Below are 72,089 nucleotides of genomic sequence, written 5' to 3'. Positions count from 1 at the left end.
GGCTGCTTATTCATATGAAGTATTATAAGAGTAGGATTCTTGGTGTTTTTCACTCATTTGGATTGTATTACTTTGCAATGACAAGGGACTACATAACAATATGCGATTAAAATAAAGGACCCGAAGCCTACTCATCGTCATGAATAGGCAACATGTCTCTGGTATTGTTTAGCACGCATTGTACACGTTACTTGCCGTGCCTTGGAAAGCATAATGTATTTCGAGGCAGAAACGCTTTATCAATCTGGAACTCGTAATGAAAAAAAAAATACTATTTAAGAAGGTTTCAGTGTTCACGCGGCGATTTCAAATTTATAGTTACCTAATGCACCTTCTTGACAATAATAAAAGTTGTTATTGGTAAAAAATAATCGATAAAATATATGAATCAACAGTTGAGTACGGGTTAGCAGCGTAATACCGCATTTATTCACGGCTTATTCATTCTGTTGTATCAGCTAGTCTGTTCGCTCTGAGAAAGGGGATGAGGATAAGAACTTTATTGGTTCACGTGCGTACATGAAAATTGCGTAAAGTGTGGAATTGCACGTACTGTCAAATTATTTGTGCTTATGCAGGCGATTCCTTTGCCATAGGCCATAGATAGCATTGTGCTGCACGCCCTGTGTTCATCACTTTCACAAGAATATAACTAAAATGATCCCACCGAGCTGACCTGTAGAGACATCGTCATTTGATTCGAAAACACCCTTATTGTTGTCTTCTCCTCATACACGAACACCCTGGGTTAACACGACATCATACGATGGGTTAATGCATTCGTACGTTAGAGCATCGTCGCCTTCTGTCTTCACCTACTCCCTCTTCTAATCAGAAACACTGCTGACACAACACAGTGTATTAGAGCGGGGTGGCCTATTACGAATAGATGAAAGGAAAACTTACTTAGTACTTAGGCAGTAAGCTTTAATGTAACGTTTCTTCTTCTTAGCGCAGTTACATATTCAGATGTACAACACACTTCTAACATTAACACCATGTGTTAATGCGCTCACAGATTAAGCCAACGATGCCTTATCCCTTCACTATTCCCTATTCGAATACGAAACACTGCTGACACAGCGTAGTGTATTAGAGCATGTTGGTCCATTACGAAAAGATGGAACGAGAGCTAAGTCCTCAGGCAGTAAGCTTGAAAGTAACGTTTCTTGTTCCTAGCGCAGTTGCAATTTCAGATGTGCAACTCAAAAACTAACTTTTATCTTTGCAGATCCATCGCCGGCCACTGCGCATGCCGTCTTGCCCGATCTAGTGGCATCGTGTCGCGGTGCTGCGAATCTCACTTCCACCAATGATTCAACCAGATCCACACCCGTCGTGAGCCCCGAAGACCTCAAGCTCATTGGACGAAGGCTCCGGTACATCTCGGACAGCTTCGACTGGCGATCGGTGCGTGTCTTCAACCTTAGATCTTCGTTATCATTTAATTCATCTTTAAGTCGTGCTTATGGTTTGGTATTTTTGTCTTTTATTAATTACACCTGTCAATTGCTCATTCTGCATCTGGAGCGTTCGTTATTATAAACTTCTGTGTTATAGCACAACCGAAGCATGGTTTTTACAGAGCTCATTGACTGCCAGACCTACAGTCGACAAAAGATAAAGGCCATGTTACTTAATTATAAGTGCTATTCTTCAATACGTTTTCTTAAATAAACCATCTCTATTCTTCAATGCCCGACTGCCGTGAAACGGGTCACATTGTGTTAACCTTTCCATTTTTTGTACTGCCAGTAGAGTCAAATGCCTTCTGTTCTTTTGTGAATTCATTTTTTTTACATTCTGCACAAAACTTAACGTGCCGCAGAAATCCGGAAATACACTTAGTGAAAGCGGAGGAATAGTGATATGCTTATGGTAAATGTTACACGGTCATTTAGCTTCAGCGTAAAATGAATTTTCCATTAGATGTCAATGAGGACTTGTTCATTTCATTTCAGAGCGTGACCAGGAGAGGTGAACAGGCAGTCCTTAACGACTGGTTCACGGATTTCCTAACGGCTTGCGTCTCCTCCGTAATGGAATGGTGGAAGACAGCCACGTGAAACTGCATCACGATTCTTCAGGAACTCTGGTGCATGGAACTTTGGAAGGCTACTTGCCCGTGGACATTGTGCGAATGCAACTGTGTGAAGTCTCAGTGCTCTCAAGACATCACTCAGTGCCCGGGCCTCCAGTGGTCATGACGACAGTATCTCATCATTTCTGCGAACTTCAGCACACAGCTGCAAGAAACTGTCAAACGTGTCTGCACGTAGCGGACGTGGATAAACGCTGCCAGAATATAAGAACATGTAAACAATATTTTTGTACATATTTCATAGACAATTTCCTGTAAATTCTGAGAAGCTCGCGGTTTTGCAATAAAATGATATCATGTGAAATGATGATTTATTGCTACGTTTACCTCTGTCAAAACACAAACATTAAAGCATATGCACTGTTTTGAGTGTCGTTTATTTTTGAAGGGTTGATGTCCTAAGGGGTTTTGACTAAAGCAACAGATACTAAAGAACAGATAAAGCAACAGATACTCGCACTAGACCGTCTGTGATGGTCTAGTGCGGGGCTTCGGTTTATTTTTACCACACATGTGGTATTATTTCACTTGCCAAAGCATCAATAATCACTGATCTACTACATAGATTTGCATCAAACTTAACGTGCCATTATATTATTAATAATATTATTATCTGTTTCGAAAACATATACACACTTGACAGGAAATGGAAAGCCAGGAGCAGGCTGCCAACTGCCACCGGAAGGGGCACGACGCCTGCCTATAAACTAAAAGTTTTTGAAGCACTTCAATGGCGAAAACTTTATTTGCTGCTGTGAGAATGCGCAATAACCGAATGCGTGATAACAGTCGCTCCTTTATCTACTCCTATAGTAAAGCGTACGCATGAAACGAGTGATCATACGCAAGTGGCATACGCAAAGGATACGCTCTCAATTGGTAGCCATTGTAAATGAGAAACTCTGCTTTAAGACGATAGACTAGACGAACGCATATGGGCGCGCCCGCAAGCGCACAGGTGCCGAGCGCATCCGCATATACATGCGTCACCAACCCCAGGTGGTCAAAATTTATTCAGAATCCTCCACTGCGGCGTGCCACATAATCATATCGTGGTATTGGCATGTAAACTCCGGGGTTTAATTTATTTAACTTTCTGCCTCAATTTTCATATTTTGCCGCATTTAAAATAGGCAGTGTGATATCACCATCAGGAAATTTGTTGCCTTGTTTAGAATGACACAGGTAGCACCGATTTTCCTCTCCGGCAGTGACGCTTGACACAAATGTGGCAACAGTTCTGCCCCTTTCGAAAGGTTCATTAACAATTGTTCTTCTGGTTCCTTTCTGTTCGTCTATCAGTGCGAGAGGGACAAATCTTGCATTACTTTTCATTTGCCTAAATTGGTGTCTAATATGTGATGACACCCATCTGCGTTCAGTTTCATATCTTCTGATGTCATACGCATGGTAACGCGGTATGTTTCATGCAGTAACTGCGTCCGCATTTGCAAAGGTAAGCGACATTGACAGGCCGCCGAGTGTGCTATCATCTTGCGGTGAATCTCTGCCTATCTCCCCTCTCCCCTAAGCCTTTGGTGAAATTCAAAAGCAAAGCTTCTCTATAATGCATAGTAACCATATACCTGATGAATCATGTTCCATGTCTCATTAGATGCTTTCCGTAACACAAAACAGCACCAAACGTTAACTAACTGCTCGGAAATTGTGTACATAACGACACTCCCGAGACTAACAATGAAGTGCGCTCAAAAGTGGAACGGTAGGTTGCACTGAATTGAAGTTTTGAAGATTCAAGTGAAGCCAGAGGCTAAAGGCATGCAGTCCCTGACGGAGGTCCACGCGCGTGCCTAGAGCTGCGGCAGCCCAACTCATACAAAGAGTTAACATTTGTTTACACATCAAATACGAGTACATAAACATTCTATAGGTACAAAACAAGTCATCAACTAGAACACCAGAAGTGCATGCAATATAAACCCAGTACGCAGAATAAAAATGATTAACACAAAGGTGACATTGTTACAAGCGATAAATAATGAACCTATAAACAAACTCAGAACAAAACAATCATCTGGTTTAGCGAGATTATGTAAATTGGCATGACGTAAAAGAAATAATTATGGTCGATGTCAGCCTAATTTAAGCATTTTAACAAATTATTTTTATGTGCATACTCATTTATTTCTCTTCTAAACACACAAGGGTTGTAAGCGAAATCAACTTTCCTTGAAATTTATTTACCATTCCAATACATTGACATCATGCAACTCAACACAGCTCAACCGCTAAATTAGTTTACATGGAAACCCTGCCTAGGTTGCGTCTTTGTCAATTCTGAGCAAATAGGAACCGACTGGATAACATTTCATTATTCAGTTTCAATACCTATAGAAATGGAAATAGAGAAAAATTCATAGAAGCTTTCTGAAAAAGGATTTAAAGGGGCCCTGAACTGAGGCCACCCCTTGGCCTTGGTGAAATAACAGTCCGCGCGTAGCATACACTGCTGTGTACATCTCAGTCAAGTTTTGCTGTCGTACGCGATGCGTCGAGCTCGCAAGCGGAGCGCGAAGTCACCTTTCTCTCAAACGCTCTCGTTTCAACTCGTTTCAACAGAAGCCATGATCTTCATTCTTTTCTGTCTGCATTATTTCGTAATAAAGCCCATTCCTATACACGGCTGCTACACTGGTCGCTGCGGTCGGCTACACCGCGGCCGCCGCGGGGTGTCGCCACCAGTCCACTGACTAAGCGCACTGCGGCTCGGTGAGGACAACCGAACGTTTGGCTTGCGTTTAGCGCGTCGTAGGCATCAAAATCGTAAGTCGTGGCGTCCACGTTAACAACCAAAATGAAATTTGAACTGTGCCCCACGGTGATATTTCGAAGACAGAGCGTTATGGCCACGCCCCACCTCGCCGTAGTCTTCGCAGTGCAAGGCATTGAAGAAGGAACAGGAGCTAGGCGGAGGCCGCGTTTGATTGCCAATAACTCCGCTTCTGCTCAACGCATTGAAGTACTTTTTGCGGCAATGTATTTCTGAAACAGCCTATTTTCACTTCAAGTGTGGTCCTCCACTTCGATAAAAGTTGATCAGGGCTCTTGTAGTAAACAATGTACCGCCGCCTCTTCGCTGCGTCGTGTATTCACTAATACTAAAAGAACACGAAATGCGTTCATTGTTCAAAGACAACAAAAGAGTATCTGAATTGGCAGTGCCAAGCTTCTCGTACGATCATTTTCACCATGCGCTTTGTCTTTTGTTTCCTCTTGCTTGTACGGTGTAGTTGCGCCATGTCTTTCATCCCATGTCGTCCATGTCTTTCATCCAACATCGCATGTATACCAGAGTTTCGGAGTGGAGTCCTGCACAATCACAATCATTCACAATCAATTCCGGAGAGTGGGGATCCCAATCATTCACAATCACAAACATTCACAATCACTTCCGGAGAGTGGGGATCCAAGTAATTCCGCTCCTTTAACTGCTTGGAATGGTCAGAGATGCACCATTCCCCCACCCGGTGTGGCTGAGCTTGTCCGTTCCATTCCTCCAATTCCAGTAAAGGAAATGCGTTCTCTAAAATGTTTGTTTCAAGTACTTAACAACGTAAGAAATAATGTCACACGCTATTCTTCGCACAGGAACAAACGGACGCTTTGTGACCTCTTATCTCTTCAGGGCATCTTTTTTGTAATCTCTAGAATTGGTAATTATTGGAGTAAAGTATAAAACAATCTTGCATCGTGTCAACGCAGTTATTGAGAAAAAAAATTACGGCAGGACTGATTTCATGATGACTCTCGATGGTAATGCGAGTAAGCATTCGAGCAATGTAGTGACAGATCGCATTCCTGAAGTCACGTTTGTTCAACACGTGTAGTGGTAATTCTGAGTCTTCCTTTGCTTCGGCTACGATGACTGTATCATGAAACCTGCACGACGAAGACGGTGTCACAAAATGTCGGATGACGAAGCTGGTGTGACGACTATGTCACGACCACGGCGACATGACGACAGCGGTCTAACTACGGATGCATGATAGCGACAGTCTCGCGATGACAACGTGAGAAGGATGGCATAATCAGGTTTGAATGATGATAGTACGATTACAATAAAATGAAGAATAAAGATTGCCGTCGACAGATTGATGAAGGCCGTATGGCGAAGACGACGTGACAACAATGGGATGACATTATTGAACTGACGACAATGACAAAAAAGGCTTGACGGGGTCTGTACCCGATAATTGCACTTTGACAGGGGCAATAACAACATGACGACCAGAAGCACATACCTAGTGACCCAAGCAATCAGACAACTTGGGCCACTGGGTCAGCATAAGAGGATAGATACGTGGGTAGATAGATATGGTCAAAACTGCTGAAGATGGGCAAAGAATATTATTTCTATGAAAAGCAGGCAAACAAAGTAAAGATGCTGGTATTCAAGAAGAATGGTGCTGTCCACAGGAAATGAGTTCAGAGCCGAAGGAAACGCTGAAGTTCCCTGGCACATTAACGGGCACAATTTATAGCACACTTCTCTGACCGCCTGCGATCGCGTGTTCTGAATACTGCACAGTTTGCAAAGAATACGGTGCGCTTTCCACAATACCGTGGAATCGCGCAGTGTGCAATCATTGCAACGTGTCCTTTTTTGGCTTGCATCCTTTTGTTCTAGGTCAAGCATGCTCTTGGTGAATCGAACAATTCCTGGCAACTTATCTCCTTGAGCAGTTCCCTAAAAATAACGAATTAACTAACGTAACACCTTAACAAAAGGTTAAGGTGCTAACTTTAATAAAAGTTGTCTTTAAATGAATTTCAACATTAAAACGAAGTCTGCGGATCATGAGGAGTTATAATGTGCAAAATACCATGTTGTTTATAACTACCAGGGCAGAGGTATTCACCTATAGGTACATACTAAAAAAGGGCCATATTGAGTAAAAATTGAGAAATGTAATAAATTGCCCAAGTCTCATTCTCAAATTTACTGCTTTTGTAATCTCGCTTAAAATCAACATTTAAAGCTCCGCTACTGTGCCCGCCTCTCATTCCAACTCCAATGCGGAATCTGAGGCTCCCATTCCATTTCCATTCCATTTCCATTGCTTCTCCAGACTAGTGCCATCATTCCATTCCCATTTCATTCTGGTGTTTCAAAATATGGAATGATTGCAGAATCATTCCAACTCCGGAGTTGCCACTTCGCAAGTCTGGTGCATGCACTTGATACAAATCAGCCACACAGATATCAAGATATCAATAAGATCAATAATATATAAATAAGATATCAAGGCTTCCTGCCCTTTTCCAGTGAATAGCTCATAAATTCCTTTGGCATTCAAGCAAATCTGTATTTGAGTTGCATTTACGACAAGGTGCAATATTACTAATATTTTGAGGACCGCGGCTGACCTGTACAATGTCACAGAAGGATTTTAAACACGGCATGAAATTGGGGGCAGGGGAGGGGGGGGGGTTGCGCGTGGGAATCAGCCTCTTCGAATCGAAGAAACACCAAACTTGATTCAGCAAACAACAAAGGCGAGTACATTTACTAAATTCGCTCACTTTACAAGGTCTCACCTTGCTATGAGAAGAATGATCGTGAAAACACTATATTTCTTTCATCTAGCGGCATGAAAAGTTCTTGTTTATAGACTGGGAAAAAAGACAAGCAACTTTCGATGCAATAAATGTATCTAGAATATAATTTTGCGGCGCAATGATGTCCTAGGCATTCAGAAGGCACACATTTCTTCAACCGCTCCTAATGCGCAAACGTAAAGCCGAGCCTTGAGTGGAAAAATAAAGCAACAATAAGGAGAGGTAAATATTGGGTACAAGGTACCGTGCCATCATTGTCTGATCATTTATTTTCACGAGGCACAAAATATTTATATCCTGAAGAAATCCTGTAGATCCTACAGTCACACGTTTCGTTACCGGCTCGCATTCGGATGCTCATAAGTAACGCTGGCTTTTCTATGCAAGACTCCAGCAGCGAGGAGGAGATGTAGGCATTAGGCACAGGGCCCCGTGTAATCGCTATCTGATAATTTTCTCTAAGAGGCATAAATAATTTGTAACTTATCATGTAACCACCAATCAGAAATGCGCCTATTAATGGGGTCCTCTTACTGGCGAGAGTATGGGTAGACTGCATGCTTGTCCGGGTTTGCAAGCGGAGCGCTCCTGCATCGTACTGTGAGGTGGCCTTCACGACAATTCCATGACTATAGCTACAATTCATTGTCGCATGGTAACAGATACCCCAAAACGCTGCTTGAATTAATACACTACACGGATCTTATAGCATACATATATAACACACCAAACATACCAAAGAGTTGCCTTAGGGCAAGTCTTCGTCGCAATAACAAAAAAAGTATAGAGCAGGCATTGGTATCTGACTGCCCAATGTGGGGGTCAGATAAACCGTGGGGTTGCCAGGAATCACATGGCGGAAACATATAAAGGACGCCGATAATTGGAAGCAAGCGGGGACAAACGGGTGCACGCCACTTGGCGTCTGGTTAGGAGATGAAGAGCATTGCAGCGTTATAACCCTTTTGTGTCCCACCCCCTGCTGTGGTCACTCGTCCAAGAGATCATTGATGAGCACCCTGGTAGTACTCGTATTGCTTACGGTCATCCCACCGCCGAGTGCATTTATTCGTTGTTGCCTTCTTGTTGTTTTTCCAACGCAGTGTTTCTCTATCGTTACCTTTAATGTGTTTTTCTTCTTTCTTTTCCCTTTTCGGCTGCCCCCTGAGATGTGTCTGCTGATGAGATCTGAAGTAATGCTCATGGCATGGTTATAAAGATCAAAGGCACGCGTTGTTCTTAGTAGAGTTTTTTCTTCTTTTCGTAGTATTTTTCTCTCGTCTATCGTACCCCTTTCCCTCTCCCCTGTACGGGGTAGCCTAACGGAGATATTCTCTGGCTAACCTCCCTGTCTTTGCTTTTCTCTCTCTCTCTAAAGTAGATGGCACCATTTAAAAGCAAACCTTTCTGAGAAGGACCACGGAAAGAAAGTGAGAAAGTGCTTTCCACTCAATGAAAACACAATTTTCACTGCAGCTTAGAATACCTACACATCTTTACTTTGTGAGTACTAATGCTGGTCGGATTTTTGACAACTGAGGCAGTAGTGGACACATTCTCTTGAATCGAATATCTGTAGTATTATCGTTATGAAAGATACAGACTTCCCATCAAGCAACCTGTTTGCTACTTATCTTCATATTACAAGTTCACTACCGCTATATTGCTTGTGTATACTATATTAACATATCTGCATAACTTATGTATCCACCCCTTATCTAATGCCCCTTTTATTAGGGGTCTTCAACGTAATTAAATGCAATGAAGTGAAAAGTTCGAATTGGCTCAAATCCCAAGGTTCCTTCCCTCCTCCCCGGTAACTAGTAATAGTAAAAAAAAAAGCATTCTACACTTTAGTGACACCTTCTATCAAACCACAATCAAAATAAGCAAGGTGTTCGGAAGGCTTGCACCGCTGCACTGCGAAAGAGAAAAACCAGCAGCACACCAGCTCGAGGCGCGAACAGAACACGCACCCTGCGAAACAGATGTTCAGGTTCCGGTCAAAACTTTACAGCAAGCGGCCACGCCGTATACGATTTAGGCGTTCCTCATTGTTTACGACTGCAGCGCGTGTGCGTTACGGTGACGGCTAATTGGAAAAAACAGCCGGAAACCTGCTGCTAGCTTTTTTCGTCTTCGCTGCGAGCACCGGACAATATGTCGACGACCCATCCGCGTCATCGCAGAGCGCATTGGGACCAGGCGTTACGCATGGTGGATCGGTACGGCTCTCGTCGCATTCGAAACGGGATCAGAGAGAAAGTGGGTGTCGAGTGGGCAGGCTTGAAACAACGCGAGGGGGCGGGCGAAGCGCCATCTGGTGAGCGCTGCTGGCTCTTCCGCATCGCGTTCATTAGAGCGTGAGCGCGAATTTGCCAGATAGCGCGCAAGCAGGCGCCGCGGATCGAAGGATTGAAAGACGAAGAAGGGGGGGGGGGGGGGGGGCGTAGGCGACGTTTTCGAGGCACAAACGTAGCCGAACCGCGCGGCTGGCCCCGCTGTTTTTATGACCACTGAAAGCGGGGTAACACTCGGCGGCACCGTTAAGGATGGGGCCGGTGCGCCGAAGCAACCCTTCCGTTCCTCCCCGCCAACGTCGAGGTTGAAACTGGCCGCATATTTCACGCTTCCTCTCCCAGCTCCCGCTCACCAATGTACCCCCCCCCCCCCCTCCCCCTCCACCTCAATCAGCTGTGCACTCTTGCGAGCAGAGGTGCATGCTGTTTGCGAGAAAAACTTAGCTAGCTAAGATGGTAATACCGTAAGAACGTTCATTTAATACAAGCCCTGACCTAAATAACAAAGAAAAAACATCTAGGGACAATGAAATCAAATCTCTTTAAAATAGGATCACGAGACTTTATATTTCGTGAAGTCAAGCAAACTAAAACAGCTCAAGACACCGAAAATTACTAGCTAAACATAAATGAAAAGAAAATTTGGAATTGTAAACTTTAGGACAAAGTTCTTTTATGATTATTTTGTTACAATTACCTCGAATGGCTGGAACCACCTGTCTACAACCATCGCCCAGCTGACCGATTGCATTTAAATTGCATTTAAAGCTGCAGTTGGGTGTTATTTATAACCATAGCAGCTGCTATATGTTGTTCTTGTCTTGCTGTGTTTATTGTTCATATATTGTTCACTTTGTATAATGGTTCCCCACTTCCTTCTGTAACGCCTACGGGCCTTGAAGATATTGAAATAAATAAATAAATAAATAAATAAATAAATAAATAAATAAATAAATAAATAAATAAATAAATAAATAAATAAATAAATAAATAAATAAATAGACTAAAAATCGATATACACGTGACGCCTTACGATTTATACATTCGAGTATGTTCCCGGAAACCTCATCTGGTAGAGCGGTTACTTTTGTGAAACTTGGATGTTAGCAAAGCTTTCGGCGCGTTAATCCTTCCGCTACTTCAGTGGCACGAAGACTTTTCCACTCGTCATTTCCAGTCATCACGAAACATTTTTGCTTGGAGTGAACGAACTTGAAGGGTGTTCAGCAGTGTGGGGTGCACCTTTTGATCGTTTACATTCCGTGATCAATTACTTTGCGCCTTCTTAACAGTTTAGTGGGGCCCCCGGGAATCAGAAGAAGTGACGGTTTAACAAAATTTTAGGTATAGCGTGCTCTTCTCAGAAGTTATGTACGGAAAATTGGAGGTGCCGGGCAGGAGCTTCTACGCTGCGAAGGAATTTCTGCCACAATAATGAAAATGGACATACCCCTACAAGCACATGATTTGAAACTTGGATAAAAAGAAGGGACACGCAACTCTGAACCTTCCTAACAATGCAACCGAATTAACTCTATCAAGACTTCAGTTAGTCAACAACTTGTGGCTTGCTGTCACGTCTTTCTCGCTCTACTATTACACCTCGTCAATTTTGGACGGCTTCACCTTGACGCCGCTTCATGGCATCCAGCGCATGGACATAATTGATCCGCTTGGAATTGCGCAGACCAGCATTGCGATCAAGCTAGAAAGCTGTTGACAGGAATATCTGATTTGCGGAGGCTGTAAGGGCAGCTTTGTATGACAGACGTGGAACTACACAACAAAATCTTCAACGCGAAGTTACTGGGCACTTGTCACACATGTGAGTCTCAGATTCCTACAAATATGGCGTTCCCCCTCATATTGCTAACGACACCTTGCACCATAAGATTACATTGAAACGCGAACAGGAGCAAACGCCTGTTAAGTTTATTTACATGGAAGTGCAACGTTTAATCGCTTTGTAACTGGTTTCCAACCGTGAAGTAGACCGAAGTGTTCGCTTTGCAGTCTGAATTAGGCTACTGTTGCTAATTCAGGAGAACCTAGGAACGGCACAATGAATTGGAGTAGTTTTGGAATTGTTGGCGTTTCAATTTATGCTCCTAGTACATTTCTGGCTGTGCTGCAAAGACTGTGCGGCTTGCGAACTTTGTTTCGATCGTGTTCGAAAGATCTGTGAATCATGCCACCAAAAACATGTTTGTCACGTGAACTTGCGAAACTCATTTGGTACTTCTAATTACGAGTTACAACGCACCTTGAAATAATTAAGAGGACGTTCCGCATCCACGAGTTCCAATTTCTCGACTCTGCGCCAGCGTTATTCCGCATCAGCAGCGTTCTGCGACTGAACGCAAGGCGTTGTGCTGTGAAGTATTGCTCCCCCAACAAACATTGCCTCGTCATGCGTCACGCGGATGAGGATGCTACAACGCTCAATCACAGGTCGGTCCCTGACTCATATTCCACTGATAAAAAACCTGAGAGTGTCGCGTCCTAATTAGCGTCGCTGTTATTTATGGCCAAGCTATCCCGCATCTTGTTTTCCAAACCTAGGGTTCCCCGGTCGCATCATGCATCTCGTGCCCAGCGTACCGTGAGACGCGTCCGTATCGAATAACTCAGCGTCCTTGCCCCTTCGACTGTGTCCTGCTTTGGATGCCAGAGAGCAACGTAATTAGTCTTTGATGCAGCGGTAGGTACTCCCTCGGTGGTAAGGTAACCAGCCCTGCGAGCTCCTGCATTGGGATAGAACCCTGGCTTCTCATCTTGTTTGATTTCATGAAAGCGCCTTCAAGCTTAACTACTGAATATTTCTCTCCGGAACTTCGTGCAATTGCATAATATGGGGCATACTGCTGTTGATGCCGTTGTGGTGCTATATAGTTAAGTTGCTAATAGTGTAGTTCTTGTAGGTGTTCTTGGTGGTTTTGGCGTTCCTGTTGTAGCTCGTGGTTTTAATGGTCACGTTGTTATTGTGTAATTAGTTGTTGGTGATAGTGACGGTACGAACAGTGATGCTGATAATCTTAACGTGTTTTTGGCACGTAATGCCCAGAATATAATTTTTTAATAGTGATGGTGGCAACGCGGTAAATGTTTTCGTTGTTAGTAGTGGTGTCTCTACTACCAATAAAGATGCCTCTAGCCCGCTCTAATCTGCTGGAGTTAATCACACCAGGACGCAGCTACCGCAGAAGCGACTTAGCCGTGCTACCACTGGCTTCTGAAACAACCGCTATACCCAAATCGAGGGAAACTGAGACATAATTATTTTCATTTATTCCAGCAGATTATACAAAAAAAAAGCCAGCAATGTTCCACTATACAACGTTTCATACATATTAGCGAGGCTACGCAAGATGCAGAGCGTTAACACAATGCCCGATTTCGCATACCATAAAATAGCATGTTACATGTTAAAAAAAAGGCGGAAGCTTGCACTAAGTCGCGCAAGCTCAAGACACGGTGACGCTGGCCGAAATGCTGACGCCGCGTTCCACCACGTTGCAATGCCGACAACGTGTTCCAGCAGACCCGCTCCATGAATGCCTCTCTCTCTCTGTCTCTCGCTCTCATTTTCTTTATCTCTCTCCCGAGCATAGCGCGCAAAACCTCTTCTTCACCTCGCAGAGCATTGACTTGAGCGCGTGCGAACGCGCCAGCTGTGGACGAAGAGGACGACGAACGAACGCAATCATATAAGCTTCGCGTCAATGCATGTTCTGCAAGCGTGGCTGTATAGCGTAGTGGTTGCGACGCCCCCTTTAAATAAAGTTGTTCTCTTTCTCTCTCTCTGTCGCCTTGGGACCGTGGATACGCAGGTTCGAATCCCGCCTCAGCAAGAAGGTTTATTTTCTTTCATTTCTTCATTGCTGATGATGATAGTTTCTTGATACCAACCACAAATTACGGCGGGCTTAAACAGCTTCGTTGTTAAAAAAGCATATAGATATGCCTGGCGTAGTTTAATCCAAAATTGTCTCATGAATTAGGGTCGAAAAGTATGACCTAATAATGCGTTAATTAATACGTAGATCTAACTCAACTTGCCACTTAATGAGTGTAGTGACAAGTTTTTGATACCGGAGGCTACGGTGCACTACTTTCGTTCGCGACTAAAACATGGCACAACGTATACTGAAAACGTCTTGTTGCACAAATTACACGTGATGTAACGTAACCTTGCGTCCATAAATTCCGATTGTGAAGCACTTATTCAATTGAACTGACGTAGCTGCTGGCTAGAAAGCGTCGCCACATCAATAACTGCGCTTCGAAACGCGAAGAGTTTGACTTCCTATGAGTGCACATTATGCACAGCTTCAGCAGCGAGGCCTGCTAAGTATGACACGGAGTATATTTTTGTTGTACTGTGTACGTGTTAACGTAACAAAATTTTGTTAATGTTAGCCAATTCTCCGCTAAATAAATTAATTTGACAAATTCATGAAGTGTTCGTTTTCTTAGGTGGCGCGGTTAAACATCGAAGGTTGTTCCCAAAGAAGTGAGTTATAACTGAATCAAGCTTGTACAATTTCGTATTTGTATCCAACGCAGTAGTTTCTTCCTTGTTTATTTCTCATTTTATTTGCATTGAAGGACGTGACAGGAGCCTCAGTTTAGTGGCTCAAAGCAAGCCCGGGATGCTGGAAGAAGTGAGGAACGGAGTACAGCTATTCCTGGAAATTTCTCGAGCGCGCTCATTCGAACTGCTTCTCAACGTTAAAAGAAAAAAAATGCACTTATTTCTTACTACTTCTTTTCACAGCCACTCGCATATGACCAAATAAAGCTCCTCGGGCCTATCCACGCTTTCCGACAGGATACGGTAAACCCTCGACGAAGGAACTGGTGATTTATCTACGAGGATTTCTCTCCCTGCACTCCGCGCTAATGCCAGCAACAGGGAAAGTGTTGCCTCAGCAATCGTGTGTATAAAAGGGAACGACGCAATTGCATTTGTTATTGGCGGAGTGTCACTGCCATGCTATATTTCCCCACCACATTACGCCACTTTCCTCGTGGTAAATCCCCGCGTCATCTCCACCCCAAAGGGGTTCTAATGACATCATTTATGCCTAAAAGCTTACCTCTATCTCCGTGAATACCTCTTTCCGATAGACACTTTTTATTTTGATGTTGCCTAGTGGAGCCCCGTTTTACAAAGAGCGAGCCCGGGAAAATACAGTTGTTGATGTGTCGAGCTATTTACAAAAGCTCCTGAGCAGGTCCTGCAATTCAGCCGAAAACCTCTGCAGTACGAAACAATAAGTGAAGGGTTTCGGAGTGTTGCGCAAATGGGCTATTTATTCCTCCGTGTTGCTGCTTTTACCTCAGGATGTTACGCTCGTTTTATCAGTGCTTAGGCTTGTGTTATCTGTCATTCCTGTTCTGTCAGCAAAACTTGTTACGTGAAGTGCTCACGGGCATTTCCTTAAGCGGGAAGACTGCTGAGTGAGCTGAGAAAAGTAATTTCATAAGTGACTCTAGCCTTGTAAAGATGAATTGCTAGTCACCTCAGAAAGGAGTCCTTCGGTGGGCTTTTCTGAGCCCCTGTAACGCATAATTTCTGTTGGTGAAATTACGCGCTGGAGTAGCTCGGGTAAAAATAGAGTCCGAGGCTGCTGCAAGAGAAATACAAACGCGGCTGCAAATTTCCATTGCTTGTGGACTGTAGAATGCAATAGTGGAAACAGAAACATTTTGTTAGGCAATAAGAAACCATAGTATATCGAGAAGGTACGTGATGTTATATTTTTAAGCTCTGTGCGATTCCAAAAGTCAGCATACAACAAAGTTTTGTGCTGAAAGCTACGACAGTGTGCAACAAATACGTGTTAAACGGTTACGTTACGCAGTATACTCTGAGGTGGACATTGAGCTCGGTTGCTCCAGTGCTCTAGCTCACGCCGAGGATGAAAAAAGCGCATGCAAAACTTAGATGTAAATGTAATGCACTGCAATCCCTAATCTCCGTACATAACCGAACATCCTGTAATGTTGCTTTCGACACTGCGGCGATATCATAAATTGTAGCTGTGAAATGAATTTGCCACGCACGTATGCATGTTCATGTATACATGCGTGGCATAAACATGCATAAAAGTGTGCCAACGAAAGTCGGAGATGTTCGAAGCTGCTTAAATTAAACGTATCCGTGCAGACATTAACATCCCGTCATTTTGCGTCTTGACATCGCATTCCATGAGTTCCTCGGAGAAACCCCATCACTGCTAGGTTCCGAGCTTCTCCGCACCCGGTAATGCAATCAATCACTTCGGTGCATGCCAGAAGCAGAGCTCTTTCGGCACGCATTGTTCAGCAGGGAAAAATATTAATTACCCTGCTCCCTGCCGAGACCTCCGCCATTTTCTTCTGGGCTTTGCGCAGGTTTGGAAGGGAGATCTGTCGGTGCTTTGTCACTCAGTCTGGTCCAGTTAACGTTGATGCCCGAAAATTGTGAGGCAAATCATTAGTGTCACGAGACGAAAGAAGGAAGGCAGCACGAGTATGAATGACACGCGTGCGTTTGTATAAACTTGCTTGCTTGCTTGCTTCCGATACCACGGCGCATACCCCCCACGGGGGATTGGCCAAGAAGCCGGCCAATCCCCCGTGGTGGGTATGCGCCATGGTATAGGAAGCAAGCAAGCAAGTTTGTGTAAACACCCCTGTTCAAACTGGCGACCTTTGGATGATCACAGCGTCGAGTATTCCGGACGTTCGCCCTTTCTTCAGTGGGCAGTGTTTCTTCTAGGGAAAAACTGCTTACTGTGGTAACAATTCGAATATCTCGGAGTGCGGCCGAACAGCATTGAACACACAGAAATGTGCTGCAGGTGTTTTTGCAGGACAACGCGGAGCCGTTAGCTCGACCTCAAAAACGTTCTCTACTCAACAGCATTCGTCTCAGTAAAATATTTCCCCAAAAAGTGAGGTCATGGATTTTACGAAATATGTGCTTTATGATTACAAATTCAATTTGATGCTATTGCAATAAAAATAATCGTCAGCTAAATTAATTTCAGTTACGCGAAAATACAGAGCATGGTCGCATTCTACAAGTGATTCTTCCAGCAAATGCTTAGAAAAGTTAATGTAATACACACTGTTCGACACATACATAATGCGGTATGCGCACGATGAAGCGCGACATGCACACTTCGCCCGCGCGACGAATTCGCACCCTTCTGTGATTTAGCAATCAACAGTATTTTTAAATGCGAAGCATTTCTTGGTGAACATCTGCTACTTTGACAGTATCTATCTATCTATCTATCTATCTATCTATCTATCTATCTATCTATCTATCTATCTATCTATCTATCTATCTATCTATCTATCTATCTATCTATCTATCTATCTATCTATCTATCTATCTATCTATCTATCTATCTATCTATCTATCTATCTATCTATCTATCTATCTATCTATCTATCTATCTATCTATCTAGCCGCCTACGACTTTGTGCTCTCATGGTCGTTTCGTTAACTTGGTATGTACCAAAATTGGCATACTATGACAAGAGTATATGACGAACATAAATGATATGTCATGACATGCGTGTCATGTAGGTCATGACAATGACCCAACGAACAAGATTAACACTCATAAATCACTGGAATGGGCTCGTACGTCGGTGCTAAGTGAAGGAAACACTAAAGGATGGTGGTAGAAGTCATAGACATGAGCATGACTCCGAAAAAACGTCAATGACCCAACAAAAAAAGGTTAACACTCAAAAGCCACTGAAATGGGTTCTGACGGAGGTACTAAGTGAAGGAAACACTAAAGGTTGATGGTAGAAGTCATAGTCATGACCATGACTGAGCGAAAATGACAATGACTCAGCGAAAAAAAATTGACACTAAAAAACACTGAAACGGGTTGGGACATGGGTATTAAGTGAAGGAAATACTAAAGGATGGTGTTAGAAGTCATAGTCATGAACATGACTAAGGCTTTCGCCTTAAGGTATCTTAGGCGTAGCTAAAGGGACTCCTGAGGCCTCATGACATGAATGTGATAGCATGCGTGTCATGTAGATCATGAAAGAGCCGCCTACGTCTTGGTGACCTCATGGTCGTTTCGTTAACTTGGTAGGCTCCCCGCACACTGCTTCGCATAACATCGATTCCCACAGGGCGTGGGATCTGTCCGCTTTTTGTTTTTTATAATAAGCTATGTCGATAATTTCATTATTGCCAGGTTCGCAGTGCGGTATAGATATTTCGCATTGTCTGATTGCCCATATAAACGATATAGCTCCTAGTTGGGGAAGGCGTTGAATATATTTAATACCCCTTGGTTCATGCGCGTACTCCACCACTGAAACTTATGCAGAGAACTCGTTAAGAGGATCTCTATTGCATTTTTCTTCTTTTGCTCGACAAGAACGCTGTAACTTACGCCGGAGGCTGCCGTAGAAGGTTGACATTTATATGCACACAGGAGAGGGGGGGGGGGGGGGGGGTGCACAGACGCTCTCACCTTTTACTGCCGAAAAGGTTTAATGACCCTAGCCTCGGACCAGTGTTTGATGCGGTGCTGCTATGCAGTCTGGATCCTTGTGAATGGCCAGATAGAAATAGCACCTCGCTAGGAAAGTGAACGACGCTTTCAAAACCTTGAGTTCAAGCTATGTAGACAGCTGTCTTGATTTCTTTTTCATGTATGGAGGGTTCCGCGACAGATTTTATGGTCCCCAAGCTCGTTTTGAAGATTTTAATTTACTTTGCTCATTTCAGTCACCTCCTCCGGCCTAAATTCTCGAGATATCTTTTTGTTTAATGTTCAGAACAGCCATCTCATATTTTTTACTTTAAATCACTGTCGCGGACGCTGTAAATGTTTATTGCCGCTTGCAAATGGCCACAATTTTTGTTTTTGTACTTTAATTGCCAAGGCTTCTAGGGAAGGAGTCGAGTCTCAGAATGCAGGAGCTAGGGATGATTTTAGTGCCTAAAGGAGTCAGCTTTTTATATTACAGATAGCCTCGTATGCGAATGTTTATAGCGTCGCTGTAACATGCCCTGTCTGCCATCACTGTGCCTAAATTGCAAACAGCGTTATTGAAAAAAAAAACATTTCTTCGGGTCTCGTTGTTCGAACACTGCTCCGAGGATTATAGCCCGGAAGGGTTCCTTTACTGCACCACTAAAGTGTTGTGAAGTGGCTTCCCGACCATGCATTGTGTATCGAATCAGGCAGAGCTATCACGTGCATACCACCAGGCGCTCTGGCAACGCAGAACAGTGCGCCAACTTCAGGAAAGAAGGCTTACATACGCGATGGTTCTCCGTGTTTCCTTACTGCTCGCTCTACAGAGATGTGTTGTAACAGCTACTTCCGGAATAACACAAGCGAAAATAGAATGGAAGTATTAGCGGGTACAAGTCCCCTGCAAGTAGGTTATTGAAATCAGGAACTGCCTTTTGGAGGATAAGTTATCAGCCTATATCAGCAGACAAATTACCTGCTATGGTACAAAGACATGTCACTTAACAGTACTACAGACCTGTGTGCACAAGGCGGGGATTTAGCAGAGTACAGCACGCAAAACAAGAGCATAAGAAAAGGTTCCGCTTTCACTGTTCTCTTATATCATGCCCTCGTTTTCAGCTTTGTGTACGGTAAAAGTTTTAGCCGAGTTATGCCTGTATAAAGGGTGCTTGGCTTCTCTCATGGCTAGCGTCTTCACCCTTAAGGGGTAAGATCAAATTCTTAAATGAGGCAAATGGAGCGTTCTTTTGCAACGACATTATACACAACTTTATTGCGACAAGTAAACATGATGACAACTGCGACAGAATACGCGTAAAATACTTTAATTAATGGTAGGTAAAGCGGTAGTTACTTTAACTACCGCTGCCAAACTGTGGCATCAGATTTTTGGGGGGAGCACCAGGCGGTCAGAATTGAAACGTAGTTATCATCTACGCCTTCTCTTAGCAGAGGTGTAGCTTGAGCCCACTGTCATCAATAATAAAAATTCCATTGCCATATGAGTGGCGTCGTAGCCGTGGTAGAACGTTGCAGCCGTAAGGGTGAGGCATTTTTACAGTGACGAATGTGCTGCTACATTGCCGTGCTCATTGGCATTTCTCCGCTCGTTCTAGCATGGAACATTCTCTTTTCCATGCTGCTAAGACCAATGCCTATCTTTACTTTTCAGTAAGGCTGCCGAGAAGGTTAGGTTAATATACAAAAAAAAGTTAGACATTCTGCTGAACGTCAGCTCAGAAACACAGGCATCGAAATTTTCCACATATTTGGCTCAGATTTTCTGCGATCGACATCCTCTAGGGGAAACTAAACAGGAACATTTGTACGTCGAATAAAATATAGAAAGCATCTCGAGCTTTGCTATACGGGATATAAACCACGTATTGAAAATCCAGACAGCAAGCACATAAACCAAAAACGCTTTGTCGAAGGCAGGAAAAGAGCGACAGAAGACGGTCGCCGTCAAACAGTGGAAAGACGAGAGAGACGATAATGTTGTAATTGAGTACATACGAGATGTCTCCAAGCTCGAAATAATTTCGACTAAAGTGGAAGCTTGGCCGAGTTTGGTACGACATACTTGGCAATTATAAAACACCTCGAAACGACGGAAGAGCAGACAAAATAAGACACAGTGCTTGGCACACGTTGCTAATCATACCTATGCTATGATAGCCTAAAGAGTAGGTTACAAACTCTCCCCGTGTCTCTTTCGTCGGCACGCTGATTTGCTTGAGAATTTCAGCAACGGGCAACTTTCAGCCCTTCGTGGTTCTCAGGTTTCGAAGGGCAAATACGCCCGCCCTCCAGTACTTTTCATCAAAATATGAACAATCAAGAATGCATGCCTTACTGCACTGCTAATCTGCGATTCCCCGCTCACTAGAAAAATTGTCTGTCGCGAAGCGCTTTGATGAAAGCGTCATTCCTTGAAATGAAAGAGCACTCGGGAAACGGGAGAAATTACCGAGTGAAACTTTGTTCGAATCCACCGCGCTGGGGGAAACACCCTCTCGATCCTCTCTTCTTGCTTTTCTGTTCATCGTCTTTATTGGCCGCGTCAATTTCAGAATGCGGTGATTTCACTGATTTGCGGAAAGGAACTTTCTGTCGGAAAACTCGTTTCCACGGTGCTTTCTGCTTGTCAGGCACACTGGCGCGAGCTACTCGTGCGCGAAATGACTTTGTTCGTGACGGGAAGCCTTTCTGTCTCCCGACCCTTTGATCATTTGGCGGCATGTTATCAAAGAGAAGTAATTCGAGGAGTGCTTAAGCTTTATTGCCACCGAGTCTCGAATACACCTCCTGGAACTTCAACATCGGCTCAATATTTTGCTAGGGATCTTAGTCTGCCCGAACGAAAAAAAAAAAAAAAAAACACTGAATCGTATCAGCGCTCTTCTGAATGGTTTTTAACTTTGACGTACCTCAGAAAATCTGACACCACCTTGAGGTGCGGTAGCCACAGCGATTGCAGGAACGGAGTAAGTCACCGTGTTGTGACGTAATGACGCATGCACCTATTGGTTTCACACACGAACCTTTTTTAGTGAAACATGTAATGTGGCAAATTATTTAGAGCACTATGACATGTGACAAACTATAATGCTTTGACAAAAAAAACTAAATTATGGGGTTTTACGTGCCAAAACCACGATCTGATTATGAGGCACGCCGTAGTGGGGGACTCCGGAAATTTGGACCACCTGGGGTTCTTTAACGTGCACCTAAATCTAAGCACACGGGCGTTTTCGCATTTCGCCCCCATCGAAATGCGGCCGCCGTGGCCGGGATTCGATCCCGCGACCTCGTGCTCAGCAGCCCAACACCATAGCCACTGAGCAACCACGGCGGGTAATGCTTTGACAAGGACAAGTCCTCTAGTCAAAACTATGATTCCCTAGGCATACCTCGCTCAACCACTATGCTTCACTTGGCGCATCCATATTCCTTCAAATTTTTGTCTCGTTAGGACATGACACACGTCAGTATATGTTTTTGTAACGTTCAGAGGGCTTGAAGTTTCATTTACCTAAAAAAAATAGAGACCAGGAGATTATCTCTTACCAGCACCCCTTTAACAATTCCACACGTTTAATTCCCTCGAGTTGGTGCGAGGGACTGAGAGACGCAGCCCTCCCTCGGTGTTCATCAAAGCGGGCACATCACACTCGTAAACACGTCCGATAGAGGCAAAACCCCTCCCGATTTCTGACTCAGAGCCACGCGCCGACATCCACAGAAAGAAGCTGCACTCCTTCGAGCGAATCATCCGCGTTTCCCACGCAACCCATAGCCGCCGGCTGCAGTCACGCGTGAGTGAGCTGGCCCCGCGATGACGCCTCTCCTCCGCAGCTCTGAGTCTCCCAGCACAGACCAGTCAATCACGACACGGCAGGCCGTTGAGTTCTTCAACGGCTGATTGGTTTTAGTGGCTCCGGACAATCGGATCAACGAGTATCAGGAATGTCGTGTGCTCCCCTAGTGTCTTCTTTCCCAATATTGCACACTTTCTGTGTTGGTGTTGCCGTTGTTGTTCACAGGCAGCATAATGATAATGATGCGTTTCCCATCAGTACACAAGGCACAGTGCACAAAGTACACATAGAAATACCTTCCCGACATACACACGCACATGCGCGCGAGCTCTAGAACTAGAAGTATCTTAACTATGACATATTCTTAGCAGATTAATCATCTCTGTTTTCAGATGCTGTATTTATCAGTAATCAGTATCCCATAGTGCTGTTAGCCCTGTAAATACAGCGTCAGTGCCTAAAAATAAACGTAAATATTTTACTCTGCACTTTTTAGTGGAGTTATGAGTTTGACCGGACCCTGTTGTTAATGCATAATTGGCATAAAACGTCAACTAGTTAGCAGTTCCATACAACTTATGGAATAAAATGAAAGTATCTGTAGATTGCCGATTCAGCATTGAATAAGTCTAAATATGAGGAATAGATTTTTAGGCAATTTTGGGTCTGAAGTGCCTCCCGCTGATTGTCATTAAATATATGTCAAACGCACACGGAGCTGATATGGCAGCAAGTTAAAAAAAATACGCTGGGTCCTTTTTTATGCCTCTGCACAATGAAATATAAAAGCTAAAGCTTTCGTAGGGTTTCAGGTTTCTTGGGTTCATGAAATTGATTTTTTAACGAATACGTAGTTCTTATTTTTCATAAGTGTTTCTGAAAATACTGTGAATGCTGTTGTGAGAAGAGTTTTGGAGTGGCTCTCTTCGAGGCTCTACTCTATAATTTTTTTTTCTTTTTTTGCAACTCCAAATGCGTGGGCTTTTCTTATGCATGCAAGAGTAAAGTGCATGAAAAAGGAATGCTGTAAGCAAAAGTTTCAGACCACAGATTGTATTTTGCACTGGAAAACAGAACTTAGGAGAACGATTGGGTACAATTTAATACAAGAAAGGCACCTAACTTTGTGGGCCGTATAATTTGCACCAAACATTAACTAACTAAGCATACGTGGTGGGTTCATACACATATTTATAAGGATGCTAAAAAGAAGCACTCAATCAGTTTGAACTGGTAAAGTATTATTTTGAAACTCTATAATTTTTCATTTTCGCTGTAAGAGGTTCATTACTAGCAGAGAAAGAAAATGGAGTACACTGATTATTTTTTTTTATTTTTTGTGCCTTAACCTCAGCGCCTCTACGTCAGTGTGACGTCATGCATTTTAAAGTTTATTTTTGTATTTGAGCATTTTTCGCGATCAGTACAAGAACCTATACCATAACCTCTCCATTTATGTCGAGGGTGTGATACAAAATAAAATTAGGAAGGTCTGACTAAACGCGCGAAAAAGTGTTGTGGTTGTCGACGCTACCTGTGGAAACACGTTAGACAAGTTTTCAAAGGTAACAGAGTTACGCAAACTCAAAATAAAGCTGGTTATATCAATGAACAGTGTTTCCGCGGTGGCGTTATTGCGTTATGTACGACATTAGCCTGGTTATCACAAGCTCAGACTTGCCCATTCTCCTTAAACCGGAATAGGAAAGAGTTATTGTCACCGGTGTATTTGACCTCAGTAATACCCGTTGTGTTGAGCTCGGGTATTACTGTTCCACTTAATGAAATCGCCATTCTATGGCGATACCATATACCCTTCGATGCCATATGCCATATTCCATATACCCTTCGATGTAGCCTGGCAGTTGCTCCATACTCTTTATATTTCTACATGCATATTGCGTGTTTCTTCTGGACGATGCGCACGGGCGCCCAGACGAAGAAGACGAACTGCTCTTGTCTTTTGAGCTGTCGGCTGATCTGGCCAGCGCTGCAGCTACCTTTTGTAAATATACTTGTAAATAGTTTCCATTACTTAACCCTTGGTTCGTGTAACAATATTGTTAAAGGATGGCAAGCATCATTGCTACACGGTTAACTGTTTATGTTGTTAGAAGTAACTATTTTAACCACGTGTTGTAGGGCTGTAAGGGTCTATACAGCCTAACCAAAGATGCACTCCTCGGTGAAAACCGTAGGAAAATCCAATCTATCCATTCATGGGCAGCCGCGTCAAACTTTGTCCGTAATTTCGTCTCTGGTCTAATAAACGTGGTATATCACGCAGAGGACTATCCTAGAACGGGAAAATGTTTGTACCTTTAAAGAAACAATTTTATGTACTTGGAGAAGAAGATGTTCGCGCATACTTATATCCCCAAGAAAATAAATCGGCTAATCGATATAAGGGAGGAGTTTTCAAGCGTTGGTATAGCTATTTACACATAGATAATCATGTACCCTAAATCTCTATCCCTTCTTTTCACAAACCAAAGCCATGATTTGACTGCTCGCTCACTCATCTTATGGCTCCGTCGAATATCTTGCTCGGATTGAATGTGTTTCTTTTTAGCCTGCCAATGTGAATAAAACAAGGCAAGGAATGTATATTCAGTTGACAAGTAGTATTACTCTTGCGACCTTTTTTTTTTGTATTAGAGGTGAATTCAACGAATAACTACTGTAAGCGCAATGATAGCATCAAATAATGATGACCCAAATGTGTTGCAAATTTTCTTATTTCTAGCATTAAAATGCGTTTGGTCATGTAGTGCGATACAGTTAATCGATTGTATTGATTCTGTATTTTTTTCCACTTTACACCAAACAATTTTCCTCTCGAGGCTTCAGTTCCAAGTTGTTTTTACACAAAACAATAGACTTACAACAAAATTTGAAGGATAAGCCTTTCAACCTCAAGGATGCCTCGAATTGCTTGTCTTCCGAGTTGTGGAGCTATTTGAACTATCATGACGTTTGGTATTTAAGTGAGCCAGGACAGTTCCTGGCATTTTATGCACAAATCAACAGTAATAAAAGAATACCGTGCTCTGAAATCTTGACAAATAAACAGCCTGCATCCTCGATCCTGATTCAGGGCTGCAAAGCTGGAAAAATAAAGCAAAAGATACACGCAAGTGCCTTTTCAGGAAAGTAATTGGTCCTGGATGGCTGCTGCTTACGCTAACCCAAACTCGCTTTGAACGCGAAGTCACGGGCACCCGACGCGTTGAAATCGATGTTCATTAGAGAGAGAGAGCGCTTTGAAAGAGAGCCCAGGATAGATCTGCGGTGGTGGGTGAATCGAGGGCTTCGTTTCTCCTGCCCACTACAAATTTGCATATAAGAGTCATTCCGACCCTACGCTCAGGACGTGTGTCGGGCATCCAACAGTGCGAAGTCGCGCAAAAGCGGTAAAAGCGTTCTATTGTTAAGAACAGCCTCCCGAAGCTTTTCTTTTTTTCAATCATCCCATTAAGTGCAATCTCCGTTTGTGCAATGTTTGCATGGTCTGTCTTTGGTATACCTCGGAGGTTTCGCATGCCTGACACAATAAGATATAATATTTATTAAAATAATACGCATGACAATAAGGCAAGGGCAGGGGAAAGAATGGGTTCACTGAAGCAATTCTTTATTTGCCCAGTGGAGGCTTGCAATCGACGCCGTGTAATCCGGCATCCAACGGCAGTAAAGCTCCCCAGTAAATCCGGACTCATCTCGACCCCTGAAGGGTTATAATGGTCTCATTTATACCCCGAGTGTATGCACGATTCGCTTTATCACTAGGAGTGGGTTTTGCAACGCATTTTTTATTCACTGCGGTGAGTTACGAAATATTTGCATCAAGCGTATATAAATCCGGTGACGCCCACCGAACAATTGGTATCTTGGGATTTAGTGTGATGCCGTAAGACGAGTGATGTGCAGAACTGCGGAAAGCGAAGGCCTGTCTGGAGTGGCAAGTTTAAAGCAGCATTTAACACTGCCTCATTTGGCTTCGACACCTCTACGTTTCGAGTGTTATCGGAAAAATATTCACGTCGTTTCTTCGGCACTGAGCAATTTGTACGCTGCTCTGCCATGGCGGCCAGTTCCAAGCTTTCTTGACTTTCATAACGAAAAGGAATTTTATGCTGCACAAGTAGCAAGAACTTTCATGCAAGAACTTAATTGAGGGAAAGTCTAGTTTCATGTGAGCAAATAGCAATATGGTTTACCACACTGAGTTTCTCTTGACTGCTGTTCTACTGCGTCTTGTAAAACTATGGCTGAGCAGAAAAAAAACACGCTAGCGCTTTTCTTACGCTTTGCACTAGAGCATTCACCTTTTCGTAGACATTGAACGGAAACGTGAACTTTTTGTTCTGTCCTTGTTCTGCTTTTTTATTTCCTTTTTCCCCGAAGAGGGAAGCCAACCAGACTCAGCCTAGTTAACCTCCTTGCATTTTCTTAATCTGTCTCTAGAACGCGGGTCCTTGAAAAGCAAACGGGATATCTCAAGTATACTCGTACAAGACGCCATTGCAGCTGTTAGTGTGACAGCGGTCAGAAATACAGCAGAAGGATTTTCATGTCCACCATGTTTCCGTTACGTCGTCGTCATCATGCTGCAGGTGTCGTTATTATGTACTCGCATTCAGGCTGCCTCCTCAATCCGAACTTCACTTGATTTTTTTTGTCATTCAATTTTTATTCTGACATTTCAGGAAGTGCTCACGAACACAGGCTAAAGGAGACGATCTGTCTCCTTCCTGACTGGACTAACTCTTCAATCTTCACTTCGGACAGGTACAGCAAAGCTGGACACGAAACAAACAATATACTACGTACAAAGAAGATTGAGTACATCATCATGATCATCAGGAAACAAATATATAATCAAGCACACAAATTACCTTTTTAAAGTCACGCACAGTGCATGTGTTAGTAATATAGCAATGTCTGCCAAACCCCTGTCACGCTTACGCAAAAGTAAGGAATTAGCAAAATATAAAGGCATTATCACAAATTCGACAATACGGATTTGTACTTAATTTGAGACATACGTTATGTGACAATGCAATGCAGTAGGGATTCTATTTATATGCAACCAGACGGTTGATTTTTGAACACATGGGCAATTTATTGCTAAATTGCAACATGTTGCATATTTTAATGATTTCAGGATGTTTATTACTTAGTGAAATAATTTGGGTATTAATTGACTGCGCTCCACAGTTAGTGCGACATAATGGCCCGACAAGCCCTACAACACGCCGATTATGCAAAATATTTCTGTTCAGGAACGTATATTGAAAACAATTCAAATTTTGTTTCATTTTCTCAAATACATGCGCCGCTAATCAATCTCTGTAACAATTCAACAACTTCCACATCCTCACTTGGCAAGCTTCTGTGGCAGTGGTGGAGTAGTTGCCAGCAGGACACGCTAACCACTGAGCTATGACCTCATTTTATTATACCCTTTTTTTAAAGTATTCCCAGTGGCAATTTGTGCGTAGTAGACTGGAGAGAGTTACCTAGAGAGTTGCTAGAGAATTGCAGAGCCTCTCCACGTATTTTGGAGGTCACAGAAGGCCGAAGCTAACAGTCAGTGTTGCATCACAAAGAAGTGGTATTCGTGAGAAAATTGCCGTATCCGCTGTAAAAGCGTGATGCAGTCACAGTGAGAGAGTTCGGAGCTGAAGTCTCTTGATTGTTTTCACCGTGGCAACCTCCCAACATAATCCTCCTGATTGCAATTTGCATATTGTCATAAGGAGAACGCCAGCGCGATAAACAGCACTTGCTTCCTTTCAGAAGCAATCGGCTACAGCGCGTTTTATGAACACGGTATAGCACTTACCACTAGCGTGAGCAGATCCGACTTCCTCGCCCGGAAACACAAAAATGATATTTCGACGCAGAACTCGTTCACAGGCACAATATGCCCCTGGAGTTGATCTTTGTTTCGTTTATATTTGTCAAATATTGATCTGCGGCGGAGATGGCTTAGGCCTTGGCCGTCTGGAAACGCAAGTTCACGCACGCTACGCTCAAAGCCCTTTGTTTGCAATTTTCGCTGCGTTTGCGTTCTGGCTCTTAGCGCAAACACTCAGCTCACAGGCCTCCTCTATAATACGGATTGTTCCTGTTAGCAGAGAGTGGGTGAAAATGTCTGTTCATTATTGGAAATCAAAGGGGCTTCAGTAGACTATGCTATAGCTATAGCATAGCCTACTGAAGACTGCTGAAGAACTTTGTGTGGCGTCGGCTCGATTTACATTAGCGACATTGTTTGTGGGCTGGGGATCAACTTCGTCCGCCAACTCATTTATGCCCTCGCGTGCATTTGAGCAGGCTGGAAATGGTGGGGAGCACTTATTAGTGGCGGTGGCGTGTCTGGCAATACTTTTCCGCACTTGGTCGCCTCTTTGTGGCAATAAAGCCGCGGCTGGCTTCTGTGCTTTGTGTTGGCGTGTATGCTCCGTACAACAGTTTATACATTTTAGTTCCCGAGGTAGTTGCGGAAGCAGTTTTTCTGCATTACGAATGATCCGTGACAGTTTCTAGAACCGTAACCTAGAAAGGAAAGTTTGCTGCAATACAGTCGTGGAACAATTGTTCTTAGTCACCGTATATACTTTGCGAAAGAACGCGGTCAAGAGAATGAATGGAAGTGTGGAAGCCGGTGTGTGATCATCATTAAAATTAACGAATAAGCGTGATGAACAGCAGCTCTACAGTGAACAATGTCAAGTTCGCGTAATAAGAAAACATTCTCAATGAAGCCGCTAATTGGAAGTAAGTGAGACAGCGTAAAGCAAAGCCACTAATGCGTATAGCTGAGCTATTTGGAGAAGGGAAACGTTTTCATCATTGTTTGTGGCAATCGTAGATTTTAGCTGAGTGCGATCGTCGACTGCTAATTGAATTAAATGGCTATAGGATATAGGCCGCCTGCATCAAAGGTTTTTGGAACAGGTCTAGTCTTGCGCTGGACTTGGGAAATAAACGTTTCATGTCAGTGGCTGGTCTTAGTACGGGAACGAAATCACAAAGCGCGGGCATTTGTGAAGCAATGAAATCTGTTTCCGTGAAGGAATCGAATGCCCAATAAGACAGGCGCTGTGCTCCACACATGCTCCGTGGAGATAGGTGATGTTCAAGAAACAATTATTTTTTATACTTGCAGGAGATTTTAGTTTTTCCATAACAAATACCATACTTTGGGGTCGCCGGAGATATATCAGTTTTGTAGAATGTTAATTGTTGATTGTTCACAAGAAGAATGACGAGGTATTTCAAGCAAAGCCACCGCAGAGCAGGAACTGTCCTTAATAAATGCAGGAACCTCATGCACAGTAGCACTGAAGGTAGGATGCATAGCTCTAGAAGGCTGAAGACTGGAACATTTGAATTCTGCTTGGAATATTGAAATTATGGGGCTAGATTACAAACACATTCCTAGTAAAATTGTGAGCGATGAACTATGCGTCCTCGGACAATTTAAGTACTTTGTGTATACATGCATATGCAACTGTATACATGTGCATCTTCTGTGGGCACATAAGTCCTGAACTTCGTACTAATGCTGACTGTCTGTTTTCGCGATACTTTTGTGCCTCGTGTCATTACAAATGTTATTAGACAATATATATATATATATATATATATATATATATATATATATATCCCCAGCGACGAGGAGGATCTGGCGACACCTAAAGGTGTCAAACTCACCTGTTACATCTGGTCAATAAAAATAAATAAGAAACTACAGGTTCGGGCGTGCAGAGTTCGTGATAATTACCCTATTACTCTTGCTGCAACCCCCCCCCCCCCCTCACTCCCTTTCTTCCCCTCAGAAGAACAGTACATAGAAGCCTTACCTCGTGGCGTTCAATGCTTACCTAAAAACAAATAAGAGTTGACGAGAGTTTTCATTTAATTCACGAGACTTGCATCCGTCCTAAATGCTCAATGTTCACGGAGCTTAGAATGTTTACCTGGATGTTAACATTCTGACCCGTTACATTCCTGTGCCGAGTTTCATAATTTATTTAAGTTATCTGAACTCGAGGACCTTCAAGAGAATCTACTTTCATCCCAAGGGCCGCAATCTTAGACATGTGCGTGGGCATGCACTAATTGTTGGTGCCTCATTAAACTGCGAGATCAAAGCACCCCTATGTGCCGACTTTGCAAGATGGTGTTGCAGATTCTATATATTAGCCGTAAGCGCCTTTTAGCCTAAACAAAAACGCTAACAATATCATGTATGACTCGCTTATCTTCATTTTCGAAAGCACAGGCTTTAACAACTTGAGCTCATTAAATGGCGTCCGCCTGTAGCGAAGTCTACGGCGTATTGCGCAAAGTGCTCAATTAATTACGGTAATTGGAAAGGCCCTAGTCGCTGCGCTAAGCTCTCTGAAACGAAACTGTGGATCTGTGTTAGACAGCTTTATTACTCTCAGATTTCATGAAGGGTGAAGCGAAAGTAGCTGCAAAATGCAACGACAGACTTTTGAGTGCATATGTCTAATAATCCAGTCGAAAGACAAAGTTTGCACATACAAGGATGAATAATTACGAAACAAGTTTGCAAATATTTTTGTTTTTATCTGCCCAATAGCACCCTGACAGGCAGTAAAGCTATATACATGCAGAATCTGAAGGTATTGCCTATTACCAGAAATTGTTTTTATGTTTAATGTTTATCTCGTTCAGCTCGACATATAACTCTAAATTCGATTCTCGTAGTTAATATTAGCATTCAGGCAAATTTCAAACATGCATGATGGACATTGCTCAGATTTACGTAGGGCAACTGGGTGTCGCTTATTTTGCCAAATCAGGCGTGGTAAGTTTTTCTCGATTTTCTCACTGCGCTGACCTCACTCGCGAGGCGTAGTTAGGCAGCCCTCATACGCATGCCTTCGCCTTGCTTTTTGGCGCTTGAGCATGTGATCTGTGAGTACTATAGCCTAAGAGCATGGGATATGGCTGATAAAAGGCAAAGAGTGCACAATCAGGCGTTAACTGCTCGGTTCCTTTCTCAGAAGCAAACCACGCTTCCAACTCGTGTAGTTTTCGGTTGCAAGTTATGAATAAACCCGAAAAGGTAAACATTTTCGCACGTATTTGTTTAAGGTAGTTAGTCACTCGATCCAACGGATTCATAAATAATGGACCAAGAATTTTACAGCGGAGCTGTAATACGCTAGCTGTCAACGGATCGCTGCGTGCGTAGACCGAGCGCGTAGACCAAAAACTGCGCGCGTAGATCGAGCGCTGCGCGCTCTGTCTACGCGCGCAGCGATCCGCTGGCAGCTAGCGTATCACAGCTCCGCTGTAAAATTTTTGGTTGTTGTTGTTGTTGCCTTGGTCCACTATTTATGTGTAGCTCGAGCGCCGTCGTCTTCTTCCACAGCTGGCTGATTGGCGCCCCTCGGAGTAACCACTTGAACGCGCTCGTGTTACTCCTCTTGCGTTCGTCGTTGTCAAATTTTTTCACAGTTGGCTTCGTTGTGCAAAGCACTGAAAATAGCCAATGGTTGTATCTCTTTGGCTGGTGACGTCACGCACTGCATAAGCACGTTGTCTCAGTTGCGTTCCCGCCGTGTGATGGGTAGGCCGCATGGCGTTGTCGTAACAGTTTACGTTATTCCAGGGACGTCTAAGGGATACCTGGAGAACTTTACGATTGACGCCTTCGGTTGGATCACCCCTACCGACTCCACTCACATCGTAATTGTGGATTATTTCAGCGTAGACCTGTCTCAGCCAGACGGAAAGTGGTTCTTGGCTTGTCTGTTGGAAAGGTTCGGCATTGAGTGCTATACAAACATTGGTGGGCCTACCGCACGTCATCGGTCCTGCAAAGATTTGACATTCGCGAAGAACGTTTCCGGCGTCGTTACAGAACCCATGGCCGTCTACCATAGCGACCACAAAACTACAGTCACCTTAGTGACAAAATAATAAAGACGGTAGAAAATGAAAATTCATGCGGAATGTGCCTTTATTTAAATCAACATAGTTTATCACCGTATATACAGCTCCGCTGGTCATCCACCTTCACAGAGTGGAGTGGCACAAAATATTTTAATCGCACTGTTTTGCAGGTTCGAGGCGCACACATGATGATTCTACAGAGAAGCATTATCGCCGGTGGTCACAAGGAAAAATAATTTCTTTCTCGAAAATAGTGGAAAAAAAAACGCATGACTACACCGCAATGCACCAGTAAGCACCATACAACGATTATTTGTGTGTGTGCTTCTGTTTCCGAGTAAACCGCAATACGAAACCAACACACAACACGCTGCATTGTCCACAGCGACATCGCCGCGACGCTGATACACAATCTAATATTTCCGCATATTTCACGCTGCCACGGGCCTGCGCTATTTACCTCACCTATGCTTCTCTAAGATCAGCAACGGCTGATTGCGAGGGCCCAGGACGCGGCCCGAGCTCAAGGCATTCTGGAATGAGGACGCCTCTCCAAAGCTGCATTTACATATTAAAGATGTTTATTCTCTCTCTCTCTCTGTCTGTCTGTTGTTTTTACCAGAAGCCGTGGCCGTGTGCATTCTCTCTCTCTCTGTTTTTTTTTTTTGTAACCTCTTAGGCATAGCGTCGCTTATATAGCTTTAAAATTTAGGAGTAGCCTGCCCTTGTGTGAGGACACAGGTACTCCATTCCTCAATAAGCAGATCCCGTTGTCTCTCTCATTACCAACATTCGCTGCAGGAATCAACCTCAGTTGTTCTACAGAGGCGCATAGCGTGCTTCCATTGTTTTTCTTTCCTCTCTATGTTTCATAGCTCACTTTCAGGCTCATTCATGCAAGTTTGCACACTGACAGCGATCAATGCACGAATACCAGTCTTCCTTCTGCATCCTAATGTACTAGCTAGAAATCTGAGCACGGGTCTGACTAGACACAATTACTAAATACTAAACAACAGCGCACTCTCAGAGACAAGGAGCAAGAAAATCTCAAAGTTAAAGCAGGTAGAGCTTTCTTCTTCACGCCAACGTGGCCCTGTGCGGTGAAGTATCCGCACGCATACCATTTGGGGGAGTTCAGGTTACTTCAGTCATTGCCAAGAAAAAAAAAGAAAAAAACACATAAAAGTGGGAATCCTAGGATGTGCGGCCCAATGTGATGGCGCCGGTAGAGAATTAATACGCGGCGCCTGGCGCCACATTCGATTGCTGGCAGCTATCACAACATCTCCATTGTTTCATTCTACCCCTTTGCGGCCACATAACAAAAGAAAAGGGTTAGGCCGCATAGATGAATGGGCCGACAAAAAGACATCTGTTTGCGTGCGTGATGCAGCGCATCAGCAAAATAAAACCACATTGTTCTCACGTCGTTTTACGCAGGACGTCAAACAAAGGAGGCCAACTTGATTGTAATCCAAGACCCATTGATCATGCAACTGGCACGCAGAAAGTATGATCAGAAGACGGTTGCCAAAATTAAAGAAAAACCATTGTCAGTGCGAGACCGCAATTGTGTACAGTCATCAGCACGCTGCAATGGCACACGCCATTTGCTATTCCAGAAAGGCACCACCAATGGACAGCAGTGGAGTCGGTGAGACTTGGATTAACATTGGTTCGTGTCGCAAAACAAGAAATTATTTACCGGCCTTGATTTAAGCTGGCATAATAACAAATGTGCAGAGTACTGTAACACTTGCTAAATACCAGGGCACATAAATCAGCAAGGGCGGAATTGACGAGATCAAGTGTGCGAGATAAGAAATTCAGTTTTGACAATGCTGAAATTTCATAATACTATGACACTGCTGCATATTAAATTTCCTCTTTAGATTGCGTAGGTATTCTAAAATTGGGGGCAGCCCAGGAAGGCTTGCGCTTTTAAGAACGTTTCGTCATGACCCGGCCATACACCCTATAGCAACATATTTGATGTGAATTGGCTTGTGTCGGTTTCTACAGATTGACCGAGACCTCGCGGGTAAAAATAACTTTCTCTACGCCGCCGGCGTCCAAGGACTTTAAGCCGTCACCTGAGGCACCACAGCGGCCATCGTCATCGGCGGAGGGTGGGGCGGGACAGGGGTTAATCCCCTTTTCCCCCGTCTCGCCCCGAAGGAAAACTACCGGACCCGTTTTCAAAAAAGTTTATTCTCTCTTTTTATCGCTTTCCGAAGCTGAGGATCTGATTGGTAGATCAATTCATTCATTCATTTTTAGACTGGTAAAATGTATCATTGACTGAATGTTTTGCTGAACAATTGATATATTTGATTGGAATCATTGATTCGTTAACTGAATTATAGAAACCTACGTCCCAAACCTTGAAGGCTCAGAAGAACGTCAACAATAAATGCTCCACATAATTTTTTCTCTATGTTAGGTCCTTTCACGTCAACCTACACATGCGTACATGAGCGACTGGGCATCGAGCCTACAACAGAATGCTGTAGCAGAGGCCACGAGTCGAACCCGCTACCTTAACCTCAGCAGCAGCGTGCGCTACGCAATGTCACACTTCGTGTACTGTCATGCCTTCCATCGTCGCGCTAACTGCGTTCAAGTGAGGCCTGTGGCATACTGGGCATAAAAGCGGTCGTCTTGCACAAGAGCCGAGCGCCACGCGCTGGTGTGAGCAAATGACATCCAGCGGCCACCCAGCCATTCGGTTTAGCCAGAAGCGTGAGAGAGACTGGAACAACGCGACGGAAGTGGACCAGGTTCCATTAGGCAAGGGGTTCTAATGAGCCCTGGCAACGGTGGGCGCTTCCGGCGTAAATGACCTGAGAAGCAAGAGGCATTGTGACGACACGCGAGAATCAGTGCAACGTCGTGTCTGAAAGGCGGTGCCAAGTGGATGGAAAGCCTTTGCTTCCGATGGGAGTTCCAAGATCCGCAATCGAAGCGTCGATGGTGGCAGGCGCTAAAAACGTGTCAGCGCCGGCTTTTGACACGTACATTGCCTTACTGATTAGTAAGCCTCCAGACACTCCATTTAGGGGTTAGCACAGCTCCGCCATTTCACTACACTTAGTGAGACGATAATGGGGTAGAAGCTCCTCTTATGCAAGTGTGCTGCGCTTTCTCTATCATTACTCACACAGGAAAAAAAAAAAAACAGACCTTACGTTACGCACGAGCATGGAGGCCAGACGTCTTCATTCTGCAGCACTGAACAACAAACGCGGGGAAAGCAAGCACAGCCGAGAAGCAGTAAGATGTGGCGCAGTCTCTAAGATAGCTAAAGGTACTCATGAAGCAACAACTTTAGAGCACTTACGAAGGGCGCAGAACCGTAGACCACAGGCGAAATGCCATAAGCCTGCTTTCATACTCGTCTAACTCGCCCTTACCAAGATGGTTGCGTTCCCATTAGAAGCACAGTTAAAAGTCACACGTGCTTTTTGACAGCTTAAGTGGTGCGGGGACACAACGCCAGCCCATCGACACCTCATTTTCTATTCTAGGCCGAGACAACGTCCTCCATCTTTGTTAGGTCAGTCAAGATGTGTGGAGAAGCGCACCTGCAGAATATAGCATATCCCCAGTTCCAACAGGCAACAGAGATAGGGAAAGAGGATTATGCTCAGAAATTCCCACCCACTATATGAACGCAGTTAGCATTGAATATGTCGTCTGAAATACACACACACATACGTTGCTGCTAATAACACTCACATGCAGTCTATGACTTGGAGTAGCATTCATGAATGCCTACATATCTTTCTCATAGAAGTGGCTACAAATGTCGAATATGAAGTTCGCGTGTGCAAAGAGCACTTCTATTATATAGAACCTTTTCGCGGTGAAGTTTGCTGTAGAGAAACGAGATGGCGCTTTCGGTGGCGCGCTGGTTAAACCACAGGAGCTCACAGTAAAACCACAAATGAGGCAGTGCAAGGTGACATAGGTTGGGCCTCTTTTGAAGTCAAAGAAGCACAGAGGAAAATTAGTTTTGAAGAAAAAGTCGGGAACATGGATGAAAATAAATGGGCGGCTAAAGTGCACAGGTATCTGTATCTGAAAAGCCTGGACACAGAATGGAGAAAGAGCTCAAGAAAGTCGGCAACCAAGTACAGGATAATTCCAACTGGAAATAGACAACCAGGAGTCATAAGGAAGAAAGTGAGATAAATAGAGACAGTGAATTGGATGCAAAGAATGGAAACAAAAATTACATTGGAAATTTACAAGAATGAGAAGAAAGAAATTAGAAGGGAAAGTCTGTACGATAACACAAAGGGCAGTCAGTGCCTTGCTAGTTGAGGCTCGAGCCGGTTGCCAAAGGACCAAAACATACCGGAGCAAATATTCGGAACTAGATGAGGCATGTGTATGCTGCAGCAACGATCCGGAGACCACTCAACACATCCTATTCGGATGTGAAGGGATTCACCCAGTGAAAAAATTATGGGGTTTTACGTGCCAAAACCACGATCTGATTATGAGGCACGCCGTAGTGGGGGACTCCGAAAATTTGGATCACCTGGGGTTCTTTAACGTGCACCTAAATCTAAGCACACAGGTGTTTTCGAATTTCGCCCCCATCGAAATGCGGCCACCGTGGCCGGGATTCGATCCCGCGACCTCGTGCTCAGCAGCCCAACACCACAGCCACTTCACCCAGTGAGAACAGTAGGTAACGTACACCTCCCAAAAGCGCTTGGGTTTAAAGTGGACGGAAGCATCTACCGGTCAGCAGTCTAGATAAGCAAGAGACGTTTGGAGTATTGGTGAAAAAAAAAAGCAGGGAAGAGATTGCTACCACTTGACTTGATCTCGTAGTCATAGGTATAGGTACATGGCAGATATTGAGGGAAAAAAATATTAAGGAAATCTTTACAAAAATGCTAGATAAAAACATGTATAGCATACCTGATTAAATCACGCAGGCAAAGAGGCCAATAAATCATCATCATCATCATCATCATGTACGTTGCCTCAGCGAAAGCGCACGAATACAAAACCATTACCGCTTCTGTCCTGCTTCTGTGCCATCAGCTGTCGGAAATACAACTGGGTTTTCGTTAACGCACTTTGTTCCCTTCATGCTGCCAAATGTGGAACTGTCGAGTGAAGACGCGTGCAGTTGTTGGCCACAAAAATAGTGGCTGGCATATTAAGTGGTGGCATGAATCTGTACGTCCAAGTTCACCAACCGCTTATGCATGAGGACTGCCTGTGATAGTGGTCCTTCCCGACACTTCATGTGTACTTCGGAGGCATGGCGCTAGATGGCACAGCGTTAACAAAGGGCAGTTCGAGAGAGGAGCCCGTCTTCAGTACCCGGCTCATCATGACGCGTTTCGGCGGTGGCAGCGCAGTGTGTCGCTGCATTGCTTGAATGCTAATCGCAATTACGTCTACAGTCACCGTGAGATGGGTTCTGCCGGCATTCGTTTCCTGATATTTGTTGCCCTTAGCCATCCCCCAGTGCAGAGCAGTCAACCGGACAGTTATTCTGGCTAACCTCTCTGTATTTCGCATTTTTTCTCTCTCACATGTTCCCAGCGCTTGCGCCTGGCACTGTGTAGTGAAATATATATGGATGCTCCCTGTGAAGCCCATCACAGACTATTCACGAAGGACTCCGTGTAGTCACGCTAAGGGCTCACACTGGATAGGCAGAAGCAAGTGTGACCGTTGTGAATGTGAGAATTCTATCGAGTACTTTCTGTGCACCTACCTTCGGTGTGGGCTTCCAGCGCCGTTCTCTCCAGGCCAAGCTAAGCGGAATGCAACCCCGAACTTTTTCGGAGGTGTATATGCATGGAGGAGTCGCAACACACATCGCTGGCAGAGAAAAGCAATTCACACGCTGCTGCTCTTCTTAATGCGCAAAAGCATATGATACAGTGCGACTATTGTGTTTTGCCTATGTGTGCGCGCTCGCAACGTTACAATTCTCGAATCCCGGCCACGGCGGCCGCATTTCGATAGGGGCGAAATGCGAAAACACCCGTGTACTTAGATTTAGGTGCACGTTAATGAACCCCAGTTGGTCCAAATTTCCGGAGACCCCGACTACGGCGTGCCTCATAATCAGAACTGGTTTTGGTACGTAAAACCCCCTATTTAAATTTTTTAGCGTTACAATTCTCCTTTTTTTGTGTCCTGTTTTCCCTTAGCGTCCATGTAGGATAGAAGACTAACACTCGTCTGGTTGAAATTCCTCCCTCTGTGCTAGTCTTCCGGTTTCTCTGTTTCTCTATCTCGCTACCCACCAGAGGATGCTTTTGACCACTTAGGAAATTGGCACAGTCGTCCTTAAACGCTAGCAAAGACCTGATCCAGCGGCGGCGCCCGTACATTCTCGTGAGAGATATTACCGGCGCCGAAATGCTCATCCCGCGACGGAAAGAAATCGCATAACGCTCGAAGGCAGAGGAGCAAGAACGCGAGAGCCGGGAAAACGACAGCCATCTAGCAACCAACGGGGACGCCGTCATTTATTAGGACCTCTGCGCTACAACGATACCTCGAACCTATTCTTCAAGCCCTTCCTCGCGTCAGCACTCTCTGTCCTCGTTAGGGCCCACGTTGCCAGTGAGAACGAAGATGCTCTGCCGACGTACTGCTCACTCGGAGAAATGGAAGCGGATGCTCTGAAAGCCCGGCTCGTTTTCGAGTGATGAGGTTCGAGGCGAGCCACTTAAGCATGAACGACGTCATTACAACCCTTCTGGGGTTGAAATGAGGTCGGGATTTAGCACACAGCTAGAGAGAACCGCCAGGATGAGTCCGAATGGGAAGATGGTACCACCCACACTGCGCAAATAACAAATTCTATTCGGGTCGTTCGCTTCGTTGTGTTTCACCCGAGAGTGACTAGCGTGGAATATAGCAGAAAAAAAAAGCGCTAATAGACGCTGCGAATAGGTATTGGACATTTCCTTCGTGTGTCGGTATCTATTTATCATAGATATGAAAATTATAGGCCAATATTACGGTATTAAATGCTTCACAAGTACGATATAGTCGCCACAAAAACAAACGTCAAACCTGAATATCTTCAAGGGAAATTTTCTACAACTTTACACTTGACAGCTGATGCAAGGTAAATATATCTGTTAGCCAAGCTTCCATAGAAACCGATGCGTTCAAAACATGGCGGTTCATCTGCGGCTCATGGGGCTTAGCGCCATCTGTGTGATGAAGAAAAAATAATTTGACGTCATATCCGTTAAAAGTAGAAGTGACGTCATTTTGTTTTCACAGGCGCGAAATTTGTTTTCGGGGGCCTGCCATTAGAGCTGTGTATTCAAATGCCCCGGCATTTGACTTCATGGGTGTTTCGAACTTTCAGTGTGGAAAGCGATGCAGGAAACGTTCAGCCGTACGGGCGACGAAATCGCATCGCTACACAGAAGCATACTTTCTTTGGAGGCCGACGAACGCTTTGGGCGTAGAGTGCTCGTCTTTCGTCGGACGCCAAGCCCGTCGGCCAGCGCTGTACCACGAAAACAACTAAAGTAAACAATTATCTGGCGGATCGCAACTCATTACTTTTGACTGAACAGATTAAGAAAAAATGAAACTACCCGCGTCACCAAATTCGGACAAATGAGTGAAAGCGCGCGTCTCTCGCGCGCTTTCACTCGCACATACAGCCTACGGCCAATGAAAGTTTTTTTCTACATCCGGACGCGACCATCGAAGACTGTGCCCTTAATAGCTTCGCTGCAAAAATAGTTAAAAGAAAGGCAGTAAAAGATGTCGAGGGGAGGGAGGGGAGTGGAGTGGCTGCGGTGGCTTCCTTTAGGTTATTAAACCGAGTGCGACAATTTGGACATCAATGTCAACAACGAGGACTGGCTTTAATTTTCGACCGCATTAGCCAGCCTCTCTCCAACTATGAAGTTTAGGTAGACTCCCAATATGTTATTTCACTAATCTAAAGTGATTTCGCCATATCTCTTTAGTATCAGTTTAATATCAAGCAAACTTAACAGTTATCGATCGAAACCACCATCTATATCCGGCACTGAAAACAAATGCAAGGGGCGCCATCTGGCGAGCAGCGGGTTCTCGGCATTCAAACCAATTAACAGGAAGGGCGAGGTCGGACGCTATTCGAAACAACCAGGCGTGAAATATGTGGGCAGCGACTCGGGCTCTCCGCACTGTGCATTACGGTGTTCCACAGAGGCTGGCAGAATGTGCAACTGAAGTGGCACTGGCCTCCCCCCACCCCCTCCACTTCTCACTCTCTGTTTTTCTCTCGCGTGCGTTCGAGCGGATGCATTCAACCCTTTCACCAGCGGTTGTCAAAAGAGAAACGCATTTGGGTCATTTCGCGCGGGTGCTCACTTCATGCCTCCACTCGCACTCGTATGAGTCAGAATCGCTGTCGTTGCGAATACGCGCAGACAGATGTCGTGCCACCGGGGCCGTTAAACCACACAAGTCACTTTCGAAACCAACAAAAGCAAACAGGCGTTCAGATGAAGTGTAAGCTCCGTGATCTGCGCGTTCTCATTTGGAAGCACATTTGCGTGGAGTATGGAATAAGCGTTCTCTATTGATTATGGATTAGTTCTACAGGATGTGCTCTAAAGAGCTCGGAAAGTCAACCTCTATGAAGACTGCAACGCAGTTACATGTTTAAGAAGAAACTGTGGCATTCTGGTTCACTATTCTTTCTTCGTCCTCATTTACCTGCGTTAAATCGTCCTTTTAACAACCATACTCTCAAGTTTGATAAAGAGCCTAAGATATTAAGAAATTAAGACATTAAGAAAAGATATTAAGGGCAAATTAACTGAAATTCAATGTCGTTCAAGGCTCATTATACTACATCGCTCACGCATACGCCTTGCACACATGGAAACACTCGCTGAGTAATCAGTAATAAAGTCGATACTGCCAAACAAATACAATATTATCAGCCGAACTTGGCCTATTACGATTGTCTTCAAATGATCTACCCGGTCCGCCTTGCACTTCCTCATTACTACACCGCGCAACCATTATTGCGAGAATCGACCGATGAGAGAGCTAATGAGAATAATAGAACTGAACTGAACGCACACGGAAACACGTCCCAGTTGATGCTTGACCTGAGATGGACGATGCTGCTTCGCAAAAGTGCTGTCAAGCGAGGGTAAACTCCTAGCCTCACTTCTGTTTTGCGGAAAGAAAGGGGATTGTCATTTTCTTTGTTGCTTCACCGTCAACCATAATCAGCTTGTGGTTATACATCGGGGTGCACCATTCCGCAAAGTCGTGTCCACTACCACACCCTCCCATGCTCCGTGATTCACCGTCACAACAACTGGATCGGGGGAAGAGCGCGTATTTCTTGTCCAGATGACCACCGCCCGTCACGGATTATCGCGGCGCCCACACGGCTGCTCCCGTTTTGCCAAGTCCTCCTGGCCTTCATTTTGGGTTGTCTCCATCTCTTACTTTGTTCACAGCATGCGCCATAATCTGATCGCGTCGGTCGCGTGTCATAAATTGCGTTCCTCCCGTCTTCCTGTCTCGTCCTCTGGTTCCAGTTGTCTCTTACTGCTGGCGAGCACTCAGGGTTCTACGATGGGGGTTCAGCGCGACCACAAAGTGGGCAGCGGTCCCGAGCGCTCTCTTTCTCTCTCTATTAGGCACGGAAAAGACGCTTGACAAAAAACCTCCTACAGGATTAGTTAGAACGAGGGAGCGTCTTTATCACTACTCGTGTTCACGCCCGGCAATCTGCAAACCTTCGGCCCGAACCATTTGCAAGCCATGGGCTGCGTTCAGTGCTTATCGCTGTCTGTAGAAAATAGAGAGAGCGAGTCATCATATTAAGAGTGGGCGGGAAAACTGGGCATCCGGCAAGTACGAAGTAGCGGAGTGGAAAGGGCTGGTCGTCGTAGCAACTGTGTGAAACCTCAGACCTGTGTCGCGAGCCCTTATTTTCTGTATTTTTGAATAAGGCGGTATTTCTCAAAATATCATGGCCAGGTTCGGTACAGAAGAACACAAAATATTCGTGCACAAACGAGCAACTAAGGTACAATATAGCAATAAAATACAAAAATTTAAGTTTAAAATACAATAATATATTTATATACGGACCAAAGTTTACATAGAAGAAAAACATTCTGCAGGTTGAAATATCATTGCCGTTGAGTTTTTATCTCTTGTGACGCAACTTCATTTATTTAGATCGATGTTATTGCTGCAGAACGGTGCACGCAGCAGATCTTAAATATATCGCGGAGGCAGAGCTGCTCGAACCCTTATTGCAAAATAATAATCCTGCTAAGATATCACATAGAATGGTGATTCTTGAAGGTAGTGTAACCTAGTCAAACATATAATAAGCATCGAAAGTATCCCTTTCCTTCTGATGTCTCCATCACAGCCGTTGTTTGAAACTCACTTTCCCGAAAAATTTATAGAGGTGGAGTTGTCTTTCGCAAGGTTCCAGAAAAGAAACAAAAAAGAAACATCATTCCATATTTTGAAAGAAACATCAAAGAAGAGATGAACATAAATTTGGACGAAAGGTACAACCAAAGGAAAGACGTCATTATGAAAGCTAACCACTCACGTCAAGCACAAGTGCAAAACTTCATTATTCTTTCTAGAGAATTTCCTTGCAAATGTATAGCGTGAAGCATCTGTGTTGACAAACGTGTGAATCAAAACGGGATACCACAAAAGGACCAATATACATACTCGTAAAATACGGAAAACGAGTTCCTGTAAGATTAATTCCAACTTTAGTGCATCCTAATCAATAGCCGGGACAAAGCGATCGCCAGCAGACATGGAGAAATAAAAAGAAAACAAGAGCAAGAAAGCCGTCCCGCACTCGATAGTTCAAGTACGACGTGACTCAGCAACCGGTGCCTTTATTGTTATGCTAATTTTGTTTGAATTTTCATGGTGAATGACTGAAATACCACTAATTGAATCAGTTAACGGGAGGCAGCGAACGCCAGGCTCGGAATTTCAAGAGGCAGTAAGGAGGAGTCGTTCTCAATGTTTTAAAGTTGTGCCGAAAAAAAAAATAACCTTCCTACATTATGTGCCTTTGTTTCTGAAGAAAAGGTTGAATCACAACTTTACATCTTCATTCTTTTGGTGGCCCGGCTTTCATTCTCTTCAGCACCTGCTATGCTGCTTGATCCAAAGAGAAAGGAGCTCTTGGAGAACAGAGTGAAAAAGAGGACTATGTGAGTTCACGTCGAACGCAGACGCTTTCAACACTCAAACAAAATTGAATGGGCAGAAACAAAAGTGGGAATGAGAGTTCTTTTGTGTTCTGATGAACTTAGTTGAGACGTACAAGCGGCCTATGTTGCCGTGCTGTTCGACTCCCTACTTCAATATGACTGAATGACGTCAAGTGTTTATTGTCCACGTATACCGTCAGCCACAAACGTCATCTCTCCAAGACGGTTGTTCACAGCAGCTGCCTTTTTGTTATCTTTTATAGCTCTTCAATATTATTAAAAAATTGAGAAACAAACCTAAATAAAGTGGCGAAAAACTTAGGAAAATGTGACCGCAAGGGGCGAAATGGCTTCCTGTTTTTGAGGCGGGGAATAAAAACATCGACATTGAAGAGCAAGATCCCATGAAAGCAAGACGAAAGATAGTGTGGGAGCCGAAAAAAGCAAAGCTGTGTTGTTCCTGTTTCAGAAGTTCCCTTTTTTTTTTTTTTGTTTTTTTTTTTTGTTTTTGTAATTCGTGTTGTTGCTGTTGTTACTGTTCCTGTTATTATTGTTGTTGGCGGAGTTCTGGTTCTTGTTGTTCTTGTGTTGTCGTTATCGCTATTGTTAATTTTGTTGTCTGTATTGTCGTTGTTGTTGTAGTTGTTTCGTCCACAGTCGCTTCTAGTCGAGGACTCAAGGTGTCGTGTCAAAGTTTACCGATTAGCACTGCTCGCGCCAATGACCCAATACTATATACTTCATGTCCATGTCCCGCACAGCCCGGGTTAGTGCATCGTACGCCACAGTGATATTACATGGAATCATTCTACCCATAAAAACACCGCATCCATGTATAGAGGTTCTGAACACGTGGCCTTACTTCACACTACATAACACATGCTACACTGTTGCAAACAACGATACTGAGAGGGAAAGCACTGACCCTATATAGTAGTGGAACATGTACCAATGTCGCCGCTATGAAACGTTGAGAGCTTGTCTTACATTATAAACTTCGTGAACCCACCGGCAGCATAATCGGCTCATGAAACATGCATGCGGTAACACGGCCCATTCCCCGGGAATCGCCATAAAACAAGAAACATTGAGGAAAAGAAAAATCGGTTCAAAATGCGCCGCGTCTCTGACAGATGAGTGGATGGCCGCGCGATATGAATATTGCATCCCGATTGAAACGTCTCTCGTTTACGCGATTTCCAGTGTTCGTTGAGCCCAAATTCGAGGGGTGAAGCATTACAGATGTCCCAGAGGGTGGCCCTGCGCAGCAATATGACAGCGCCACGAAACAAAACATCAAACCGCGCAAGAACAAGTGTCATTAAAGGTGACGAAGAATAGCACGAAAAACGAGGGACGAGAAAGAAACCCGACGCGTCGAGCTTAAAGCGGTGCCCAGAGCAACCAGCTGTCAGATGTCAGTGGGTTGATGTAACAACCCCAAATTTATGACCGCGGAGGACGCGCTAATGCATGACCCTGCACTGGTGGCTCCTCGTGCTGCTCGTAGCTGTCATCACTGTCAAAAGTGTTCGATGGTTTGTGCGTGTGCGAAAAAAAAAAGAAAGAGCCGCGTTTTGACCAGCATAGCAAAAGTTCACCTTCTTTAAACGTCTCAAGTACATGGCTGGGAATGTTCCTAAGGTACTATTGATTGTGTTTATCCTTGAAATATTAATTAAATAGTAATTATGGTCACCCGTGGTTCTACTGCTTCAAGTAATATTTTAAAAAGTGACTCTTGGAATAGTCCCTTCGTGAGCTAATGCCCACAGTTATTAGGTTGGCAATCTTGCAGTCTGGGCTTTCTGACCTTGAACTTTTCTTCATCTTCATAAGCTGATAATTTTATTATCAGGCTCTGATTGTTTCCTTTTTTTTAAAGAAATCCTTGCAGAAAGACTTTAAGCATACTGAATTTAGCCGAGCTCTGCAACAAAATTTGCGCGAAGATGGTAGAAAGTAAAACAGTTAAAACAAACTAAGCACCCAACATCGGATTCCTGAATGGAAGAAAATGTTGTAGGTATTGCCATATGAAAGTGTTTTTATGAATCTTACGTTCTTGCTTTTTTTTATTGCGATAGCAATTATATGGACACTCAAAGCGGATTTCTGCCGTCGGCGTCGCCGTCGCCGTGAGGTTCCGTATGACGTCAACGGTGATTAAATCGTCTCCGCGCGCCGTATGCTGTATGTGCGAGTGAAAGCGCGCGAGGGACGCGCACTTTCACGAGGGGCGAACGCACGGCGTAGAGCAAACGCGCGTTCTGCGCCGTGCTCCCTGAAGGGCTGCAGAATTAAGCGTATCTTTCCTCGTTTACAATCAGCATATATTTAGAGCAAACGGGACTTCTTCCGTCGCGCGAATGGCCATGGAGGGACGGGAGGGAGGGAGGGGAGGCGACGTTTAGCTGTGGTACCAAATGCGTAATTATATAAAAAAAGTTGTCGCAGTTTCACCTGAAAGGCGAAGCATCAATTGCGATAGCACATTTGTAGAGAGCTATACGGAGTAATGATAGTAGCTTTATCAGCTGTATAAACTTGGACGTGCAGCAGCACCGGCAACACGCAGAACTGTTGTCGACGCCCTCGGCGTTTTGCCCGCGTTCGCACAAAATGCGTGCGGCGTTGGTGACTGTTGCCGGAGCCTCTGATAGAAATAGGCACTTGGTGCCGCAGCTAAACGTCGCCTCCCTTCCCTCCCCCTCCCCCCCCACGGCCTTTCGTGCGTCAGAAGAAGGCGCGTTTGCTCTACATATATGGTGATTGTAAAGGTGGAAAGAGACGCCTACTTCTGCAGCCCTTAAAGGAGCACAGCACAGAACGCGCGTTTGTTCTCCGCCGTGCGTTCACTCCCCGTGAAAGCGCGCGTCCCTCGTGCCCTTTCACTCGCACATACAGCGTTCGGCGGCGCGCGGCGACGATTTCATCTCCATTGACGTCATACGGAACCTCACGGCGACGGCGACGGCGACGGCGACGGCGACGGCAACGGCGACGGCGACGCCGACGGCAGAAATCTGCTTTTGAGTGTCCATATAATTGCTATCGCAATAAAACGTTGCAAGGCGAGAAGTTGGTAAAGACTTCCGACGCTGCTCGACGAGTGTCCCGTTCTGATCTCGTCGAAAACCTCCGAGCCACCCCCAGAGGCACCGGCAACAGTCACCAATGCCGCGCGCGTTCGGTGCGACCGCGGGCAAAACGCCGACGGCGTCGACAACAGTTCTGCGCGTTGCTGGTGCTGTTGCATGTCCAAGTTTACACAGCTGATAAAACCACTACCCTTACTCCGTTTAGCTCTCTACTAATTTGCTATCGTAATTGATGATTCGCCTTCCGGGTGAAACTGCGACAATTTTTTTCTCTCAAATGCTGCAACTTTCATTAATGTCGCCCAAGCGATAACTGAGAAAATAATTTCTTTGTTTTACACGTATTTGAATAGGCGGCGTCGGAGTTGGGGCTGAGCTAAGGCTTCCTCCAAGGAGGTTTTAAACCTCCTTGGCTTCCTCTAAAGTTGCCGAACTGTCCCTACATTACCTTCCCATACCAGCTGAAAATATATCCATTGCGGCAATTGAGTTGAGTGAGTGAAACAACTTTATTGAAACCAGTGCATTGAGGCCTGGGCCTAGGCCGCTCCAGAGGCGGTAGAGAGACCCTGTCTCTTTCTTTTACAAACAGAGTAAAATTATAATAAAAGGCTGAAGCAAATAGAGAAAGTCTCTCTCCGTTTTTCTTGTCGAGTACATTGCAGCTAATGGTGATGCAGCATTTGGCGAGTAATCCAGGTGTTAGGAGAGAAACTACGGTGGATGAGCAAGCTAGGGTGCATTTCGCACCGCCGTAAGTGTGACAGAAGGAACTATTACTCGCAGTCATCAAAATGGTGCTCACCTAGCCATAGCCTCCTATATTTTTTAATGCCCGCGCAGTGGAGCGGCGGAGGCCGTACGCTGCCCTCCCCCTTCCTCCTCGATTTACGCCTGCCTTCTCCGCAAGAAACGCTCGCACCCCATACGCGAGCGTTCCTGCCGACGCGAGCGGCGTTGCTGCCGACGCGAGTGGCGTTGCTGCCGACGCGAGTGGCGTTGCTGCCGACGCGAGTGGCGTCGCTTGACGCGTTTCGATCTTGGACGCAAGAGGGTATAAATACGGGTCCACCGCTCGTGCTGCCAGAGTCCGACGAACGCCATAAGCGCGCTTGCTGTTTTCGCTGTTGCCGAGTTCGCTTGCTTTAGGGGCACAAGTTCGCCCAATAAATTCTATATTAAGTTCATCGTCGACGCAGTGTTAATTTCTGTCTACCTGCGTGCCAGGCAGCTCACCGTCACCTACGTGACAATATTTTATGCTGCATTGCTTTCGACATACCGATTTGGTTTTCTATCCGCGGTGTGGAATCAGTTGGGGTGCCCTGCGCCCGACAAGATGCCGTACTGCTGCGTACCACGCTGCAAGTCTTCGAGCAAACAATGGACGCCGGGCATATCGTTCCACGAGATACCAAGCTATCCGGAACTGCGAGAGAAATGGCTAAAGGTCATTTCTCGGGACGACTGGACACGGAATACGACGTCGTGTCACTCGACTGTATGCAGCCGACACTTCGGTTCCTCCGACTTCAAGGAGGGCTGCAAAATTCGCAAACTCAAGAAAGACGCTGTTCCCAGCATTTTCGAAGAGTATCCTGCGTACCTGCAGCCTCCGAAAAATAGAGAGAGAAGCGACGCGTCTGTGGGAAAACGTGAGGCAGCTGCGCCAGTGAACACACCACCGCCGAAACGAAGAGCAGTTGAGAGCCAACTGGAGTCTCCTTCACTTCCTCTCAATGACTTGCCGTCCGTCGACGTCGCCTCTCAAGAGTTATCACTGATGTACTGCTCCGCAAACGAACTGCCGCTACCTCTGGAAAGCGGCGCAAGCGAGCGCTGCATCACTACGATCGTGCAGGTGGACAGAGCTGTGCAGGTGTCGTCATTATTCTCGGTTTCGACAATGGACAAACGAAAGTGGAGACGTAAGGAGCGAGACTCGAACGCGCGAATTGAGCGACTCAAGAACACCGTCGACAAGTGCAAACAGGAACTGCAAAACCTCCAGGAAGAATGCTACGTGTCTGCATTCCTGCAAGTTGTGGAGAAAGCGAAAGAGAAAGACCTGGCTGCTTCAATATTAGTGGAACAAGTTCACAATTTCGCGAAGAAGAAACCAACGTGGTCTGAGGTGACAATGCGCCATGCTGTGGTTTTCGTAACCTCTCGACTCGTGCATACGGACACGTAAGGAGCACAGGTATTCTTCGGCTTCCCTGTCGAAGTACCCTCGAGCGCTTTATGGCTTCATCACGTGGAGAAGTTGGCATTACCGAACTCGTGAAGCAAAGGCTGTCTGCAGAACTAGCTTCTCATCCTTCGTTGCAAGCGAGGGCATGCTCTTTAATTGTAGACGAAATGCGCGTCAAAGAACGGCTACTGCATCACAAGCAAAGAGATGCCTTCATCGGCGAAGTGGACTATGGTGCGAACTTCCCCAAAGAAACAACAAATGAGCCTGTGCTGTTTTTTTTTTTTTTGGTATTCGTGCTGCTTGCTTTCAATGTACTGTGGGGATGGAAAGAAACGCGAGCAGTGCGGCACCTACATTCTCTGATATTTCGCATTTCTTTTCGAGTGGTTGTAGCCTGCATGATAACTAGAAGCCACTAGAATAAAACTATTCTAGCGTCTTTTTATTCCCACCAGGGTCACAGCAGGATGAAAACATCGCGCCGCACTGTTTGCGTTTCTTCCCATCACCCCTGTACATCATGAACAAACACCAGTGCAACCTGCGCATTTATTTCACAGCTCCATCTCTAATACGAGCGCATGTTTCTCTCCACAAGCACGCGCGCAACAGCGTAGTCGCGTCGTCTGCTCTGGGACTGATGAAGATGATGATTTATTGGCATCCCCTTTGAAACGGGGCGGCGACAAATAGTCACCTAGCCTGCTTGATTTAATCAGGTATACTATACATGTTCTTAATCTAGCATTTTTGTATACCTCTCATTATTTTTCTTTTTCAAATATTAACCTTGTCCCGCTGCCTATGATTTTAAGAGATCAGGTCGCATCCATCTTTTCCCTGCTTTTTTTCCACCAGTACTCTAATCGTCTCTTGCTGATCTCTACGGCTGATCGGTTTATGTTTCCTTCCACTTTAAACCCAAGCGCTTCTGGGAGTTGCACGTTACCTACGGTTCTCGCTGGGTTGATCCCGTCGCATTCCATTAGGATGTGCTGAGTGGTCTCTGGATCTTTACCGCAGCATACACATGTCTCATCTAGTTCCGAATACTTGTTCCGATATGTTTTCGTCCTTAGGCTACCGGCTCGAGCCTCAAATAGCAAGGCACTGCCCTTTGTGTTATCGTACAGATTTTCCCTTCTAATTTCTTTCTTCTCATTCTTGTAAATCTCCATTGTCCTTTTCGTTTCCATTTTTTGTATCCAATTCACGGTCTCTATTTCTCTCACTTTCTTTCTGATGACCCCTGGTTGTCTATTTACAGTTTCGATTATCCTGTACTTGGTTGCCAACTTTCTTGACCTCTTCCTCCATTCTGTGTCCACACTTTTCATGTAGAGATACTTGTGCACTTTAGCCGCCCATTTATTTTCATCCATGTTCCTGAGCCTTTCTTCAAAACTAATTTTGCTTTGTGCTTCTCTGACTTCAAAAGAGGCCCAACCCATGTCTCCATGCACTGCCTCATTTGTCGTATTACCGTGTGCTCCCAAAGCCAACCGGCCTACTGATCTTTGGTTAACTTCCAAACCCTCCAATATATCCGATTTTAAGCATATAATGGCATTTGCGAATGTTAGCGCTGGCACCATTACTCCTTTCCAGATTCCACGCACCACCTCGTACTTATTGTGGCCCCACAGTGCTCTGTGTTTCATTAATTCTGCATTCCGCTTCCCCTTTATTTTCAGATTATCTTGGTGGTTGCTTGAGTAATTCTTTCCTTCGTTTATGTGTACGCCGAGGTACTTATATTGCTTCACTATGGGTATTACTTGCTGTTGAATTGACACCACGAAGTTACTCGTGTGCTCATTAAAAATCATAATCCCTGATTTCTCTGTGCTAAACTTAAGGCCTAGATTTGTCGCTGCGTTCCCACAGATATTCGCAAGTATCTGTAAATCTTTTTTATTGTCCGCTAGTAGCACAATGTCGTCTGCGTACATCAATCCAGGGACCTTCTGTTGCACCATTTGTCCATTACGCATGTAGGATAAATCAAAACCTAATTCGCTGTTTTCCAGTCGTCTTTCTATGCCCTTGACGTAAAGCGTGAACAACAATGGTGACAGAGGGCATCCTTGCTTCAATCCTTGGTGAATTCCCACCATTTCATTTCCTTTTCGGCCTTCCCATGCCACTTGTACTTGGTTGTCTCGATATATCTCCCTCAGCAGCTCCACGAAATCGTCATCTATGCCTTCGTATTGAAGAATATCCCACAACAATTCCCTGTCTACGTTGTCATAAGCTCCTTTAATATCTAGAAATGCTATCCATAAAGGTCTTTTCTGAGCTACTGAAATCTCTATGCACTGAGTTAGTACAAACATATTGTCTTCTAAGCGTCTGCCTGGCCTGAACCCATTCTGTAGTTCCCCCAATACACCGTTTTCCTCCACCCACTTCGACAGTTCTAATTTTATGGCTTGCATTGCCATTCTATATATCACCGACGTTACTGTAACTGACTGGGTATGGGGTGGCAGCGCGGCGTGGTGGCGAGCGCATGAACTAGAAGGTACGGGCGGAGCGCCTAAAGCCCCTATATAAATTTAGGAGCGCCTTGCTCCGCTCGCCACTCGGCGGGAATGAAAAAATATAGGAGGCTATGACCTAGCGTTTCGCCCAAAAAAAGGAGGCGGGGTTGGGGAAGCTAGGGTGCCTACATAAACGGCGTTGCATGTAGGCACCCTAGGGGAAGCTAACTGGTAATTTAGACCATCTAGACTTCTTTTAAGTTTGCCAAAGCTTACGTAGGGAAGCGCCTTTTCCTTCCCGTATCCCAAGAACTTAGATGTCCGCTACCAGCAATCACACTGAAAACCACGTTTTCGGCGACAAAACAAAACGCCTTTAGCAACTGAACTACAGCGATGGCTGTGGTAGGACGATCTGCATCTAATGAACCACCAGTGCAACTGAGAATAATACACCACGTTGATCGATTCGCCTGCCACAACTGCACCACCTCAAAGCGCTACGCAATAAACAACTGTAATCACACTGACAGCGCCTCGCAGAAATGAAAGCATGCAGGAAAATCAAATACAAAGCAGGAAATGCCTTTATTGCGCATAGGCGAGCAAATGCCATAAAACAATGATTCATTCGCAATGTCCCCGAATATCAATCCACGCTCACTTCTTTAATACAGTTTCACAGCAGCAGTATCGACGGAGTTCGTGTGCGGGGAAGAAAAACAATCGACACTATTTTATTGATTGCGCGAGCAAGCTGCGGGAGCGAGAAATGCAAGGTGGCACGCCCCGTCAGTATCCAACCAACCTTAGAGTAAATTACAACCACGCCTTCTGGCGTAGCAATCCCGCTATTACATCGACTTCTTTCCTTGTCCATTTCTTTGTTTTAGGATGAAGTTGTACGGAGAGCTGGACTTCCTGTTCACACGGCTGTGAACCGCAAGACTGTTTCCACTGGTGACACTTGAATCGAGCGGAATGGAAATTGCTGTATTCACAGGTTTAACACATGTATATAGTGTTAATTTCATTTATTGCTTGTAGTTTGTTGATATCTACAATTTTTCTTAGTTTGGTATTGTCTGTCAAGGCCAGTAGTTGCACGATTAGACGTGCCTCCACTTGTAATTCCGGACGAGCTTTCGTTCCCACAGATCGACTGAACACATGCTCTTCTATAGTTTTCTTTTGTTTTTACTCCTCTATGCGATTTACATGTTCGATGGCTTCACTCCTTCTGTCGCCATTGATTGCCTTGCAGCGCAGTAACAATTCACTTTTTACAACCCAGACTATGCGTAACAATAAATGGGCTTCCACGAGGGTGGTGGCTCGACGCGCCCGAAGCAATCGTCACGCACTCGCGATCTCGGCGCGTTTAGTGCATTAGACCGCGAAGTCAGAAGTGCCCCACGAGCCAGCCATTGTTGAGGAGGGGTGGGGGACCAGTTGTGTAGCGGAATCGCTCGCATGCTACGCTTGCGCAACGCCTACGGGTGTCCCCCTATCCCCACACCGAACCCCGCATTGGGGAGCAAGCAGTGTGGAATGAGCGAGGGATGAAGGTTTCCGTGAAAGAGCACCATGGAGGCACGGGATCTGCTGATGGTAACACGTGCCTCTTTATGTAACACACGGTGTTTCCTTTCATTCTTGCCCTGCACGCGCCAAGGCGGGCAGTGAGTGGCGCAGTCTGACAGAAAGCATATTCGGGATGTCACATACCAGCAATAGCGGCAGTAAATTTTCCAGTGGGGTAACTTTCGTACAACACTCCTGCTCATTCGGAAGGAGTCAGTGCTTTATTCTAGCGAGAGGTGGTAACTGTACATATCCAGCTTTTGTAGCCTATCTCACAGGTGCAATCATCATGGCTGCCATCATCATGTGTCCGTGGTAAAAAATCTTGCCGCAGAAGATTGCTCCATCACAGGTCTCAATGTCACATTATACCCAATACTATCTGTAGACTGGTCACAAAGAATCGATTTTTTTTTTGGTCCATAGCCTTCACAACAGAATATGAAGAACGGTTTTATTCGACATAAGTGTGATGCCACAACTCTACCAGCCATATATAACAACAAATGCCTCTGAAATATAATCTGTGGAATTGACGTACAGTGTCTAAATGCATTTTCGAGAGGACGACACCTTCCACGCTCTCGCTTTAAGCAGCTGATGTTGCTAAGTGCGTTGCGCACTGACCCGACCTTGCTGAGCCGCAGATTTCATTAAACGTGCATAAAGCGGTATAACAACTCTATGGGCGCTGTCAGAAGCTTGCAACCCTGCGGTGTTCGGTGAGTGGTACTTGCCACGCGTGCGCAAACAGCTGATGTGTTTGACACCCCTCCGTTGACTATGTAATGTGGCACGATCCATTTCGCGCATTGGCTATCCCCACATTTCCGCCCTAGCATCGGAAGTCGCAACCGTACACTGAAGGCTGACGTTCGCATGAACCCTCGACACTTCCGAATCTTGTGTCTGATACACGCAGCGAATGCCACTTCAGAGCAACTGTTTCCTCTTCGTCAGCCATGAAAAAGAACCACGTTTATGGCACGAGAGCAGGTCCAGAAATTGCTGCCATTACGTTCAACTACTTCCGACTACGAGTGATCGAAAAGTTCCTTTGAGTATTTATCGTACAGATTGAACCGATCATCCGTTGCACGCTCCAGGTACAATCGATGCAGGACAGATTGCTGTGACCGGCTCGCTGCGTAGAAGACATTTGGAAGCCTTCTGCGAATTGATCGACGCACTGTCTCTTAACCTACAACCGTATTATGCGAAAAACTCAGACGATGAGAAAGCAGATGAGAAAAGCAGATGATGGTGAATTGTTTCAGTGATAACCTCAACCACTTGCAATGATATCGAAAGGCAATAATGGAAAATTCTATGTAGTTCTCAGGTAGATAATCGGTGGTCATTAGATCTACAGAAGGGGCGCCAAGGGCATAGAAGCGCAGCCGAGGACGGCAGAGAACTGCGTGATGTGAATAAGTTATTTACTTGCATAGGATGAAATCAGCTGACATCAGACGACAATAATTCGGTATCGCTGGGAAGGGCCTTCTTCCTGCAGGGGACATAAAATGGGCTCATTGTCAGATGACGAATAATTCTTACACTTAGAAATGCAAAGTATCCGCAGGCTTCAGTGATTCCTCTAGCTGAGCTGGTTTCTGGCAAAAGTAGTAGGCCGTCAAAACGGACCCCACCATCTTCTTTAGAACACCTTTTCAATGCACACACCGTCAGGCTCGTTCGCTACAGTATTACAGCCTATTCTGACTTCTGACACAGATCCACAAAATCCGCAACTCTCGGACGCTCAGAGTCGACGGTGTTTGTCTTGTCAACACAACCTATAATTGCTAAATAAAACTCTGAATGCATCTTGTGTTTTTTCCTCTGCGACCATACGGTAAAGAACGCTTTCTGCTCATCGTATCCTCTATAACAAATTTTTCATGTCCATGCAAATTCGTTCACAATGACCGTCATTTTGACGCAGCCTGAGGACACAGCATGACAGAGGAAACCAGTTCACCTGACGCGACAAGAAAGGGAACAGCCAAACAAACACAACTAAAAAAAAAAAAAAAAAAACACGAGTTGCGACGGGACTTAGAGGCTGCAGGTAATCTTTGACGTAAGCCCAATGCAGCTCGCCTTTCTGTCCATGCATAACGCAGAAACGTTTGCGTTTTTTCACAGCCTAAAGAAGAGCCCTCCTGTTGGTGAACCTATAAAGGATAAACTAACTGGGTCGATGGCAGCTTCGATGCCGATACCCTTCACGCAATATTTTGAGTTACACGAATGAAATTTCAAAGGTCAGAGAATAATGCAAGTGCTGGGGGCAGCTAGAAGAAAAAAAAGTCTGACCTTTCCGAAAAAAAGTAAAAAAACAAGGGTGTAAGCAAATACGGAAACGGGGAAAATTTCCGCAAATATCAGGGCATGTCGAAGCTGCCGGGGCACTTCATCTACCCGAAGTGCATAGCGTAAGCCTCTGGCGCTAATCCAAGAAATGTCGCGGTCTCTCCTCTCTCTATATAGAACGTGATGAAGACTTACTCCCATAGCGCAACTATAAGATCAATGCCGATATGGCGAATTCGGCCATGCGGTCGATGTGGCGGTTCGTATCTTTCTTAAACTTTCTTAAACTGACCTTTGAAACACGACTTCCTTTTCTTGCGAAAGGAAGTCATGTTTACGAAAGGGTGTTACTGCCTTGCAGGAAAAATGCGGGTGCGGACCAAAGTAAGGATTTACAGCTCTAAAGGTGTATCAAAATTGTTGTAACTTATTCACATCGAGAGCGTTTTAGACGCGGCGCCTGCGTGTATACATATAAGGCTGCGCGAGGCAGTTGGCCCGCTGATGTAAATAACACAGGTCGATCCGCTTATATCCACTTTAGGAACTTGGTTGAATGCTCATGCAAAGATGCGGTGCATGAAACGATGAGGAGCGGGAGTATAGCACGTACCGTTCGAGCTGCTCAGGAAGCTTGCTTAACGATGGCTTCTGTTTATCGCGATGCTCTGTAGGATAATCACCATCGGTGGTATTTTCTCGAGATTCACACGAGCGTGCCAGAGAATACACATCCACAAAATAAATCGTAAACCTTGCGCAATTATGATGAACTCGCACTGTGGTAGCCAATTCTGCGCCTCTTAGTATTCTTACGAACTTGTGAGCTTACTTACAAGCTTGTCATGCTTTTAGTGTGTTGTAGTTGGCATCTCTGTCTAGTGTGAGAACTTCACGCCTTGATGACACAGCGGTAAAGCAGGAGCTGTGTTTAACGTCAGAGTGAAGTAGGCGGTGATTGAATGCAACAACGCTGTAATTAAATGGAAAATGAGACATCCAGCAAAACGTAGCAATTGCTACAAAGGAAACCCGTACTGGTTCCTCGAAAGAAAAGCCTCGCAGTTGAAGAAAAATTCGTCCTGGTCCGGGACTCGAACTCGGGACCACCGCCTTTTTGGGTGGATGTCTCATTTTTCATTTAATTACTTCTCTCCACCTAGCGGGTTTCCGCTGAACTATTACGTCAACAACGCTACACATCTAAGACAAATAGCTGAGAATTAACGCATACTTTCTGCCCTGTAATTTACATGTGTTGTCATTTCATAGTATGGTTTGCTCTTCTGCCAATGCCAGTGGTAGCGAACCGCTGCCGGTTACCGTTAGCAGCTAGCTCCCTGGTGACATGTCAGCCTTCGAGATGTTTTATAATCAACGGTCCCCTCGCCTAAAGTGTGCGAGGCAGGCATTCCCTGTCCCACCTAAAGTCTGGCAAGTGTCTTGCGCAGAACACGCAATGGTAAGAAGTAGCATTAATAAAAAACTTCGTATTATTATACAGATAATGATGGCAAAAAACAAAGGCCTTTCGGTTGACCGATGGTATCGAGGAATTGCATTAATTAACGCGAAAGAAGTAAAAACTGATAAAATGAAATGTAGAACGTAGAATGAACTTTGTTTTGACGTGCATGTCGTAAAATTACTGAGGCGCAAAGAACAGATAGATCATATTACGAGAAGCAGGTGCGCGTGAGACGTGAGAATAATAAGCGCGTGCGATGTGAAGATCAGTCGCAGCTCCCCGTGGGACGCGGCGAATTATGGTAATTGGAACAAAAGTACAGAGGGAGCGAAGCGAATTATCAATGCTTAAGCCACCCGAAAGAGCGCTCCGAAATTCTACCCAACGACGCGGTTCCTTGCCACCGGGTCTTTCATAATTAAACATCGCCTTTCGCACAAGAAATTCAGTGCTTGTGAAACTGAAGACGGCTACTCAAATAGCAGGAAAAAGTGGTAGGAAGAAGGACGTTGAGTTTATCGAGAGTGCTAAAGTTAAGTCTGCTGTTTTAGCACGGTCTACTTGATACGTGATAGCTGCAGAAGTTTTGAGGATGTTCGAAGCACCGTAGCTATACTAACATTTCGAGTCAAAGGGGTACATTGTAAAGTAACTGAAAAGCTGGTTTCGGTTGTTTAGGTCCCAGTTAAACTGCCATGTACTCCTACTGCTGACGGCGTAGATCTTCCGACTGGTCGAGGACGATCGCGTTCCATTTCATAGTTCACTAAATACCTAAGTCAAAGTCCTCGATAACTAGATGGAAAGAGCTGGAATATCAATACGGTAACATATACATAGCTTGCACGCGCGTCACTTCCGCTCCGGTCCGCGCGAATGTCTGCCATTGCTGGGTACCTGAGGCGTATACCCGGCTGCTCGCGTTGCATGTGCTGTTGATCCGAGATTCCTGCTCGCGTCCTGTTCATGTCAATCTGCGCAATGTTTTGGTTGCCGAACAAGATCTAACACTGCCAAGAGGCCGAACTACGCATTGGCGACGGGGCGTGAATTAGCTGGAAAGAGAAGCCCAGTATGTAAACAGAATATTTACAGAGATATAGACATAGATTTATACAGAGATGGCCAAGATGACTGCACACCTGCAAAGTCCCGCCGATCATTTGTCTTCTTCGTTAGTTCAAGGAAGTGGCTCGCAACATCTAACCGCTCCGGTAGGCGGTTTAATTTCTTTATTTATCGTCGTATATTTGGAGGTCATGGGTTAATTGTAGAAGTCAATTGCAGGTGCAAGTGGGAATCAGCTAGCGCAAGACAGGGGTAATCGGAGATCGCAGGGAGAGGCCTTCGTCTTGCAGTGCACATAAATATTCGGTCATTCCAGCGACTATAGGCGGCGCGACGGTACGTCAAAATGGCTGCCGAGACGGTGATAAGGCGATCTCGCAAGCGTGTGCATCTCGAGCAGCAAAGCGACGTCAGGCTCTCTAGTTTCGCTGCGGACCATGCTTTTTCTCGCTAAACAGACGCAAAGGTGTGTGAATGAAGGCGAAGCTACTTTCAACGCCGGTCACATATGCTGCGGCATCAAGTCCATTACAGACACCGAGGTCAGCGTCAAATCGCTCCGCCTGCAGACGATTGCATTCAAGGGCCCGCTACGGCACGGTTTGAGAACTGTGGCACGCCGCACCATTGGCTGAAAATGCGATTACTATTCGCTTTTTTCATCTTTGGCGCGCCCATGACTACCGCGACACCGAACCGCCGAACTGAGTCGCAGATTTCTATCACCGGGTGACTGCTTCGGAGGAGGGCCGCGTGGCGCCGCCTGCTTCGCTGGAATGACCGAATAGGCTGATCATGATTTGAAAGCAATGTGTGTAGCCACAGCATACGGTATTTATGTAGTTAACAACACGAAAGTCGTACGTACGGTCAATGGAGCCAAATGCCGTAGGCGCTGTTAACTTACGCTGTCTAGAAAAGGCTCCGTACTTGCTCCGGTCTGTTCGCTAGAAACGACTGCAATGTCTAGTTAACACTAAGGGAAACTTCATGACAAAGGTCCACTTTTAAAGCTTTTAACGATTACTTATTGTCTTTTAACTACTATATTCAAAAAACACAAAAAATCTGCTTGAAACTGGGGTCTAGAAGTATTTGCTGCTCATAGATATTGAGAAAAGGTGCTGCGATGTCGAAGTTAGCGCTCATTATTTGTAGAAAAATTAGAGGACGCTTAAACTTTGCTTTTAAGAGTGGAACGCGTAGCGTTCAACGATCCCTGGCTGCTTATCAGACTTGCCGGCAACTGCAGCTTCCTTTTTCTCCAACTTTGCCTCCGCATGCAGATGCCGTAGGGAGCCTACATGCAACGCTGTTGTAGGCTACCCTAGGGAGCCTACATGCAAGCGCTGCCTAGGGTGCCGAGGAGGCGAGCGCCATTTGGATGGTATTGTTGCAAAGAGGAAACCACGGCGCGCCGCTGTACAAGTGGTAGAGAGTGTGCGTCCATAGGTTGTGGTTACGTCGTACTTTACGATTTTAACAGCGAAGCTGTTTGAGCCGGAGGTTAGTCCGTAGATCGTAGACCGAAAAACCTCACCGAGAGATTGCGTCACATGCGTCGCTTAGCAACACCTCACAACAGCTGCACTGAGCCTCGCGACAGCTGCGGATTCGAGTTATGACGTCATCGCGCGCACCGCATCGCTTCAACCTGCCTAGCCATGACGTCACCAAGCCGTGCGGATTGGTCGCCACAGTTGTGCAGAGGCGGAGCTAAGCCATGACGTCAATGACCGCGGGGCATGTAATAGCCATGTATACATATGGCTCCCGCTTCGCCGCCGCGTGAGCATTGCTGTGGAGAGAATGGGGCGACCGAAGAAGATCGTCACTCTGGAGGAAGTGGATGGATGGATGGATGGCAAACTTTCTTCAGTCCTGCAAGTAGCGGCCAAAAAGGCCGCGAAACGGGCAGCTCCCACTCCGGGACTGGAAGGGCTAGCCTCCCAGACACGTCGTGGGCCTGCTGGACAGCCCAGAGTTGCTTTTTAGGGGCGAAGCTCCTTAAGGTGTGGGTCGTTCCCTCCTCTGTAGTAGTAGTAGTAGTAGTATGCAGCCACCTCTAGTTTATGAATTGCTCAATAGATGGCGTTGTGTGTCCGTAGCCACCTGTAGTTTTTGAAGTGTTCACTAGATGGCATTCCGGTTCCGCTTCCACTTCCGGTTCCACTTCCGGTTCCGGTTCAACTCTGCGCGCGTTCGGTGCGAACGCGTGCAAAACGCCGACGGCGTCGACAACAGTTCTGCGCGTTGCTGGTGCTGCTGCATGTCCAAGTTTATACAGCTGATGAAACTACCTTGAGTCGACCACATGGCTGCTTCGCATACTTCTCAGGGTTCCCTTACGGGAAGATGGTGTAATTTTCTCTATCGTTCCCGACGCGCGCTCTCTTAACTCTCGTCCGTAGCTGTGGTTTACCCGAATGATCCCCCGGTGCTTCGCCCACTCATCATCATTCACTTCGTGGATATGCTGTGATTTTTTTTACTGTCCGAGGAGGAAGAGAAAGCGCGGCGCGAAAGATGACGCGCCACTACTCGAGAGCGAGTGAGAGGACTTCGGGCCGATGCAGAGTATCGCGCCGCCGAAGTGGCGACTAAATGACAGCGAGTGGCAGAAGATTCGGAGTTTCGAGCCCGCGATAGAGAGCAAACTCGTTTGAGTAACCAGAAGCATATCGCCAAAACAATCCAGGCCTGCGAGTCCTGGATAATTTCCAGTGGCAAGTGAACATGAACATGATTTACCATAACCACTCATAACCGGGCCGAGTGCCGAAGCATGACCTGGCAGAAAACTTGGCCGAGTCTCGGAGCATAACCATGCAGAAACTTAGTCGAACCAAGAATAAGCTAGCTGGGCCGCCAGCTTCACTGTTTTCCCAGTATTCAACTGCCGCAAATTTTTTTCTGACGCATTTTACTTTGAGAAATTCGATTAGTTCACCAGCGCCTCTGCGCCACGCGGAGAGCCTGTGTGTTTGGCGTGGTTCGGGATGATTTTCTTGGTCTAGGGTTACCATGAGAACATCTACGAAACGATTTCTTGCCACCGGGGCACATAACACAGTCTCAGGGTTAATTGAAGCCCACTACAATGCACAGTATTACAGAGTCACCAAATCCACTAGCGAAAGATGCATACTTGACAGCCTTGATATCAACCCTTCCTTCCAACCTACACGCAAATTTCCTCTGCGGAGTGAGCTTCGAGCGAAATTGTATGCACCACCGCTACCCCGGAACTTGCATCCACACTATAACCACACTATATAGTGGCTCGGGTGTGAGCGCTGCACCGCCAGTACGATAAACTACCCGATACACTATACGTAGACGCCGTAGAATACCCCTCAAACCCCCATAAATTTGACATCAAGTAACTCCAGAAGGCCAGCTGGTGGCTGCGGCCCCTATATGCACCCCCTTCTCAGAGTAGGCAGAAGAGGCAGCCATAGCACTGGCTCTCACTATACCCTCAGCTACCACTGTCATCAGCGATTATAAACCAGCCGTGTACGACTATGGAGCCGGGCGTGTCGGCAGACTGGCTGGAATCACCGCAAGAAAATCCGTAGTTCAATCAGAAGTTACACTCGTTTGGGCTCCTGCGCACGGGGGCCTGCCAGGCAACGAAGCCGCCCATGCCTGTGCCCGAGGTTTCATGAACCGGACACAGACAACATAAGAGGAGGCCGACGCCTCGCGTGACATACTCATTACATACCACGACATCTGCCAACACTTCAAGTCATCTCGACGCGCTTTACCCCTCTCACTCGTCCACACTCGAGGGAATTGGAAATTTTATGGAGACAGCTGCAGACACACACCGTCACTACTCCGTCACTCCTGAATAAGCTATACCCCGATCAATTTCTCGATCCCGGCTGCTATCGTGGTGCTGCCCCTATCGTGGCACTGATAAGTATAACCAGATACTTCTAGAATGCCCCGACCGCCTCCCCCCCCCCCCCCCCTTGGTTTTATGAGTGTGGAGATGTGGGGGGCTTCCCTAGGTAGCTCCGAGCCTGGTCTGCAAGACGTCGTGCTGCGCTGGGCCGTGGAGGTGATGGGGCTCTACCACGAGAAGATGTCTCTGTCACTTCCCATCCCGCAGATCCTGCAGCGTTTTAATTCTGACAAATAAAGTTGTTAATTAAATTATTCATTCATTAGCACTTTTTAAGAATGTGAAGCGAAAGCCTAGTTGGACATACATATGTCTGCATATTTTACCAAAAGTGATAACAGGACAGCCGAACGCATAGTGCTATCGGAAAAAAGAAAATGCTCGTCGGCTAGCCCGGAAACCGGGATAAATCGGAATCATTTCCACAGCCCGAATGACTTCTTTTCAGATTTAAGCAATGAATTCAGTGTTGGGGGTAGCACACTAGACTAAAAAAAAAAAAGCGAGATGACCTAACATGGCATGAGCGTCGCGTTCGTTTTCTCGTTTCCTTCGTCCCTTGCGCTGCCCCTGACAACAAATCAAAACGAATGCGCAAATTTTCTGCTCGTCAAAAAAAAAAAAAAAAAAGGGATCAACTGCCTCATGTCCAGCCGCTGCAGGCACGCCTAAACACACGGTAAGTACGGAATGTCACCGAATGCTCACATTTTTCGGGCTGCTTGTGCTTCATGAAACAGAATATTCATTTCGACATATAACAGCGCTCAAAAACGACACCGCCACCGCAAGTGTTGTGCTACACCAGCCCATCCCTTCTCCACAGCAGCGCAAAAAAGCGCAAATAAGTGGAATAAACGAGTTAAACACCAACCAGGTTGTGTTTCACACACATACACGCACACGCGCCCACACACACACACACACACACACACACACACACACACACACACACACACACACACACACGCACACACACAGAAATACAAACATTGCACGCGCATGATTGAACTCGTGTCACAAGCAGAGCCATCTGTGGATTCGGAGCAACGAGGCAAGGTTTTTACTGCCGCATACAAAGGAAGTTGCTTTCATTCATTTCGCTGAGGATGGTGATAAGAGCCGCCGGCAAGCGCTTCATTGATATATTGCTCACTCAAAATGATTGTTAACCCACAGTGATTTGCAGGCCTTCATTTCTTACAGACTGACGCAGGTCGCAGTAAGCGCCAGGTAATTACAATCATATCCACGTGCGTAGTGGCTGCCAGCGCCTCAGGGTCTGAAGTCGCATCCGCACCGACGCGCAGTTTGTACGAGTACTCGCCGTCGCACATTTCGACCTTTGCGTTATGGCGAGGCCGCGCTGGCCGGACAAACCCGTCCATGTACGAAGGGCGAAATTCGGGGCTTCTAACTTTTACCATCGCGCAGCTCTTAGGACCATAAGCGTGCGGCGCGTATACGTCGAAGCGAACGGCGAACATAGGTACCCAACAGCGAGGTACTCAGCAATGGCGGACGGTCAGTTCGGATGACAGATGGGACGTCACGTGAAAATTATGTATAACTCCGCGGTTTGGTCATGCAACTGCTTCATAAAAATGCACATGAGGCTGATTTATTTGTAAACTTTTTATTTGTTTTACTTGTTATTTAGTTGTATACATGTATGTATTTGCCGCAATTCCAAGCGACAAAGTCTTCCCTGTAGTTACTTCTTATTATCGGTATCGCGCTAATAAAAGAGGTGTGTTGGCACATTCTTTTACACTAAGGACGCTGCTGAATTGGGAAAAGGATTCTTATTAACAGCAAGACAAGTTGCGGCCGTTAGACAAGAAACGAAACACAGTAGGCCTCCCGACAAGATGGCAACGAAGAAAGGGTGCAAAAGAAGCCGAAAAGATCCCCTTGATGTCGACTTCCTGTGAAAAAAGAAAAAAAAGGCCGAAAGCTTTCCCTGACATTGCTGCAACGTCGTTCCAACCAGCCCCCGCTTCGTTCTTTATTACTCTGTGCCATTGGCTGATAGCCTCACGCGATTCAGGGTGAATCGAGGGCAACCCGACCCGGCGCCGTATACCGTGACACGTCGATTTCCCTACCAACATACGAGACGGCATCTGGCCCTGTGATTTTGCCTGTAGTAGGCACAGGGGAAAGCACATAACACGGCGCGACTGTCGTTCGTTCTGGACTGTTGCTTTTGGGGAAACCTGTATCGCACTTCTTCGTATTCTGTCTTTTCCAGAGGCTGCTCTGAAGATCGCCTCGTGGTGCAACTAAGGAATCGTCGGTCGGGGTCCACAGGGCTGGCATTTTTATGCTCGTTTCCGGTCTCACATCGCAGTACTCCCTAGACGTTGGACACAGCCATCGCGGCTATGGGTCGGGATCGACAGCGTCACTGGCATAAAACCCCGATCGCGGGAGGCACAGTCCGATTCCCCCGGGAGACAATTACGCATCCGTGTTGTTCTCGGTGAAGCACTGGCACGAGTGCGATCTGCTTGCCTTTTTTTTTTTTTTTTTGGCGGTGGCGTTTTCTTTATTGAGTGTGCTGCCGTCAAAAATATTATATGCCTACTTGCTTTTTTATATCGGACCGCGGAAGCAAGGTAACTAAATGAGCAAGGCCCATTATCAATTGGTAAGGTTTTAAGGATCTCAACCTCAGTTAGCGCAGACTAGTCGAAGTTTGTGGAAGCGGACATGAATATATTTGTTCGCAACCCACTTGCGTTATTTCCACCTCGACCTGCATAGACGCAGATACATGCCCTTCATTGGGCGTCTGCGGTATTCTTAGAAGTTTGAGGTGTCGTCCACAGTATAGCATAAATATGCTCAAGACTTCGTTCTTTCCTTTTGTTTTGTTGTTAAAACTGACTGCTGCGCAAGCAAGATGATTGTTATCTTTGATTAGTATCGCTTAACAGGCCCAAAACACTATATTTTCATTTCTTCAAACGTGTTTTATCTGCTGTTATTTTCTTTGGCATTTGTATTATAACTGTACGGTTTCACTTCCCCTCACGTGCATTGATTCAAGTTTTATCTGTTCCTGTGCAACATGTACAGTGTTTGTAGATTCAGTCTCAGTCAACAATTTTGCGCGGAACCGGTTTGGTTAGGCCCCACAGTTTCATGACAGCAATTTGTTATTCTTGACATTGGTAGAGTGTATTATGGTAAAGTGCATTATGAGGTGAAATAAATTCAGAAATAAATCAAACGTGGCATAAGCTGTTACTCGCTAAAGTAATTACGGGAGTACGCCTTTTATTCGGGATCGGCCATAGTGGTCTCAAACTCTATATGACGTTCTCCTGCTGAGCACGTTGTCGGGGGTTCCCGGCAACCACTACGTCAATGCGATGAGAAATGAATGCAAAAAAAATGTCACAGTTTCGCCCTAAGGGCGAAGCAATGAATGCGATAGCAACACAGCAATGTCATACGAAGTAAGGTGAGCGGCTTTGGTAGCAATATGAATTGTAGTAAACATGAGCTGATTAAGTAAGCAGGTGTGCTGCGGCGTAAGTAGACCGACATGAAGAGAGACTCGATGACCACGAGAAGGCGCGTGTGAAACGGTGGTGTTGATGAGAAGCGCTTCCCGTGGGCAGCGCGTGCGAAGGGACACACCTGTAGCGCTGCACTGCCGACCCGGGCAGCATTGCATGTGTAGCGTGCGTTGGAAAATGTGGCCCGACTATTACTAACTGTGGTGTGAGCGCGCACAAAGAAACATGAATAGATCACACTGAATGACTGCAGACAACGACTGTCAAAACGCCGGCAGCAAGCCCATACGCTGCAGCGGGCGAAGGTACGTGCGGTCTATCGCTTCAACAGAAACTGAGCGGCGAATGCACAGTGCATAAAGGTCAGAGCCGTGTGGAGATAAGAGACGGTGCGGCGAGCGACGGTGGTAAGTGGTTCTTGAGGGAAAGGGAAAGGTTGGCGCTATCTTCTGCAGCCCTTGAGGGAGCACGGCTCAGCGCCAACGGGGAGGGGTAAGTGGGAGCGAAAGAAGGGATAGAGTGGAGACGCCATGGCTGGGCGAAGCAAAACCGGCAGGCATAGGCGGCACGTATCAGGCCGAGATGGAAGGCCTTGGTGTGCTGCAGAGTCTGCAGGGGTGTTGTGCCAGGCCGGTCAGGCCCGGGGTGGAGTGGGAGGCCGTGAGGCCTTCCCGCTTGTAGAAATGTCCTTAGAGGCGTGCGGAGAGCCCTGACGAGTCAAGGAACTCCACGACGCCTCGAAGTGCAGAAAGGTGGTGTCGGCCGGGGAAGAGGAGATCTTCCTCCTTGCCACAGGGGAGGCCCAGGCGGCGGAACTCCTGCAGGAGTGGGCCCCGCTGCTGGAGGTACGCCGGGCAGGCCAGCAGGAGATGTTCGATCGTCTCCGGCTCCCCGCAGGAGCTGCAGGCCGGGGACGTCGCTCGTCCCAGTCGGTAGCTGCGTGCTGCCGTCCAGCTGCAGCCGATGCGGAGCCGGAGAAGGAGCGAGGTCTCCCTGCGAGCCAGGCCTCGCTGGGGGAGTGGTCGTGGGGGGCATCCCAGTGCCACCCGTTTGTCTGGGTGGTGGGTCGCCAGGTGTCGCCGCAGCCTCAGTCCTGTGAAGTCGCCCTCCGTCACGGCCCGACTGAGGGGCACAGTGGAGTGGTGGGCGTCCTTCGCCAGGGTGTCGGCTGCCTCGTTGCCCGGGATCCCTACGTGGGCGGGGATCCAGTGCAGGGACACCGGGTGGCCTGCGTCCTGCAGCGCTGTCAGCCGGGTAGACAGCAGTGCGCGAGCGACGAGCGCGGTTGTTGGCAGAGTAGAAGTGCGCCTCCCCCCCCCCCCCCTCCCGCTCCCTCCGGCGCTGGCTTCCCGCTTCGTTGCTTGCGCGTGGGAGATTGAGTGCGTTTGCTCTCCGTGATAGCGTGCGTCGCCGCACGCTTCCGCTCGGGCATACGGCGCGCGGTGGAGATTTTATCTATACGGAACCTCACGGCGACGGCGACGGCGACGCCGACGGCAGAAATCCGGTTGAAGTGTCCATATAATTGCTATCGCAATAAAAAAAAAATGTCACAGTTTCGCCCTAAGGGCGAAGCAATGAATGCGATAGCAACACAGCAATGTCATACGAAGTAAGGTGAGCGGCTTTGGTAGCAACAACACGCAGAACTGTTGTCGACGCCATCGGCGTTTTGCCCGCGTTCGCTCAAAATGCGTGCGGCGTTGGTGACTGTTGCCGGAGCCTCTGATATAAATAGGCACTGCGTGCCGCAGCTAAACGTCGCCTCCCTTCCCTCCCCCTCCCCCACGACCTCTCGCTCGTTGGAAGAAGGCGCGTTTGCTCTACATACATGGTGATTGTGAAGGAGAACAGAGACGCCTACTTCTGCAGCCCTTAAGCGAGCACGGCGCAGAACGCGCGTTTGTTCTCTGCCGTGCGTTCACTCCCCGTGAAAGACGCGCCCTTCGCGCCCTTTCACTCGCACATACAGCGTTCGGCGCGCGGCGACGATTTCTTCTCCAAATGACGTCATACGGAACCTCACGGCGACGGCGACGGCGACGGCGACGGCGACAGCGACGGCGACGGCGACGGCGACGCCGACGGCAGAAATCTGCTTTTGAGTGTCCATATAATTGCTATCGCAATAAAAAACGCTAGGGTACTCAGCTCTGGGTGTACTTCAGAGAGCCCCCAAGTGGAAAAAGTTGGGAGGAGCCGTCTGGAACAGCATCTGTCATAGAAAGGTTGCCGCTTTCGTACACTTCAAACCCTATAAGTGCCGTGAATCCTGTAACATCTATTGGTGAATGATCAGTCCCGCTATAGCAAAAGCATATCAAGAAGGATTGATCAAAAATAGTGCGAGATTGCCTTAATCATGACAGATCGACGTCAGCCGTTCGCGATTATTTCGAGAAAGTAGTAGCTATATGCCATAATTTCTGCATAATGTAACAAAGAAATGCAAGAAATAATGCACGCAGTATGGGTAGACGCACGTGCGCGCGCTTCGCCGTAACATCGCAGAATACGACTGTTTAGTCGCTCTGCGACGTTTGTTGTCTCAATGAACTCCCTTTTAATTAGTGCCAGAAGACCACTTCTTAAAGTGAGAATCGCTGCTGGGAGTGCCTAAACAATTGGCTCGACATTTGCAAGAGGACACAACACCCGTTTTTGAGGTGTTGGTGGGCAGCGGTTGGCAGCGAGCAAGTCATGTACTGTCGGCTGTTTTTTTTTTTTTTTCTTGCACGATTACTCCTTCTATATGATAAAAGCAGTATTCGTTACGAATGGGCACCCTTTAAAGGAGCGCATCTGCTTTCAACTTGACAGTGCTGATCACTGCAGCTGCCGTCTGATGTTCTATGATTTCGCCCATGTTCTCTTTGGAGATGCATTGCTATGATATTTGTCATGGCCACTTTAACACCCGTCCACGAATCAGTTGACGTTGTCCGTACGCCTCCGTTAAGAGCTCTGGAGCAGTTGTGGCAACTGACCTGAAGAATTTCAGCCTGTTTATCCGCCAAAATAGACGTTTCGAAGAAGCTGTTGGCAATAGAAAGCCTGCAGATCCAATACACTAAGTTGAATCTGTGTAAAGCGAGGTTTTCGTGAATGCCATTGATGAAACGCTACAAAACACAACTCGATGCACCCGTACTATGGCGCACGTGCCATATATACACGACAGGACGCACGTGCGAGTTATCTCAAAGAGCTACTTGGCGTTGCACAAGACAAGTATGCGTTTGATTGTGTCCTAATGGTTAGAGCATCAATATGTTAGGAGACGTATAGGTTCGGTAAGGCAATCTATAGGTTAACTTCACAAACACGCCTACAGAGCTTCAGCTCGTTTCTAGAGAGGCCCCCTACCGCAATTTGGCACTTAATTATTATATTTCTTGTGGGAGCTATTAGGCAGGACGGCCAGCACCACCACCATCATAATTTGGCAAGCCCGGAAGAAGCCAGTGTACTCGAGAACAAGCAAAAGGCTACCGCTCCAAATCAACATCTGTAAATCTCATCAGAATGTTGTAGCTTTGCGCGCTAAGTTACAGTGTACTAGAATTGTAGTACGCTGTAGCTAAGTGATAGCTTAGGCCTTTTGCCCTTACGCCGCGTCTCCACGTAACCACATAGAGATGCCAAGAGATAAACGCTTAGCTTGTTTTCATCGCGTATTGTGCTAGACTGTGGCATTAAATAATTACGCAGTGAACAATTCCGCTTTACAGCATTCAGAATTGCCAGCGTTTCATGAACACTAATGCCAGGGCGCCATTTTCACGGTGAAAAGAAAAATATTAACAGCGGAGCTGTTTAAGCCGGCCGTAATTTGTAGCGCGTTAACACTAAAAAGTGGGATGTGGTACGATCCTGGCGGTAGTGAAGAAAGGGTCCAAGCGCAGTGGCACATACCCCTGTTAACTAGCGAAGCTGAGCCTGGCTAAGTCTAGCTAAGCATGGTTGGGACAACTTAAGCTGAGTCAGTCATCGATAGCCAATTGACAGCCAATCAATAGCTAATCGATAATCGACAAATAATCAATAAATTACGGGAAGTGCTCGAGATGACTTGGTAGTGCTTTGCATATCCCAAATACGTGGCCAATACCTTGCGATAGCCAATCGATAGCCAATCAATAATCAACATATATTCCATACATTCCGGGAAATGCTGGGGATGACTTGGTAGTGCTTAGCCTAGCCCAAAAGCCAGGACTAGCTACGTGCCCATCAGCTCCACTGTCTCTTTAGGACGCCTACAGTGCAACCTACGCAATTTCTTTTAACGCGATAGCGTTTAGGGCCCCGTGTCGCAGAAAATCCGGCGCCGGCAACCGGCATGTGATCGCGGGTGGCGGAGAAAATCATCCAACCACATCGACCGCGCAGGCCCTCCACGTAGTGCAAGGTTGTGGTGTACAAAAATTGAATTTCTCAGAGTGAAATCCGTCAGAAAAATGGTAAAGTACGACTTTACCATTCGGCGTCAGATTCGCCGTCGGGTTGTAATTTGAATGTACGAGAAAGCCTAATTCTACTACGAGGAAACTCGAGCACAAACCCTTTTTCCAGCACTTCTACCAGACCTGCACGCGTCGGAGCAATAGCAAACAATAATGAAATAAGAAAAAAAGGTGCTAGGGCCTTCACATTTTAATATAAGACCACTTATATCGCCCCTGGAAAAACGTCTTTCTAGCAATGCATTTCAGTTTAAAAGTGAAGGCGGCTTTAAGGGGATCGGTGTAAGCTTGGTCTTTGTAAGCTGGCTTTCTCACGTTCAGTGTTGCAGTGAGTGAAGCCTACTTGTCGTACGCGAACGATGCGATGCGAACGGGTCCCGATAACGCTATCGCGTTCTACTCTTAAAGGCCGAGCTTAAGCGTCCTCCAATTTTTTCCCCGCCTTGGTGCCATTTATCTATGCAGAGCAGTTTAAAGCAAATAGCTCAGCTCAGTGATCAAGATGAAACATCCCTGATACTTTTTCAGCGTGGAATGTGATGAAGCGATGGCTGCTTTTTGCTATTTGCGACAGAGAGCAACATAGCAAGAGTTGATTTGGTTCCAAGCAAATTGTCTGCTCCAGTGTGGGCCATGCCAGTTTGTTACACTATTACGGTAATCTGCAGAGGTAGTCAGTGGTTAACGACGTGTATGGGCAGTGAGCCTGACTTGTCACGTGTCGCTAACATATCACGTATTAGACAAAGAACATCAAGATATCCCCTCTATTACTATGACACAGTTAGTCAATTTGGCAACGGTAAGTTATGCTTCAGCAAGAATCGCTACGAAAGTGGCAGTACCTGGTGAGGGCAATCAGAAACCTCATGGTGCAAATTTTCTTTTTTGTGACAAGAACTATGCAAACCTCTGTGTCGACCGAGTTCAGTTTTAACAGTAACTAAATGTTTTTCCTTAATGAAAGCAATAAGAAGAAACAATGATAAAGAGAGCAGTGTTCCCAGAGCAACTGCGGAGGCTACACTACATACAATACAGGTTGCTGTATGCACGGAAGCTGAGTATGCAGACCACAATCTGGCTGTGTTATTTTGATTGGCGCCGGCCTTGTATACATTTAATGTACAGGAGCTACTATTTATTGCCCCGGTGGTATTGTTTCGTCCGCGTTCATAGCAAACTTCTGATCAATATTCTTTATAATTATTTTTGCGATATCAATTATATGAACGAAGTTGCCGTCGTTGTCGCCGTGCTGTCACGGAACCGGTGTCGCACGAGCGGTAGAAAGTCTCCGGAGACGCGCAAAGCGTTTGGCTGCAAAAACGAGGAATTGACGGTTTTCCTTCTGTCATTCCTTTTGTTTTCCTTCTGCATCATTGAGGTGCGGCGTTCATGCCGGTGCGACGTCTAACTAGATATTGTTGCGCTGGCAAGCCAAATACAAAAAGTTGCTGGTATTGTGTGTTCCTTGCAGTATTTTCATCATTGTCGTTCGTAAAATGAGTTGACGAAGACTTGCATGGTTGGTGAAAAAAAATGTCGCAGTTTCGCCCGAAAGGCGAAGCATCAATTGCGATAGCAAATTAGTAGAGATCTATTCGGAGTAGGAATAGTAGTTTTATCGGCTGCCTAAACTTGGACACATTCGCTTACTAACTGAATTAACAAGCGTGGTGTCAGCGCGCACAAGCACACATAAATATATCACACTCGATGACCGCAGACAACCACTGTCAAAACGCTGGCAGCAAGCGCAGCCGCCGCAGCGAGGGAAGGTTCGTGCGGTCTATCGCTTCAACGGAAATTGAGCGGCAGAATGCACAGCGCATACAAAGGTCAGAGCCGTGTGGAGATCGTTTGCAAGATACGGCGCGCGCGACAACACCGGCAGCCCGTACCGGCGCAAACATATAATAAAGAACCAAGAGCAAAGCGCAAAGTACATGAACGCATTTGTTGGCAGAGTAGAAGCCGCCCCCCCCCCCCCCCTCCCGAACTGCCTTCCCGCTATGCTCCTTTCGCGTGGGAGATTGCGTCGCCAGTGGCCCTTGCGCCCGGTTGCACGATACGCATTTGGTGCCGCAGCAAAGCGTCGCCACCCCCCCCCCCCTCCCTCCCTCCCTCTCATACCACCACGGCATTTCGCGCCACCGAAGTCGCGTTTGCTTTCCGCGGTGCGTTCGCTCTCCGTGATAGCGCGTGTCCCACGCGCGCTTTCACTCGCACAAACAGCGCGCAGCGACGATTTTATCGCCCTTGAACTTTACACGGAACCTCACGGTGACGGCGACGGCGACAGCAGAAATCTGCTGTCCATATAATTGCTATCGCCATGAACAAAAAGCTGCAACGATAAGCTCGGCCAGGTGATTAGTCAGATTAAAAAAAGCCGAAGGGTTTCATCAGAAAACAACAAACGATCTGATGAGCTGCGACTGTGAAGGATAAAAAAGTACATTACAC

This window comes from Dermacentor silvarum, chromosome 7, assembly GCF_013339745.2.
Source record: "Dermacentor silvarum isolate Dsil-2018 chromosome 7, BIME_Dsil_1.4, whole genome shotgun sequence".
NCBI classification, from domain to species: Eukaryota; Metazoa; Arthropoda; class Arachnida; order Ixodida; family Ixodidae; genus Dermacentor; species Dermacentor silvarum.
This window is presented reverse-complemented; position numbering follows the sequence as displayed.